The sequence below is a fragment of the Leptidea sinapis genome, chromosome 11 (assembly GCF_905404315.1).
Source record: "Leptidea sinapis chromosome 11, ilLepSina1.1, whole genome shotgun sequence".
NCBI lineage: Eukaryota > Metazoa > Arthropoda > Insecta > Lepidoptera > Pieridae > Leptidea > Leptidea sinapis.
In genome coordinates, this window is record NC_066275.1 from 7124179 (window position 1) to 7196267 (window position 72089).

Genomic DNA, 72089 nt, shown 5'->3' on the forward strand with positions numbered 1-72089 from the left:
CGTACAAATTAGACACCGAATTATTTATAGTTTCTATGGAAATTTTTTCTTACCCATGTAATTCTTTAAAAAAATTGGAGGCAGCAGTCTTGCCAAACCAAACCTAAATTTTATAATGTATTCATTACCTTTTGCGTCTCGATATGCGAGGAGGTCTCGTCGATGTAACATATAAAAAATAAATGATATGTGACATAAGTAGTTCCTCAACTTACAAAATATAAACCGTTTATACCTGATCGAGCAAACTCTAATCTCGGATTTAACTCCCCACTGAATAGGCTGTTGCGTCAATACAACACTATAATTTCAAACAAGCGATCTATAGATGTTTTTGGAGATACAGAAGCACAATTTAAGAGAAACCTGACACTCTGATTAGTAAAATGTAATGACCTAATTTATAATTTATAATAAAAATGCATTGACAAAATATATTGTACCTATATTGTATTTTAGTGATTATATAGAAGTGACTGTATTGTAGCTTGTAATGATTTGTAAAATTAATTTATTTTTTTATATTGTATTGACATGTTAGCGTTATAGGACTTCAATTTACTTTTATATAATTAAGAACTAAATTGTTTGTATGTTTATGTGCATGATGTGTTCAGCTGTTCCTGCAGAACACGATTTTTGAAATTTATGTTATAATCTTATGAATTGTCTTGTGTATTCTGTGTTGGTGGACCTTGAATAAATAATTGAATAAATAAATAAATAAGTAGTCATATATAATAAATATTTTTGCAGTGAACACATATTTATGTTAGAAACTTTCAATAACACAGGTAACTTTCACCAGTGAAAGGCTCCTTTGTACAGGATGCCAGCAAGATTATGGGTACCACAACGGTAGGTAACACACAACAGTACTCGTAACGTTTAAACATTACTGTGTTTCGGTCTGAAGGGCGCCGTAGCTAGTGAAATTACTGGGCAAATGAGACTTAAGATTCTGTCTCAAGGTGACGATCGCAATTGTAATGCCGCTCAGAATTTTTGGAATTTTCAAGAATCCTGAGCGGCACTGTTAATTATAATGGGCAAGGCGTATCAACTTGCTGAACGCCTTGCTCGTATCGTCCCGTATTTTCATTAAAAAAAACATACTAACTTGGCTTTTATCCTTTTTATTCCTATACAATAAATAAGGGAGTAAACAGTTCGACGCGTCACGTTCATCGCGTAAAGTTTGATAATGTCGACAGAAAGTGTGCGTTACTTTGTGTTAGCCGACTCCACACAATGTCACTTTTTACGATTTATCTTTACAAATCTACTCTTATTGGGTTTGAATTCATTTCTGACATGCTGTTTGCTTGAAGCATAATTTTATGGTTTCATTAAAGACTTCATGGATCCGGAAGAAGTAGTGTTGGTAGGCCCCCCACAATATGCACTGGCGATCTGGTCAAGATCGCTGGAATAGGTGGGATGAGGAAGACTGATCGACATGGCGATCTTTGGGGGAGGCCTTTGTCCAGCAGTGGACGTCTTCCGGGTGAAATGATGATATATTTCATATTATTATTTTATGAAGATGGTACTGAGTGTGAGAAGTAGAACAAACTCAGTATTTGTTTAAATGCGTCTATGATGTCGCCTCTGTGTCGGATGAACAAAACCGTACTTTATGCATAGAATAATAACGCTCAGAACGATAGTTTCATTCATCATCATCATCAGCCGGAAAACGTCCGCTGCTGAACAAAGACATGCCCCAAAAATTTCCACGAAGATCGGTCCTGCACTGCCCTCGTCCAACGTATTCCGGCGATCTTGCCCAGATCGTCGGTCCATCTTGTGGGGGGCGTACCAGCACTGCGTCTTCCGGTATCTGGTCGCCATTCGAGAACTTTACTGCCCGAACGGCCATCTGTCCGTCGAACTATGTGCCCTGCCCACTGCCACTTCAGTTTCGCAATCGTTTGGACTATTTCGGTTATTTTGGTTCTCCCACGGATCTCCTCATTTCTGATTCGATCTCGCAGGCATTGTTCGGGAGGCTGGAAGTCGTCGAGCTTGCGTACGAGACGATTCGTGATAACCCTAGAAAACAGCTTATATACATGGCTCAGAAGTGATATGGGCCTATAGTTCATCAAAAACATTTTATCGCCCTTTTTGAAGAACAGCACCACTATACTTCTGTGCCATGCTTGCGGCGTTTTGTCCTCGAGGATGACGGAATTGAATAGTTTCTGGAGGGTCTTAAGTACAGGGGTACAATCAGGTCTCAGAAGCTCTGCTGTAATTCCATCATCCCCCGGCGCCTCGTTGTTTTTAAGCTGTTTTAGGGCCACGCTTATCTCGTTCAGGCTGACGTCTGGGATATCTTCGGTATAGTGTCGGGTTAATTTGGCTCTTGGGGCTTCAGCCTTGGTGGCTGCTACCGTGGCCACCACGAGCGTGGCTGCTACCGTGGCCAACACGAGCGTGGCCGCCGGGGACTGGGGGCTGGGGCCTTATTGTGGCTATCATATTTTTGGAGGGTTTTTTTTTGCCCTAATCGCAACGCTTGGCAGGCGGGTTGGCGATCGCAGTAAGTGGTGGGAAGGCGGGTTGGCGAAGTTCTTTAGGATCATTGTTTTTTGAAACTCGATGAAACGAAAAAGGGAGACGATAGAGGCGCCGTTACCAGCTATATCTGAGGTTTTTTAGGGTGCAGAGATCGAATTTGGGATAATTTTTAAAATCCAAGATGGCCGCCATGCAAAGTTATGATTTCAACAATATGGATAACGTATCCGAGGTACTCGAGGGAGCAGAGAACGAATTTGGGTTCTTTTTTGAAATCCAAGATGGCCGCCGTGCAATATTATGGCTCGTTCGTACCGATCATTCTCTGCACTCGTAACCGAAAATCGTGACGATTTGCTATAAAATTTCTCTCATACGACGATAAATAAGTTTCACTTCAAAAACATACCGACGTATTGAGAACCTCCTCCTTTTTTGAAGTCGGTTAAAAAGAGTGGCCATTAATATGCTCACGAGGTCAACTTTTTCCGAATATGTGGTAAATTCAGTAATTTAAAAAATTTATTTATAGTGGCGCTTAGTTTCAGCCTAATTGAATTAAGATTATTTGACTTTGACTTTGAATACTTATAATATAATGTGGCGTCGTACATTATAGCCTCATATCAATTTCTACCTATAAACACAAAAAACTATCCCACCGGAGGAACTCGTAGTACTCGTACTCGTACTCGTTTAGTACATTCATAGCTGGCAACATATTTTTTAATGGCGGCTGTTTTGCTTACAAAATATTTTGCTGTTTTGACGAATGTATTAGCTTCAATTAAAAGTTGTGAAATAGTATTTAGGTGTGAAATGTTATTTCCTTATCATAATTTAAGACGACAATCTCTCACTGCACAGTAAGTCATTTTTCAATTTAATTTCGCTTTCAATTACGCGGCGGGAAGCGTATGTGGTCATAACGACCACATTGAAACTGCTTCATTTCGCTTAGGCCTACTCACGTTCTAAGCGTTATTATTCTAAGACTTTATGTATCTCTTCTATTTTATATCATTATATTTAATTAATATTTATTAGTAGCATTTTAAAACTCATACTCTATCGATAGACAATATTGTTTGTTCCGCCATACATATATGCATAAAAAGTTTTTAATACACCTTTTTTTCTTCTTCTGAGCGGTATCCTAATTGCACCCGTCTCTTATAGTAATTGTAAGATGTTAAGTGTCATTAGTCGTAAAAAAATAATGCTTGCGCACTATTGCTTGACGATAGAAAAATATGGTGGGCTTATAATATTTTTTACATACAGACAGACATAATATTGTGTTAGGACAAGGAATTTTAAATGTATTAAATATAATACAAGAAATATTGAAGAAGATTAAGCAGCCGTATTCACCAATAAAGATATGCGGCTGTGTTCGTTTACCGGAAAACGGTCTGCGGCCGAATACGGCGGACTGAGAAACTTTTTTCACCATTAGCTGACTCAATATGGCCTGTGGTGGTTAACGGCTAACCGAAAACCCGTTTACACTCATCACTGACCACATCCGGTTTTGCAACCGATCGGTCAAAACGACCTATTAATTTACAATTCCAATTATCAAGAGTAGATTCCAAGGGTTTTTGGTTATGAAATATTTGAATCGATGCATAGGTGAAAAGTATTTTAATCTAATTATTCCATAATGTCGATTACTAATAGTCTTCCTTACATGTTTAGCGTGGCATTTTAACCTATGAATAACGAACATGCACTTTGTAAGTAATAAGTAAATTTAAATTTTGCAGAAATCCATAACTATCCATATATTTTTAGTTATCTGATGAACTTAGCGGTTTTTATTATTATAATACTAGAAATAAGGGATGGCTTTTAACTAATTCTAGTAGGCTTTGTAAGTTACATAATAGCTTTAAGGTTAAATGCATACACTTTTATAATAAAGTCCCAGCCACTGTTCAGGCATTATCTATAAATAAATTTAAATATTTTATTAAAAAATGGCTCTGTCGTAAATCCTATTACTCCGCAGCTGAATATCTAAGTGATCCGACAGCCTGGGACTAGATTATGATTATTTTATAGCAATAGCAATAACAGTTGGAATATTTTCCAAAAAATTAAACAATAAGACAATAGGGGACTCCTCTAGCAGTGTAAAAACACAATGTAATATAACAAGTACTAGAATAAGTAATAATTGTAAAATTGCAAACCTGATGCACCAAAACATGCAAGGATTATTAGCTAAAGAACTTGAACTGGAGTTATTTATAAATCATAAAAATATACATATTTTATGTTTAACAGAGCACTGGCTCAGAAAATATGAGCTCATCTTTAACTTCAGTGGTCATCAGGTGGCAAGTGCGTTTAGCAGAGAAAAAGCTACACGTGGCGGCTCTCTTATTCTTGTAAGTAGATTTTTTAAATTCAAATTAAAAATGTAAAATATTGTACATTTCATAAAAAAGAGTGCAAAAAAATAATGCTGGGAGAGTTTCTTGCGCCGCTTCTTCTCTCTCAGAGCGCCATTTGTTTCCGAAGAGGTAGTACATATTAGAAATGACAGCAAAAATAATTCTAAAGAAATCAATTTTGAGAAAATAAATGACTTTTATACTTTTTATATATTTTATTCAAACAAAACAAATCTTTATAACTATATGTACAAAACTATGATTACATTAAATTAAAATTATCATTCCTGGGAAGCGCACCAAAAATAGCTGCCAGCGCTTGGGTTTCCAATAGCCTTATTGAGGCGTGAAGTTTTTAAATTTGTTTTCATTTTTAACATGTCCAATATATAAAATATAACATAAATATAATGTTCGGAGGGTTGAACGATAAATTAATATTCAGCGTTTGAATGTCTCTCATCAAAGCGGCATATATAAGGATCTAATTTGCGAGCTGGTCTGTCACTTGGCATCTTACTCACGTTCACACAAATTGATACAGGAAGTATGTACCATTCAGCTTGATGACGTTTACTTGACTCTGTGACTACTGTATAAACCATGATATTCCTTTCTATGTTTTATATTTTTGAAATTAAATTATTACTACCAGTGGAAGGCTCCTTTGCACAGGAAGCCGGCTAGATTATGGGTACCACAACGGCGCCTATTTCTGCTGTGAAGCAGTAATGTGTAAGCATTGCTGTGTTTTGGTCTGAAGGGCGCCGTAGCTAGTGAAATTACTGGGCAAATGCGACTTAACATTTTATGTCTCAAGGTTACGAGCGCGATTGTAGTGCCGCTTAGAAATTTTGGGTTTTTCAAGAATCATGAGCACTGCATTGTAATGGGTAGGGCGTATCAATTACCATCAGCTAAACGTCCTGCTCGTCACATCCCCTATTTTCATAAAAAAAATATTTAAAATCCCGATAATTTGATTTATCTGTTGCCATTACTGATCATCAATAGTACATTACAATGGTTGAATTCGCCCTGAAAGATAGCTGTGTAGTGATTGCCTTCTCTTTAAAAAAGTGTCATTAATAATTATTGTTTACACTCATAAGTATACTAAATCAAGACTTACATATATACATACAATCACGCCTCTTTCCCGTAGGGGAAGGCAGACACCACTTCTTTCCACTTGCTACGATCCTTACATACTTGTTTCGCTTCATCCACTTTCATTATTCCTTTCATACATGCTCTTCAGCTTAGGGTACTCTTGACCTGGCCTTTTTTCAAGACGTCCCTGATTTGATCTCGAAACGTCCTAGAAACCTCCTAGGTCTACCCCCTCTAAAACTTTCATTCACACTGGCGTAACACACTTTCTTCGTCAATCGTTCTTCATTCATTCTCTCGACATGGCCAAACCATCTCAGCATATATGCTGACGATGCTGATCAAGACTTAAACTTTTAAAAAGCTGCTCACATCATTCAGTTTTTAAAATTAAAGTTATTAATATACATTTTTATAATCGGAAACAAAATTCTCGAATAATACTTTTATTTATTTACGTTGTTTGTAGATTGATGCATTAACTATACTCAGTAACTCCTGTGTTTTACTTAGTAATTTACATTTTTTTTTTATTACTCATGTTAGTAATACTCAATAGTATTTGACATTTGAGTAGATATTTTTCTTGCAGCACTTTACATAATATATTTTAATTGAATTGATTTGAATGTTGATATAAAAGAGTGGCAATGAGTTTCTTGCCAATTCTTCTCATTAAATCTCAACCTTTTCCGAAGTGGTGATATTTGCAAAAAAAATAAATTAAGAAGTTGTTAAGGATTTGCATACATTAAATACTTTTTTATTCTGAATGAGACTCATATTTTATTAAAGTTAGTCAGATTATATTAGGGCTTAAAATATAAAATTGCCTAATTGTACTGACAAATATATGTATATTTTAATTTAACATATTTATTTAATCAAAATAATTACTATTAAATTATCTGTAGTTATGCCTATCGGTTATTTATGCCTTTGCGGTGGAACTTTGGTGATCTAGATTCGACAAACTGTGTGATACCATTTTGTTCTAGCTCCTGAGAAGAAAACTTTTTATCACGAAGAAAACTGTAGTCCGTTGGAGCAAGGTCTTGCGAATACGGAGGGTGACAGATAGTTTTTGATTGCAGTTCCTGTAGAGTTAAATTAGTTTCTCGTGCTGTATGAGGTCTCGCGTTATCATGGAGCAATAATGGTGAAGATAGATTCATGAGTCGAGGCTGTTTCACTGCTAGTTTTGCTATCATTGTTCGGAATTCGGCACAGTAGACATCTGCCGTGATTGTTTAACCAGATCGGATAAAGTTAGAGTGAATAATACTATGCTGAGACCACCAAACAGTAAGCATTACCTTTTCATTGGTAAGCTTTTGCTTACGGTTATCGTAAAGAATCTACTTTTTATCGCATGTCACAATTACACATAGGTACCATGTGAAAAAAGTTTCACTCAAAAATCTGTCAAACCATGAAGGTTCTACGTCAATTCGAAATACCTATTACAAAAAACGGCTATTTCATACTTTAACTCCTACTTAAAGTTGTTTTTAAAACAGAATATACAAGTATTCGAAGTGAATTTAATAGATCAATCACCTTCATATTTCCCGTTGAGCACATCAATGGGCATATCAGTAGACCTTCGTCAAGATCTCTGATGTAATAGCTACAATGGATAGCTATTTTTATGGAAAAGGAGGACAAACGAGCGTACAGGTCACCTGGTGTTAAGTGATCACCGCCGCCCACATTCTCTTGCAACACCAGAAGAATCACAGGAGCGTTGTCGTGCGAAGTTGGAATTCCACCAGTTGAAACAGGTCTTCGGAACACTCCCCGTGATACGAGTAAATGCGGTAGAAGACGCACAATTAAGCGAAGTCTCTATGCAACGCCACGTGATCCAGTCGTTCTCAGAGCACTGCGTCCCCGACAATTCGAGCTTCTCTGCGTTGCACGCGGTCAAACGGATCGAGTTGATGCTGCGGTGCGCAAGACCAGAAATGACAGCAATACTCCATGTGTGGCTGGACCTGCGCTTTGTAGAGCGCTAGAATGTTATTGATATTAATGACGCCCAGCTTATTCGAAGCCGATTTGGCTTTTCCCTTCCACGGAATTAGCAATCACTCGAGATTTCGAAACTTAATATTCCGATACTAGGCAAGGCTTTAAGGTACTGTTGTCGAAGAGCGGTGATCCAACAATTGAGACGAATTGCAAGGCCTATCCCCTTGCTATCGATAGCCGCCACCCATCTTTATGTTAGGTATACCAGAAGATCGACTGCCGACCGAGCATGGCGATAGCAGTGCTGTCGGCCGTTGATCAACTGGTGACCTTCTAGGTATACCAAGAGCTGGCGGTTCATTAAACTCTCCATGATTTTGGAGAGCAGAGAGGTAATTGCAATATTTTTAATGTGGATTAGCTGCAAGCTGTGGCAAAACATTGATCCATATTTTTCTCTAGTCCTCGATGCGTGGTATTAATTCAAGGACCTATCTCTGCAGACAAGTTAATTAAGAGCGAATGTTTGATTTTGATAATTATTCGACCAATTACGATACGCAGTGATCATTGAGTACGCTTAATTTTCTTACCTTTGTTTTTATTACATCAATGATCAACTTGTTATTTTTAAATGTTTTTAAGTAATATTCTGGATTATAAGATCGAATGGGGTAAGTAATAAGAGTACAATATAATATAGTCACACGTCATAATATAATATTTTATTGAAATAACTTCATTAATATAAAATTGAGAGTTTGTAAAATAATTCGTTACTATATAAAACTAATCATTTTATTTTATTCAATTCTAGTTACAGGCTCACACCTCGTTACATAATATTATCTTAAAAGGATTTTTTTATTATTTAATCTTAATTTTTCCCTCTCTTCCTCTTGCACAACTGTTTCGTTAGTATCACAACAATTTGAACAACATTGCATCGTTGGTCCGCCATCCCTTAAACATAAGATTTACGATTTTTGTTTTTGTTTTTTAACTGTTAACAACTATTGTAGTTTTACGAACACACTTTTTCTATGAAAATCAGTGGCGAGACGAGCAGGACGTTCAGTTTATGGCAATTAATACGCCCTGCCCATTACAATGCAGTGCCGCTCAGGATTATTGAAAAACCCAAAAATTCTGAGTGCCACAACAACTCGTCACCTTGAGACATAAGATGTCAAGTCTCATTTGCCCAGTAACATTACTAGCTACGGCACCCTTCAGACCGAAACACAGTAATGCTTACAAATTATTGCTTCAAGGCGCCGTTGTGGTGCAAAGGAGCCGCCCCAAATAGAAATACTTTAGAAATGAAGCTTTATTTTTCATTATTTTTTTTATATTATATAATTAGATCATTTATACATCTAAATAGACTGTGACAGCTATAAAAACGTCCAAATAAAATTGAGGTTGACAGCTAACCTTGATTTTGAGCAATGCACGCACACTAACACAAAGTTACAAGTCGTGAGTATAAGACGTAGTTTTTCACGCACACTAAAGTAATAAACCGGGCCTGCTAGCAAAAGGCTCTTTCTAGATGTATAAATTACATAATGTTTTAGTCTGTAAGTATAAGTCTATAAGTCTCATTTGCCCAGTAAATTCACTAGCTACAGCGCCCTTCAGATCAAAACACAGTAATGTTTACACATTACTGCTTCACGGCAGAAATAGGCGCCGCTGTGGTACCTATAATCTAGCCGGGTTCCTGTGCAAAGGAGCCTCCCACTGGTGGAATGTAAAATTTTACTTACGGCAAGTTATCAAGAATCCATGAACAGAAACATGATATCTTGATACCAACAGCAATAGCTGTTTCTTCACACTCTGCTCCACTCATAGTCACTGCTACGATATGCCCATTTAATATTGCTGGTGCTCCCAGATCTTCCTGTCATGATACATCGGTTTTTAAAGTTTTGCCCAACATGCCATTAGCAGGGATTTCCCTTTAGTGAAACTAATAAAAAGAATAGTGATGTACATAGTGTTAATACTCGAAACAAACATAAACTCGCAATTCCGTCTACTAGGCTCCGTAAAATTGCTAAATCTTTTAAAGTCGATTGTGTTATATTTTATAATAAACTCCCAAATGATATTTAAATATTACCTATAAAAAAAATTAAATGTAGCGTAAAAAATAAATTAACATCTAAGGCCTATTATAATGTAAAAGAAGAAGGCCTATTAGAAAAGTGAATGATAAAGATAGTTGGAATTAATGTTCTTAATTTTGTCAATGAATATTGTTATACTCATTTGAATGCTATTGTAACTTTTGTACTTCATCCTGACTTGCACTAAATAACCTATAAAGTTTTTCAGTGAATAACGATTTTTTTGACTTTGACTTTGACTAACTAATATAATTGGGTTAAGTCAGGTTACCACATATCAATACTCCAGTGTCTGAAAACGAAGGTTTCAACCAGTGTGTGTTGCCAGTGACTTACGGTACGCAGACGTGGTCGCTAACCATGGGCCTAATGAGAAAGCTCATGGTCGCTCAGAGGCAGTAAGTGATTTAAAATATCATAAAACTATAACTTACAGAATCGATAGAGCCATCCTCACTTGTATAACAGAGCAATTGATTTTTGTCCCCTAAAAATTTGGATCGGATTAATAAGTAAAAAAAAAAATCAGGTACAGTAATGAATATACTTACATAAGATTTTGTTTAGTTCCAGCCCTTCATTCTCCAATAATTTCCTACATCTATCTGAACTTATAACTCTGAATTGTTGAATCGATAATTTGTCAAGCTGTAATATATTTAAATGTCGGTTATGTTGATGCTGTAATGAATTATTTAAATACTAATCAATGTTGTGTTATGAAAATTCACAGACAACAGCGCCACCTTCTGGCGTAACTTAAAACAACCAGGTGACCCTAAAAAAAACAATGCAAACCGATCATTCTGGTTCAGAAGAGAAAAGCATGTCTACTGTAGAATTTCATGACGTATAAATTATGAGTGATAATAATATCAATGTTACTGAATGGTTTATTTAAGATCTCTACAATGACCTATAAGATCTTTACAAGCTTCGAACAGAGTGAATGAATTCGAACTACAGGTCTATTTGACTGTTTAATGTAGCCGATATTATTTTGTATTCTTCATTCGAATTCGTTTGCGTAGATATTAGCTTATTATTTCAATTAATTGAATTTTATTATTTGTGAAGAGACAGGTTTGAAACATACGTTACGGTAGATTGCCACAATACAAGAATGAAAACCTTCATATAGCTTAAGTCATTTTAAATATAAGCGTGTTCAAACAAACGATTAAAAAAATAACACTACACTAAGATTTTCTGTGTATAGATGTTGATGGCACGGATACTTATATTTAGCTTATATACTATTTCATTTATAATTTATGCATAGATTTTCAATTATGATGATTATATTTGATGAATTGGATTTACCTCAGACCCCATTTTTCTACGCCAATCCATGTCACTCGTTGAGCTTTTTCTAAATTTAATATACCTTCTGAATTTGAGTTTATTTTCTTTTGGATGTTCTGTATTTGAAAAATGCTGAAACATAACAGTAACTTTACAAGTAAACAACAACAACGTAACACAAATTCAAAAATATCAAAATTTCAAACTTGTTGAAACCCCAATAGAGCAGTAATATCTGCATTTGTAAAATTTGCAAAATTGTTTGTTAATTCACGAGGAAACATTTTAGTACTCTGTACTCACACGCTTATGTACATAATAAACAAGTCTCGAAATTACTTACATGTGACGTTGCACGTCTGTATCCCGTATTTGAATCTCGCAAAGCATTCTTTCTCAATACAGGAGGTATCCTTCCTCTTCCTCCTTCGTAATATTTGTGGGCTTGACTCCTTTGTTCCATGCCGGGATAACGCAGACGTTTCTTGGATTTCTTGGCAAATGAAATAAGATAATAATATAAATTTTGTGAAGTTTTTTTAAAATTGCGTAAAACCATAATTTATGTTTAGCTTTTATAACCGTTGTGAAAGTATGTAATAAGTGAATGCGTTGTACCTTGTTATTTTGACGAAGGAGTGTGCCTCTGTGTCGTTTCCCCCTTTCCTAAATATTTATGTCAAACATGAGTTAATAATTAATGTTAAAAACAGCTAAGAAAGAAGTTATTATGACAAAGTGATATCCCAATGTTGTGAGTTTCACTTCTACACGACACATCCTCAGGAGATGTTGAGTCGCCGAATTCTGGCACGACACAGAGATTATATAGAAGATCGAGTCTCGTGCAAAAAATTGGCAAGTCATCATCTCCTGAGGATGCCTCGCGTAAAGGCGAAACACGTGGCAAATTAAAGACAAATCTTAGCGGATTTTACAATTAGAGAAACTCACATCATTTCACGTCATACTGGCCCAGTATATTCACTAGCTACGGCGGCCTTTAAACCCAACCAGAAATAATGATTGCACGTTACTCCGTAATGATAAGACAAGCCGGTTTTATATCTGTTTATTACTGCTTTGCCATATATCATATTATGTCCAGAAATTGTAGTGTTATAGTCATTTAAGTCAAGTGTTGTTTACTAAGGGGTATTAAAACACGAATGTGGGTGTTAATACCTAATTATCAGTTGTATGCAACAAGACTTTATCTACACCCATAATATAAATCCTCTATTAAAGATTCTGAAACAGTACGCTTACTGCTAACATTAAAAAAGACAGTTCTAGTAACCATAATATCATCCAAAGGAAGTGTTATTATGAAAACGGATGGTATAATGTTGTAATAATAATAAATTAAAACACTCGTTTGGATGATGTAATAGTTATTAGACATTGGGTGTTTTAATGTTGGCAATAAGCTGTTTTAGAATCTTTAATAGAGGATTTAAATCAAGCAATTTATAAGTCCAAGATAGCGGGGTTTTTTTCTTCTCACTATACCAAATGCTTCTCACGCATGTAATTCGAAGTAAACTGTAATAAAAGCCAGCTACATGTATCCATAACAAATAGTTTAGTGTTACATTTACTAATGTATGCTTGAAAACTTATTTATTAAACTGAAGTATTATGTTCGAATGAGACTGAGCCGTCACGCTTGGATTTGTAATGCTATTATTTTTATTTAGCCTGATGGTAAGCGATACGTCCTGTCCTCAAAGAAGCCTCCCAACAGTGCTCATTCAGGAAAAGTTGACTATGGGATTTTCGTATTATCAACTAGGCTTCAATGAAGTATACACTTTTATCGTGTATCTCACACAATATTTTTAATTAATTTCAATTTTAAATTAGATCCACTAATAATGTGTACTCTAAGATAATAACATTGTGCGGCAGTTGTCAACTACTTACAATACAAAAAAAATTACCTATAGTTGATCATCATACAGCTGTATATAATTAATTAAAAGTATAATATAAGATAAAAATGTTTTACGGTTTTACAGAAAGGCTGATAAAGTCTAGATGCTTACAGGTTTGCCTTGATATTCATTGTCATTCACATTTTCACCTAACGTTGTTTTTTGACGTCCAAACACCTGTAACAGATTGAAAAAGTACAGTTAACGCATATCTTAATAATTATAGAAATCAAGTGTCCTGATATTTCTTTCCAGTGAACTCCTAAATAATGAACGGATCTTAACGGGGAGTACAGTTTAGTCCAACTTGAGAGATAGGATAATTTTTATTTCGATTTGGGACCCATAATTATTTTTATTTTCAACATTTGTTTTGTGTGGACATATTTTCTATTAGAGAATCTATTGACGCACGGTTTAATAGTATATAATAAGTATATATATAATAAGTCTGCTAAAAAATATTTTACGAAATAACTTAATGTTATGAAATATTATTGTCCAATTCAGAGAAACAGTATTTTATTTATTATGTACAGAACAACGTCTGTAGAGTCAGCTAGTGTTTTATATGCGTTCACTGCTACTATACAATAGGTTGTGCAAATTTCAAACTTTTGGATATAACTATTCATATATATTCATATTCAGAAACAAATACATAATGAACAATTTTAATTCAATTATCAAATTTCTGTCATATATTCTAATAAATGGAGTTTACTATTTATACCATAAGATGTAGCTTCTTTGTTGGAACACCTTATAGACTTTCTTGATTCATAATTTTGATTGCATTATTCTTTCAAAATTCAAAATTTTAATGTGTGTGTGCGTGGAGTAAAATAATGTTTGGAATAGGCACATGGAAATAATAATACTGTATATTCAAAGAAGTTTTAAAGGAATATACTCACCAGTTCGTCATTATAACGATAATCTTCTTCGGGCTGATAAGTGTCAACAGACTTGCCTTTACGCAGTAGTTCCTAGTGTGAACAAAAATGTTTATCTACAATAAATGAAACATTAGTAAAATATATCATCATAATATTATATTCCTTATAGATAGCACTGTTACTATCTCCATCAATTATTCATATTCATTTATTCAAACTTGTTCATTCATTTAAAGGTTGAGATAGCTAACGCAGCAACTTCTTATCCATCAATGAACGTATTTAACAAGAACAGTTTGTTTTCTACATAATGAAGCCATTATATATTTTTTGATTCAGAATAATACAAAAGAACACTGCAGAAAAATGTCCGCGTTTACGATATCCCCAATACCTATGCCGTTTAAGACGTTTTAAGGTGAAACTTTTATAGCATCGCCTTAAAATGTTTTTACCTTTGCACAGGATGGCGGTTAGATCATGGGTACCACAACCGCGCCTATTTCTGCCGTGAAGCAGTAATGTGTGTCCAAATGAGACTTAACATCTTATGTCTCAAGGTGACGAGCGCAGTTGTAGTGCCGCTCAAAATTTCTTTCAGCGGCACTGCATTGTAATGGGAAGGGCGTATAAATAACAATCAGTTGAGGGTAGGGCTCGTCTCATCCCTTATTTTCAAAAAAAAAAATGTTTTCGCCCATCTATCGCATGTCGCATTATAATAGACCTCGGTACTCCGCCAATTGTAGTACTCGTAAGGGTCCAATTCATTTCAACTTCAAGTCAGTTTGGCCGCGCGGTCTAAGGCGCAAGATTTAAGCTCTGGTTTCCTAGAGGGAGAGTAGGTTCGAACCCCACACCTGACAAAGGTTATTTTTATTACATTTTTTTTTTTATGAATTTGTAAAAAATATTATATAAATTTGTTTTTTTTTTCTATTCTGATATTATTATGTTTTTTTATCATTATATGAATAAAAGTTTCACTTACATCGTGGTTTCACAAAACCACACAATTTCTTTTTTTCTAGTATCAACATATAAGTACGCAGAAACCACTGCTATTTACCCCGAAATCATCAAATTATTATGTTAACCAGTAGGCCAACACCACGTATTCTAACTTATATAATTCAAATACAGATTTCTCTCGTTAGTTAAGTAACTTAACTTTTCAGTACTTGTAAAAAGCTATAAATTGAGTTTTTCCCATTATAAATTTGATTTCGAATGAAATCAAAAATAATATAACATCCTTTTTGCGAAGTCTTTATTATATCAATCATAATGATATCTTATAATATATCATATAATCAACACACAGTTGTACACACATCACACACATACACAAAAGTACATTACGCGTTTTAGTTTTATAAAAGTAATCAATAGCTATTTAATATTATATAACTGTTCGCGATGAACAAAAGAAAGATTGATATCTTATTAAAGATTTATATTTCGTCTGTCTTAACAGGATAATTCTTGTGTAGTTGAGGCGTCGTGTGCAAGTAGTCGAAGTAGAAGAGTGAATGAATGAATGTTGTATTTGACAGATAGATGAAGGATGAAGTATGATTGGCAGAGTAAGTAAATGGAGTAATATTAGAGTAATTGTTTGATAGGTTTAGGTGTGTGACTCGATGCAATAATAAAATTTAATTTAATCCAGTCGACGATAGGAAATCTTGCGTCGACAATAACTTTTATCTATTACATATTTTTTTATTTCTTTTATACATTTGTTTTATTAATGTTTACATACCACTCTGTAGTTTAACGTTGCAGTCGTGATTATTAATTAAGTTTAGCAAGACCACTATATAGGTTGACCAAGTGCGGGGTCCATTGTAAACCTTTTTGCGATTTTTTCTTTTGTAAAATAAAAGTTTTCGTATTTGTACCTATCTATCAGTTGCTTTATTAATTTGAGACTTTTTACCAATCTGAATTTTGTTTGCAGATTATACCTGCAAAACTTTTGAGCAGAGATTAAAGAGGGTGTGACGTCATTATTAATACAGAAAATAGCAAACCTTACGTCGTAATAATCGAAGTGACACTGTCCCCAGCTCAATACAGTGACTTCGCTTTCCACCGTAGTCGAAACATTGACGTCAGCTAATGGAACAATGTTGCCAGGTTTATCGGACGTCATTCCAGCAAATGTGAACACGAGAGCGAGGTCCACACAATGGTCTTTGAATTCAGGATGAGTTATGACGCGCTCTATCGGCAGATATTGCTCGTAGTCGGTGTCGAACATAATTTTTGTTCCAATAACTACGAATGACGTTGTGAGTTCTGGCTTAATCCATTTGCTTCTTTTGTGAACGCTGCAAATAAGCAAATATTCGTTTCAAAAATCCAAATGGGAGATTTACAACAAGAACATTATTAAGTCATAATTTTTTGTATGAAGAGGTTACTTCATTAAATTGATTGCACTGGCTCTTATATGTAAGTAGTTAAAAAGTTACTTATTTTGAACATTTTCTAAATTAACATAATTTAATCTATCTGGATGCGTCGCAATTGTTCTTTTCTTGTTATTTGGTTATGGCTAATTTATAGCGCCGACGGTTTTCCTGTAGATAGAGAAATACCATAAACAACAGACACTGTGAGGTTAACATAGTGCAATAGACAACTGTGTCTATTGCGCCGCATAATATATGACCAAATTGTCACTGAGCAAGACAGTTTGAACGTAATACGAATATTATATTATAATATGGTATTTCTCTATCTACAGGAAAACCGTCGGCGCTATAAATTTTCCATAACCAAATAACAAGAAAAGAAATTATTGCGTCGCCTCCACTATCTGACACTAATAAAAAAGATCTTTATCCTTGACGATGAAATTAGCCACTGTTGTAATTTGCTTGCTTAAGGGGAATTTAAAAAAACATTAAAATTATGGCTTCTTTTTTAAAGAATAATTATAATAATTGGCCCGTGGGGCCCAGAGGCGCGGAGAATATTCAAAATACTATCTTCGCGCCTCAATAAGGCTACTGGAAGCCCAAGCGCTGGCAGCTATTTCGGTCAACGGATCAGCCTTGCTATCCAACGCGGTAATGCTGCCAGTATTCTTGGTACGCTTCCACGTAATGATAGTTTTAATTTTATGTAGTCGTAGTATTGTAAATATAGTTATAAGATTTGTTTTATTTAATATACTTATTCAATAAATTTAATTATTATAATAATTGATTGTTATATAATCAGATAAAATATGTCGTCACATTGTCATTCGTATTATTATTTTAAGCAAACAAATTTTGATTTTTATAGATTCTCTTGCAACAATTTGTTTGACTTAATTTTGTAAAATTAACTAATTAATTAAAAATAGACTAAAAATTAATCAAAATGGTATTAATGATATACTTACAAGCAGCGAGCCACAGTTATTACGACGTTATTGTGAATAATGGTTGCGGTACATGTCTTCTTAGATTCGTCATTAAAAACTACACTGTAAACAGATTATCATTTCATTAATTAAATAAAAATTAAAGTGTCTTTTAATATAGATAAAATATTAGCCGTTTCCTAAATGCATATAAACGATCCAAGAAGAGGTAGTAACACCAATTAGAAAGTAAATGTTGAGGTATTTTGTTCATGTAGAGAAGATAGATAAAAGTAGTTTGACTGCACTGATGTTGATTTAAATGTTGGGCAAATTTGATCTAGGCGCGCATTCAAATATCAGCTCGGGAATGGTCTAAAGAAATGCCAGGTAAAGAGTACAAAAAATAAAAGAGTAAAGCCTTCGCAATTGGAGGTCCGCTATATCTCTATCAGTGGAGAGGGCTATGCTCGGAGTTTCCCTGCGAGATCGAATGAAATGATTGCAAGACTGAAATGGCCGTGGACGGGGCACATAGCTTGACGGACAGATAGCCGGTGGGGCAGTAAAGACCTCGAATAGCGACCACGTACTGGAAGCTGCAACATTGATAGCCCCCCTCAAAGTGGACCGATGATCTGGTCAAGATCGCTGGAATAGCTTGGGTGAGGGCAGTGCAGAATCAATCATCGTTGAGATCTTTGGGGAGGCCTTTGTCAAGCAGCGGACGTTATATGATGATGAATATCTGCCCACTCATCAGGAAGACAGGTGTAATTGTATATAGTTATTGTATACATATATCTGTCTCTTTCAATCGCTTTGGACCAAATTACACGGAACTGTTTATTTTTGTTTCCAGATAGCACATATTATAAGGTGTGTTTAGGGAACTGAAAGATAAAAATATAACTTATAAAATGTGGAATCCAGTGCCATTCATATGAAATTTCACCAATAGCAGTCAGGTGGTCGAAAGTTATATATCTTGTTGATATAAGTACTTAATATAAATTGCTATACTGTAAAGTAATATAACTAACATACTCTATCAGTGCCACAAATGAATAGTTGTCATTTATATTTGAAACCTTGTGGGACTCTGTAGAATTTTCGCCTGAAATATTGAAATGAACATAAATATTATTCGATACGCGAAATTAATATGTGTTTGCCATCAAAGTGTTTAATATACCTTCATCTGCATTTAGCCTGTGTCCAAACATTAATATTGAAATACACAGGAATACAATTCTCTTTAAATACATTGCAAACATAATAACATTTCCACGGCACGTTCAAATATTAATTAAAAAGTAAAATGCTTGTTTTACGTACATAAAACTGTTTGGTTGAAAGTAATTGATTTTCAGGTAAAGTATTATAAATACAGTATGTCTATAAATGGAAAATAAAGCGAAATGTACAATCCTAGATTATGTTTTGGTCTCCGCTGCACTCCATTTAGATACTGCAGATGTAGTCGTAAAGTGCGGCAACTAATACTACGCCCAAGTGGGCGTACTCGAGCCTCTAGAGGTTATAGTTATAGCGCGGTGTAGTAGACTTCTTAAATGGTAGCGTCGGAATGAGAGCCCCAATAGAATTGCCTCCTTTACTTTCCATAACAATACTCATATAATATAACAACAAATTTTGCTTAGATATACATACAAATTAAAATTCATATCAAATACATAGCTATTCATTGAGTTTCCATCTCAATTAAACCTAAACTAGTATCTAGTATAAATAAGGTCTTTGAGAGCTTGGCGAACTATTTACATTTTTATTACCTCCTTGAGTGTTGCTATGACACAAACACCGTCTCTCCGCTCCTTTTGTAAATTCAAATTTGTTTTAAGTCTCCGACATCTCGATTACTTCATACTAGCATTCAACAGTGACTACGCCGGCATTTCCATATCGTCACGATTTTTAAATAATTTGCTCGGAACCGAAAATTCATTTCCTTAAACGAAGGTAGTTCAAATTACTCTTCATACAAGGAGATGACTATCAGCGAAATTCCTGTGAAAATCATAACCACTGTTGCGAAGTTTTAAATAGTTAAAATTGAGCACAATCTGGCTCCTTCTCATGTCCACGCTTCTTCAGTTATACATCAATGTATCGGTCTTATTGAGTCTTATTTCTTATTTTTGCTTGGTGTTGAAACACTTGGCCCGAAAGGCGTGGAGTACTATCTACGCGCCTCAATAAGGCTACAGGAAACCCAAGCGTTGACAGCTATTTCGGTTAACGGATCAGCCTAGCTATTCAACGTGAAAATGCTGGCAGTATTCTTTCCATATTAAGTATTTGTAAATATATGTATGAGCATTGCTTTGTTCTGAATAAAATAATAGTTAAGACCTTTTATTTTGATTTTATAAAAAGTCACATCCACTTATTCTATCTGTATAATATCTCAGCATTGCTCAACTCAAAAAAACTAATTACTATTATTGTGCCTTGAATAGTAATTAGTTTTTTTTTTATAAAAATAAGGAGAGACGAGACAAGCAGGACGTTCAGCAGATGGTAATAGATACGCCCTGCCCATTACAATGCAGTGCCGCTCGGGATTGTTGAAAAACCCAAAAATTCTGAGCGGCACTAGAACTGCACTCGTCACCTTGAGACATAAGATGTTGAGTCTAATTTGCCCAGTAATTTCACTAGCTACGGCGCCCTTCATACCGAAACACAATATTGCTTACACATTACTACTCCAAGGCAGAAATAGATGCCGTTGTGGTACCCATAATCTAGCTGGCATCCTGTGAAAAGGAGCCTGGTATAAGTGTACATACATTAATGCTTACACATTACTGCTTCACGACAGAAATAGGCGGCGTCGTGATACCCCTAATCTAGCCAGCATCCGATGCAAAGGAGCCTCCCACTGGTAAACCATTACATCAGCGAGTTTAATTCTGATAAATACAAGATCATTGAAGTCACAAAAAATTACAACTGGTAAGAAAAAAAAAAAACAAACCCTAAAAAATAATAACAATGATTTAATCCCATGCAATGTATTATTTATTTATGTTTCCCTATGTTCCAGCCCCAGGCGAGATGGCGAGACAATAATTAATTAATATTACAAAAAGCTTCTTACACAGATAACAACAAGAGCTCCCAACATAATATAGTAATGTAAACACGATGCAGTATTTCACTAAACCTGATTTAGTATGCAAGTTGGTTAATTAATTATTCATATTCGACCAAATTGCATATTGTACTCGCATTCAGAGTGTGGCTTCCAACACTGTATTTAGCCAATGGATTCGTAGTAACCGCGTCGTTATCAACAACAAACTTAACTGTGGGAATAGTACCAATTATTGGTCTATTCAAATCTAGATATATTGGTCAAGCTATATTAGTAAACAATTTATAATTTCTGAATATTTTATCTTTTCTGATCAACTGATGGTCCTTGAAATGGGAGGTATCAGACATAATATTATGTAATTTTAACTAAATTAAATATTTCGAGCGGGGTTTTGTCATAGGTTTTTTTTTATGAAAATAAGGAACGAGATGAACAGGACGTTCAGCTGATGGTATTTGATACGCCCAGCCCATTACAATGCAGTGCCGCTAAGGATTAATGAAAAACCCAAAAATTTTGACGTAAGATGTTATGTCTCATTTGCCCAATAATTTCACTAGGCACGGCGCCCTTCAGATCGAAACACAGTAATGCTTACACATTACTGCTTCATAGCATAAAAAGGCGCCGTTGTTGTACTCATAATCTAGCCGGCATCCTGTGCAAAGGATGGTAAAATTTTCAATGCCTCATAAATTGATGCTGAAAGCGTCATTTTATAAGACATTGAAGTCTTATAAATTGACGCTTTTCAATGTGTTATAAATTCGCTAAATGAAACCTTAACTAAGATAGGGTATAACAAGCAAGAAGCCATTTGTAAACATCAAAAGATAGATTGATACTTTTAAGGTTAATTATATTACAGCGACTGTGGTGCTGACGGAAATGAAATTTAATTAATAGATATTAGTTAACGAGGAAGTGAAATTTATACCCGAGCACGTTTCGTACTTTATTGATTACAATTTCAAATCTGAGAGCAGCGAGATATTTCAATGAAACTTCTGTAAGACAGGTATGTATAATAATATACAGTTTGTGTAATAATACAGGTGAATGTATAATAATTATTTTAGATAGTATGGCTGTATATATTTAACCGACTTCAAAAATGGAGGAGGTTCTCAATTCGTCGGATTTTTTTTTTTATGTTTGTTACCTCAGAACTTTCGACTGCGTAAACTGACTTTAATAATTATTTTATTTTATTTGACTAGTATAGCTGGTGCTTCCAGTGTGCTGTTAGTCAAGGTAAGTTTGTAACTACATACATAGTTATAGGTAAGATGTGCTTGAGTCACACGCTCGACGTGAGGAGGCGAGAGGCGAGAGCGGGTCGCGGCGGAAGGACACCGATTCCAAAATTAACAATAATCGTTACTAGAATTAGATTAATTAATTAGATTGTGTAAACTTAAAAAATCGTCTTTTAATTAAATTCAAGTTAAAAATGTCGATTATATCATATATTTTTATGTGGGATCAATATTAAATCACAATAATAAAATGGGATGTTTAAGAAAACAGAATAAGTAAGTACGGAGCCGTTGGTAATTTTTAGGATATTTCAAAAGTTAGATATCTTTTTATTTTACCTTGTACTTTCCAGAAAGACTAGTCTGGGCTAGAAATCAACGTTCTACTAGCCTGAAACCCTTGGACTGGAAATTAGGGTCAGTTAAACAAGGTATCGGCGACATCGAAACATCTCTCATTCAACGTTTCGTTAAATTTAGTCTTATTATATATGATATTTATGTATCAAGTCGTTGTTATTATATTATTAAAACTGTTGCGTTTTAATAATATAATATGTTTGTCTACGCACGCGCTTATACATAATTTGGTTACCTTCGAGCCGTATGAATTATTATTAAATTAAAACTGTAATTTCATTAATTTCAATATATCAGGTTACTACGTACTCACGCAAACGGGTGTACATTAAATTATTATGCATTTCACTTAAGAAAATATAAAAAAAAATTAATATAATAAAATAGTATTTCTCTATCTACAGGAAATCGTCGGCGCTATAAATAGCCATAACCAAATTACAAGAAAAGAAATAATGTGGCGCATCCACCAACCCTCATTTCAAAGAACCCAGTTATAGAAACATTCCCATACAAATACGCAATGTCACAAAGTTCTGAACGATCTGGAAAATTCGAATCATCGACAACTTTTGACACCAATAACAAGGAAACTTTCTACATTATCGTTTAAAGTCGAATATTGTTTAATGTTTCTCTTGCATTGCTATCCTTTGATTGACAATTTTATGAGCGTGTTATTTTATAGATCTTTCTGGGTGTTCTTCCAACATTCCTGAGCGAGGCATATAAATATGGAAAGTAACTTCGGCAATTCACTTTGTCCTCAATGGCTCACACCCGGATCCGCTGGAAAAGCCGTTGACATACATATTATCACGCCTCTTTCCCGTAGAGGTAAGCAGAGACCACTTCTTTCCACTTGCTACGATCCTTACATTCTTTTTCGCTTCGTCCACTTTCATTATCATCAAAATCCGTGGAGCTACCAGTATAGGGAAGGTTTTCAGTCGGTAGAGGATTTCGAATTATGCCCGACATATGGGCCCTACCATGACGTCCTAATTACGTAAATATATTGACCTTTTCTTGAAAAAAAGACGATTCAATCTCTCAGCTTTGTAGAGAAAAAAAGTACGACAAGTGATAGATTTTAAGAAATCCGCGATTTTAATGGACTAGTGATTTCTCTCGTTTTATTCAAGGCCTAAGAGCTATTTCATCTACATTTTAATTTGCAGAAATTGAAGAATCTGAGAACTTTACATCACTTGGTTAAAATTTATTTAGACACGCAAACGAGAATAAAACTTTTTGAAATTTTCTATCTTTTTGTTTTGGCAACTCTCCAAATCGCCTGAACTTATTTTAAGGGCATACTAGTAGTTTGTTCACTATGTAGGTAATGAGTCATCAAGGGTTCTTTTAGAGATCTGTTTGAAAAAAATTGTGTATGCACAAGTTATACTTTTTTGGCGCAACAAAACAAAAATCCTTAAAAAAATATTCCTCGTACTATTTTACGATTGTGGAAAGAAACATGTTGTAATAAAGATGGTATTTAATAAACAACCAACGTTATTAATTAAGTTGCAAAATTGCATTAATTAAGTCTAAAATATGATACAATTGGTCTAGTTGACCTACTATAGTAAGGGTGTCGAATTTGGGTATTACGACGTATGCGCTCGCATCGTAAAATTCACTCTTATAATTTTTCCCTTAAGAAGTAACTTCAAAAGTTGAACCTTTAAACCTTATTATATAAAAAACATACCAATTTAATGGTTGAATTGCCTCGTAATCGTGTGTTTAAATGTGTAAAGTCAATAGCTAGACAAAAGATATCCCAATTAATAATAACATTCATCTAACTACTGTTAATATTTAAATACTATTTAATGTAATTATCACTATAATTAGAATAGCATATTAGAATACTATAATAGCATATTATATTCAGATTTTTATTTAATTTGATTCGTGTAAGTTAGTTGGCACTACAATAGTGCCAACTAACAGTTGGTAGCATCATCACGGTAGACGGTGGTGCCATTTATAAGCCAGAGCGCTCAGTTCGAGAACGCATTCAGGTGAAGTGATAGCAAATAGCCAGGTTTTCCCAGTTTCCTGGATTTTCCCCCCACAAACCTTTTGAATTAGTTCTAAGCATAATAAAGTTTTATCCCTCAACACGTAGATAGGGTTGTAGAAATAAGTGCTATAATAAATAGATTAAAAGTAATTTGTATATATTTTATTAAAAAATATAGAAATTTGAAATTTGTCTCTTTTTTTCGAAGACGCATCGTACATTGTGAATTCTAAGGGATAACGCTGCCTAAATTGTAAAAATTTAATAGTTATTAGTGGAAAGTATAAAATACAGATATTTCAATTTTAAGTGCGTTTAAATTTCCAACCCCTTCTACATAATATTATTTAATAATATCAAGGCACCAATATCTCTACGTAATTCTTCTTTCATCTCAGTTCTATGTTAACACAGTAAGCTTCAGAACTTCACAAAGAAAACATTCTTACACGCATTATTATTTCATCTCCCTTCGCTTTCTATAAGCCAACAAACGTTATTCTTTGTACGTCAAACTCTTTTGTAAGCTTAATGAATACTAAATTATTGGGGGTTGCTTCGGATTTTATGGAAAATGAAAATTGATGAATTTGCCACGTTGAAAGGTGAAAATTCTTTTATCAAACAACAAAGTTCGGCCGGGGATTTAGTTATTGTTTAATATCATATTTAAATAGGTTAGGTACATCGAAAATATTTATGAATAAAGAATGAATTATTGAATTTTTGTACATGATTAAGAATAAATAGGTAGTAATATCCGTAAATGAAGGCGTTAATACATGCCATTATATTGCTTATACAGTGCCATAGGCCCCGCCCATTACAATGCAATGCCGCTAAGGATTATTGACGCAAACTAAAAATTTGAGAGGCACTACAACTGCGCTCGTCACCTTAAGACATAAGATTACAAATCTGTTTTTCCCAATATTTCTTTACTACCCTTCTGACCGAAACACAGTAATGCTTACACATTACTGCTTCACGGCAGAAATAGGCGCCGATGTGGTACCCATAATCTAGCCGGCATCCTGTGCAAAGGAGCCTCCTCCTGGTTATAACAAGAGTGATTTGTTTTTGTATTTGGTTTGTCCGAAGGCTGATAGGAGAAATTAGTACCTAATCTAGCCTGTACTTGTTGATGATGAAACTTGGTGAAGTATGAGGATTTGGCCTAGAAAATACTAGCTTGTCCTAAACACGGGTTTGGCCGGTAACATAATATTGTTAAAGTCATAGTTGTTAAATAGTCCAAAAGTCAAAGTCGAGTTGAAACTACAGATGGATAATATCAGGAGCCTGACTAAGGGAGCTACAACTTTAGAACATCTCAATACATCGTCGTATCAATATATCGTAAGCTTATATTACGGTGTGTAAATACTCTCCGAATATATGATTTAAAGCTAAATTAAATACGAACAAACAAATGAATTCACAAGAAAATCTTGTCTATAACATATCATAATTTATTATTATAACTATAATTTATAAATAGATAGCACGTCCCTTCTTCTATGATAAGTGCTCACCTTTAGTGAATTTAATAAGTCCATAAACACTAGTAAAGCTATTAAAAAATCAAGAAAAATCGTGTCACTATTTACAATTTCTTTAACAAGTTTAAGCGTGGACGTAGCAATCTCAATGATGATCCTGGTGAGGGACGTCCTATAACAGCGACTACTGAAGATAACATCAGTGATGTGCGACGCATGATAGAGGTAGATAAGAAAGTGACCTATCAGCAGATACGGGCAAGCCTAGGTATTGGTATGAGTCAAGTTCAAAAAATATTACACGAACTTTTAGGCGTCAGGAAGCTTTGTACCAGATGGATTCCCTATACTTTAACCGACGACCAGAAACACCTTCTCATGGACTGGTGTCGGCAAATGTTAGATAAGTTCAGCGGTGGTGACTCAAACGCTGTATTTGACATCGTCACAGTGGATCAAAGCTGGATATATTGCTACGAACCGGAAACCAAAAGACAATTAGCTCAGTGAGTGTTTCCTTTCGAGGATCGCCCAACTAAGGTAAAAAGAAGAAAGGAAGAAGTGAAGGAAAAAAGATGATTGCTTCATTCTTTGGTGGGAAAGGTCATTTCATGACAGTTGTCCTAGAAGATGGAAGGACAGTTACTGCACACTGGTATGTCAATCGCTGTTTGCCTGTTGTCTTGGAAAAAATTCGACAGCAGCGCCCTCGAAGCAGGATCCTCCTTCACCACGACAATGCTTCTGCGCACTCTGCAAAACGGGCTGTTGAATATTTGATTATGGCAGGTGTCGAGATAATGAGTCATTCACCATACAGTCCAAACCTGGCGCCCTGCGACCTTTATTTATTCCCAAGAACTAAAAATAAAATTCGAGGTGTTCGCTTTACGAGCCCTGAAAGCGCGGTGAAAGCGTACGAAAATGCAATGAAGAGACCCCAACGGAAAAATGGGCCCACTGCTTTTCTCAATGGTTTCATCGAATGTGACGATGTGTAGAAAGGAGTGGATATTACTTCGAAAAACAATAAAAGTATTGGCTACTTTCTACACTAAGCCGTTTTTCATTTTTTTTTTTTTTTTATTATTCATTTTATTTCAGTGTTACTTAGGTATATATGTCGCAGGGATATGAAAATAACAGTGATTTTGTCAAATCTCGGAAGATGTTACAATAGCAACACGATTTTATCATTTCTCTAAAGTTTAAACAAATCTAGTGATTTGACCAAATGCCAGAGTTGGTTCCGTGAAATGCCAAAACGTATTTTCCTTGGTATTTATAAGGTTTATTTGGTAAGACTTAGACATAATTTGGTAAGAATTTAGTATCGTGTCGCAGGTGGAGGGGGGTGAGAGGGGAAGGGGGAGAGAGGGAGATGTCATTTGTCCCCTGGATCACTCCCCCACTCCCATGAAAAGGTAACGCACCAGTCTCTTGAAAATCAAATTAATGTAACCTAACCTCAAAACAGATAAAAGTTTCTCTAAAGATCAAGTAGAAGCCCCGCCCATATTATTAAAAAAAAAAAACAGGGCGTGGCCCGCCAACCCATTTATGGTCCCAACCCTGGCATTTGATCAAATCACTAGATTTGTTTAGAGAAATGATAAAATCATGTTGTTCTTGAAACATACTCCGTGATTTGATCAGATCACTTAGGGAATTGACCAAATCTCTGTTATAATCATTTCCCTGTGGCATATACATTCGACCAATCCTGTTTACCTAACCAAACTCTAGTGTTAATCTTAGTTGGTAGGTATGTAAACGAGAATTTGAACATATTTGAAATTCAATTATATTATAAATCTTCTACATTAGTATTTAAAGTAACTATTAAGTGTGGAAATAAACCTCAACTAATGATGTTCAGGTAGATGCTCTTGGACGTCACGGGTTATCCTGCCTAAAATAGGCAGGCCGTATCAGTCGTCACGCCAGCATTAATGAGGTCATCCGCAGGGCATTTGCCGCTCTTAATATACCAGCTGTTTTAGAGCCAAATGGTATTACCCGCCGCGATGGCAAGCGTCCTGATGGAATGACGCTGGTGGCTTGGGCACGGGGAAGGGCGCTGTTGTGGGACGCTACTTGCGTCGACACTCTGGCTTCTTCTCATGTCCAAGTTACGTCAGTTGGTGCTGGGGCTGCTGCTTCGACTGCTGAAGACAGCAAGCGTCGCAAATATGTTGGTCTCAGTGAGTCATACATCTTTGTGCCATTTGGTGTCGAGACACTTGGCCCGTGGGGCCCAGAGGCTCGGAGAATGTTCAAAATACTATCTTCGCGCCTCAATAAGGCTACTGGAAGCCCAAGCGCTGGCAGCTATTTCGGTCAACGGATCAGCCTTGCTATCCAACGCGGTAATGCTGCCAGTATTCTTGGTACGCTTCCACGTAATGATAGTTTTAATTTTATGTAGTCGTATAATTGTAAATATAGTTATAAGATTTGTTTTGTTTGAATAAAGAGACTTAGACTTAGACTTATTAAGAATTATATTTATTGTAATTAGTTAGTGATTATTGTGTTGGCGATGATACTAAATAAAATAAAACAAAACGATTACTAACATTTATAATAAAACTAACTAATGATTAATTTATATCTTACTTACAGACTTATTCGGACACTCGATGGCACGGCGTTAATTTCTTTTTTATGAAAATAAGGGACGAGACGATCAGGACGTTCAGCTGATGGAAATTGATACGCCCTGCCCATTACAATGCAGTGCCGCTCAGGTTTCTTGAAAATCCCTAAAAATTCTGAGCGGCACTACAGCTGCGCTCGTCACCTTGAGACATACGATGTTAAGTGTCATTTGCCCAGTAATTTCACTAGCTACAGCGGCCTTCAGACCGAAACACAGCAATGCTTACACATTACTGCTTCACGGCAGAAATAGGCGCCGTTGTGGTACCCATAATCTAGCCGGCATCCTGTGCAAAGGAGCCTCCCACTGGTAAACTGGCGTTAATTATTTCAGCGGTATTGACTGTTACAAATCTTAACTTTATTTATTGATTTTAATTTAGCTTAGCTCTTTATTTATGGTTGCCTAATTAGGGATAAACCAAACCAGAAACTCCAGATAAGTTTAATACATTAAAAAAAATTGTTTCTCTGATAATATTCTCGCAAGTCCGTAACTGAATTATGAAATCTTTATGCCACGGTATTTTCAGGTATATATGGCAAGAGGATTTTCATAAAATCGCGTTTAAGTGCCTAAGACGCTAGCAACATTGCGAGAGAATATACTCGTTCGTATGCAAAGATACATTTTACAAAAGAATTAAATGGTTAGTTAGGGAGGGAAATGATCTGTACATAAAACAAAGTAAGCCCCGTGGGCGGTCGAGTCAGAATATGCAAATGTATGAAAAGCTTACAGAATATATTTGCAAGCTCTTTTTCAGAGCATTCATATAGTTATTTTATGTCTTTTACTCTTTTAAACAAAACAAGCTGTTGTTTTTGAATAAAAATTGCATTATATTCTTATAATCTACAGTCAAAATGGTACGTTAAATATAAAGTGAGGCTTACATTGAAATAAACTGTTATCATCATTTGCATGTATAATAAATATAACCTTAATATGACACTATATCTTAAAAGAATTGCAAAGCTATGTCGCTGTATTTAAGCGTTCGTACAACGAGAACGTGACTTTTATGAACTGGCTAGAAGCACAGTCTTTTTATAAAATGAGTGTTGAATTTGAAAGCTATGATGCTTCCATTGTAAGACAGCATTCGTGATCTCAAACTACAATCACTCTAAATAAAACACTTTTTAAAGGATTAAAACGCGTGTAATTGTGACTGTGTTTATACATTATTATTTTAGGTAACGTGATGTTTCGAGATCTTGAAAGATCACGTTTTCAGGGGGAATGCAGTTGAAATGAGTCAAGATAGTATTTGTCATATCTGTCATTAAGAAGTTTAGCGCCATTTGTTGTCTCGGAGGTGGTATTTGCTGTAAACAGTTGGCAAAATTTACTGACAGTATCCTCTTTTTTATGGTCTGTCTAGCTTTGGGTTTTAATTTAGAGTCTTCGATAATTCTACACTGTCTTATTTATTGAAATTTTGGTGTTTTTTCAAATTTCAATGGCTTCATACACCAGTATTGGGAGAAATTTAATCTCTTTTACCAAAACTTTTGGCTGGTCGAAGTGGATGTAGTATTTTGGACGGTCTGTTATGTGTTCACATACAGCTGACTTATAGTGACGTCGTTACGTTAAAGAACAGATTTATTCAAATATTCCAATATACCAAGTGGCTATCTACTAGAATGCTGAGATATTAATAGTCCTGCTGCGTGTAAAGTATTTCATTTCTTCTCGGGTCCCGCATCTATAGCTTGAGTCAACAATAGGGACTAGTGGAAATGACAATTCCGCACTTGCATCGAACGACAAAAATGAATGAGAACTGAAAAAAGAAACTACAGTACACGGTAAAACCCAAATGATCGTATGCTTGTATTTATAATGTACTAAGTGTTATAATATCGTGCTGTATGTAAATAAAAGAAAGGGTACCAAAATTATTCTCTTCCAGCCTGAGAATTTATGAAACGAGACCATTTAAATATTATGCGTCGGACTGTATTTATAAAAGGGGTAGTCAGGTGAACAGGTACCATTAGAATAAAGGGAATAGCCGGTACTCGCCTCTTCTGCAAGAACCTGGGTTCTTCTATATTCGCCTAAGTGTGCTAGCAAACAACATTACACTTCGCGGGACACTTACAACGAATATATAACTATGATCTCACGGCGGCAAATAAATATTCATTCCACCTTCGCACGACACGCCACAAGTTAGAATATCATCCCCACCATTTGGATGTGTGGCGGTCCTCCGCAGTGCGGTTTTCAAGGAGCTTTCTTCCACGTACTACAAAGCTGTGGAATGAGCTTCCTTGTGCGGTGTTTCCGGGACGATACGACATGGGTACCTTCAAAAAAAGCGCGTACACCTTCCTTAAAGGCCGGCAACGCTCTTGTGATTCCTCTGGTGTTGCAAGAGAATGTGGGCGGCGGTGATCACTGAACACCAGGTGACCCGTACGCTCGTTTGTCCTCCTATTCCATAAAAAAAAAGAAATAGGAAGACAAAGATTTCCTGGATTTATGAAAAAAGTTACGATGCTCAACCTGTAACTTACTTGACAGAATGTGTGTAACGCCATGCGACCATAGATGTCGCGGCTCGCGGTTTATTCTTAACATGTACTGGCTAGGTTGCTAGGATATAGGTGTTAGGGAAAAGGTTGTTATTATTTGAGCAACTGGCGCTCCCAGCCATCTTCTTATCAACATGAAACATTATTATCCTAGTAAAGGACTTGATCGCACCCCTCATTTACTTTAGTGACTTTCACAGGATCATTTTATATAGATTGTTATTTTGGGGTAACGCCGCTAATGTTGACTGTATCTTTGTACTGCAGAAAACGGCTGTCCGCGCCACAATACATGGAATGTGCCCACGTGAGTCGCTTAGAGATAAATTCAAAGAGATAAAGATGACTGTTTACTCTCAATATATCTAAGAAAATATTTTGTATGGTCTTATATAAAACAAATATCGTAATATTCAAAAAATAGCGAGCGTCACAATTTAAATTTAAGGAAGAACCATAATCTCGAAGTGCCGGAAACTAGGCTTCATAAGATAAGTAATTCATTTGTTGGTAGTTGTATAGGTTTTTGCAATTCTATGTTGAATCATATTTAAAATTTGTCAATTTATGTTATAAGTGAATTGAGTTATAAGGCCTATTACAGTTTCAAATACTTCATTAGTGAAAAGGCTGCTTGGCAATAAATGACAGTGCTCATAATTATTTATATTGACTCTCTGTTATTCTAAAATATGTTATATTATGATGTTTCTTATCAAAATTCTTCTTTATTTTGATTAAAATATATATTATAATACATAAGATATTTATTTCAAAATAGTTTTACTTTCATAGTGAGTGAGGAAAAATATCAAACATCAGTTTTTTTTTATTAATTGAATTCCTAGGGCAGTGCTTGACGTGCTCGCTTAAAGGGCACTGCTCTTGGTGCACCTTCCATAAGATATATGTGATGGAAGCGATGGCTGGTCCATGCGTCTTGCTCGTGAATGGACGCTGCTGGTGTTGCCTGGTTGCCCCAGTCTTCGTGGATGTTTATTTTTGTATTGCTAATATACCATTTTAAGTTATTTCTTTGAGTATACAAAATATTGCATAATATCTTTATTTATTTACAATGTTTGTGAAAATATACATCTACTGCACTTGTCACTCTTTTATTTATTTTTTGATTAATCACTTCTTTTACTGTTTTTTTTAAGTTACAGAAGTAAGTCTAAATTTTTGAGTAATTTTGGTGCATCACTTTATATATATTGTATAAAATATAATGTATGATCATAAAATCGTAATTATAGTTTTAAAAGAGTGGCAATGAGTTTCTTACCACCTATCTTTTTGACCTGATTGATTAAATGATTTTTCTATCTTTCTTTCTTTAACTGTTACTGATCTTGCAAATCGATAGTTTAATATACCACCGGTTTATTTTTCCGGATTATTATTTTTGTTACATTTATAAAATTTGAAATATGATTGTCGTATTGTTTGATCGACTCAAAATTCACTTAAAACATTTTAGTAAGGGTCTTAAAACATTTTCCTCTATCTGAAATAATGTCAGAGTGTATAAGGTGCTTAAGTTAAACTCGCAGTACGATTTATTACAGCAGTTTATGCGGCTAAGTCTAAAATCTTGCGTAAAATTTACGAGTCCAACACTATGTTAAAATGTAAACCGCAGTTTTAACTTTAAACCAACTGGACTATAATTTTACACTAAATATAATAATAATAATAATTCTTTATTTCTCCTATGTGTATAAAAGTTATCAAAAAATACTATACGAATCAACACACTAGCCAAAAAGGGCATGCAAATTACATTAGCTCCACGTCATTATACAACGATAAAATTCTAACATTACAAGCACAAGAAATGGACAAGGTTTCAACATAAATGCTTTTTAATTCAAATTAAAACGTGGGGAGATTTTATGGTATATTTTCTATTTTGAAACAGCTGTTATTAAAATATACATATATAAATTACATATTTATATTAGTTTTTGAAGTATATACCTAAATCCATTTTATATTTTATTATAATAGTTTGATTATACTTTGAAATGTACACGCGAAAGCAGAACAAAAAAAAAACAATCAGTCGCATTACCTATACCATTAATCAAGATTATTAAGGAAAATTATTCTTTCCACTAATTCTAGTAGGCTTCATAAGATACATAATAGCTTTAAGGGGAAATGTATACGCCTTTATAATAAAGTCCCAGCCTCTGTTCAGGCATTATCTATAAATAAATTTAAATGGTTTATTAAAAAATTGCTCTGTCCTAAAACCTACAACTCCACAGCTAAATATCTAAGTGATCGGATAGCCTAGGACTTGATTATAATTATTTTATAGCAAGCAATGACAATACAATATTGCATATTTTATTTAAAAAAAACGCAAGAATGCTGGGAGCTTTGCTTGCGCCACTTCTTCTCTCTCAGAGCGCCATTTGTTTCCGAAGCGGTAGCAGTATCTAGTATATTAAAAATGACATCAAAAAGAATTGTAAAGGAATCTATTTTGAGCAATTAAATGTCTTTGTTGCCTTTTATAGAGATATATTTTTGTCAGACAGACTGACCAAAATTGATTAAATTATCTTTGGAAATAAGAAATCTAATACTCATAAATGCACCCTTAACTAAGTCGTACTTACAGTTGTGTATAAGCCAAAAGTTTGCTTCAGTAATGTTTATAATCCCAGCATTTGTTGCGATTTAAAACAGGAGCAGGCAGTGCACTGGGATTTAAAACCACGTCACGTGGAAACTGCGCTTAACTCACGAGGAAACAGACTGAAATCATGCAGAAGTATTCACTTTTGTATACCCACTGAATTTGAATTAGTTGAATTAAATTTCATGATATTTTAAAAGAAATATTCTCTAATAGGTTGGAAGGTAGAAGAAATAGATTTTAAACCAATGGAACTCTGCGAATATACCTTGGATATTGTATAGACAAAATAAATTTAAAAAACAAATTCTGCTAGCTGAATTATTGTAGGAAACGAGGAAAACTTTTATATACAGATAATAATTTCGAAGTGTTCACCGTTTATACAAAAAGTAAATTTATTGTTAACACTACAATTGACCGCCATGTTAAGAAAAAGAAAAAATATTTATATTTCAATACAAAATTAAAAGAAATTTCATATAAATAGTATTATAATATAAATTGCAGAGAGTTGATGGAATTAAAAAATAAGTTGCCTTTAACCATCTACAAAAAAAAAAAATGCGTCCACTAATCATATTTCCTTCCCGATACGCTCATTTAGTTTTTCTTTGTAAGTCTTTTTTCATTGTAGTCGTAGTGGAGTGTGGGTTGCTTTCCGTGCTCTATACGTTGTGCAAATAACTTCCCTGCCACGTTCCTGGAAACTTGATTCTATTTTGATTGCAGAATCCAGTGTGCAACGTCCCAATCAATAAACACTACAATAGTGTAAGTATCAAAATATGAGAAACTGTTACGGTTATTTGACATATCCAATATTAAAAACATTCAATTATAATAATATTAATAGAATAATTTGTAACCTGTTAATAATATATTGTTTTAGTTATTGTAATATTATATAATCACATGGAAAATCTTAGTGATGTCAATTTATTATGAAGTTAGTAGTTTCGTTTTATTAAGATTGGTAGTAGAGTAACTATTACGAATTGCTCTCAGCTATTGGGCACTTCTTGTTGGGGCAGTCGAAAATGTCGGACGTGTTAGCAGCTGGTCACCCGACTGCCCTATTGTTATTAATCATTTACGTCCGTTTTCAATAACCTATCTATCCTTAGTTTAACTTATTAGACGTAGACAAATCTATCCTATTACGCTTACTTACATTTCAATAGCCTATTAACAAATAGCATTGAACTATAACTATATTGGACATAAGTATGGATAGATAAGATCTTGTCATTTAACGGTGACAGCAATGTATCCGTATGTTACACTAAGGGTAGGTAGGTTATTGTAAACGGCCATAAGTGTTACTTATATATATAGTTGTGATTATAGTTAATTGAATATAATTACATTCTATTCAAGTGGTTTGTGAAAGTGTTTTATTATAAAACAAAGTCATACTGAATTGAATCTTATATTAGTATTCTGAGATAAATAGAAGTTTATGCTTAACTAGTGAACAAGAAAACTTAATTTAACAAATAAAAGATGAAAATCTTAAGTTAATTTTATAAATAAATATATACGTTGTCCCATTTTAATAACCGTTTGTATATTTCGTAAATAATGGCCTCGAAATACGTAAAGATAAGCTAAGAGAAAGCTGAATTTATGAGCCATAGAAACAATAAAGTATATATAATGGAAAATGAGTCTAATTATAACTCTGCCTTGCTCGTTTGTATAATCTCGGCATTCAATAACTTTCACGAATTTTCCTTTAGTCTTAGCAAAATTACTCGCTTTCTGAAGAGCAAAACAAGTTATTTAATAATATTTATTATTTATTAGGCATTACTCAGGGTTTAATAACAGTTATAACAGTACATTTGTTCCTGAAGCCACAACCTGAGAGTTGAACAAAGCATACAAGATTTTATGACGATTCGTCACTCGAACCGGTTAGATCAGTTGGTAATAGCACTGGCCCGGAACGCCAGAGGTTCGTGGGTTCGAGTCCCGCATCGTTAAAATTTTTTTTTTCAAATTTGATTTGGGTACATTTGTTATTTAACGGTTACACTAAAACTAAATATAGTCTATATAGTACGATTTATGAATAATAATTTGAGAAATAGCGTGAGATAGGTTCACGGGGTGCGGTTGTATTTAAACTCACGTCACGTGGCAACTGCATTCAGCTCGTGAGGTAATAGAAAGGAAATCATGAAGAAATATTCACTTTACTCCATACATTAAATTTGAATCGCTGGCGTTTATCTTTCTAATATTAGAAATGAAACGAGATTGGAATTTATAATGCATAGATATTTAGAACGGCCGTTAGGCGTAATGTCCGATGGTGGAATGCAATTGCTGATATCATCCTGATAAACTGTATTTGTTTCAGAAATCGTATTATTTAGGAGCCAGTTTCATCGACACCACCTTTAGGAGCTTTACATGTATCGTTACGTTATTGTTATGATATTATAAAAAACCGAATTAAATGTGTGAAATTGATTGTTTTTCTAATTATTTTAGATTTTTTTGATTCTGTCCCTTTTTCTCACGAGTAACATTTCCATGGCTTGTTGGAATCGGGATTTAATCGCAAAGGGATTAAAAAGACTGATAGGTCCCACTAAGCCTATCAAAGTCTATCACAACCCTTTGTGTTGGTCTTCCTATATTTCGTTTTCCCGATGTAAGCCCCCGAATAATTGTTCTCTTCAAATATTTTCCATATACAATGTCACACTAACTGTTTTTAGAGCAACTACAAAAGTTTTCGAATACAAATTAATTAAAAGTTAGAATAAAGAACATCATTATTATAGTTTATCATTATATTATCATTATTATTTGCTTCCTTAAGTAGGCGGCTGAAAACTAGTTCATTGAGTCATACTTTGAAGGGTTGGGCATTTTGCGAGAGACATTAATATAAGAAAATAAAATATCTGTTACTAGAACTCTTTCTTTTATCACCACCACGCTGCTGAATTCCAAGGTTCAATTGATATAGCTATCGTAATAATAACTTCCGAAGAGTTATAACGAGACGTATGATACCGTTAACAGGTCTCATTGGATTACGAATAAAAAAAATAACAGGTTGCACTCCGGGAGCGTCGGCATCAGTGAAAACTTGAACATGAACGTTGTGCATTTTTGAATATTTTGGAATGGTTAGGAAATAATTTCGCACGAATTGCTTTCTTTATCAGTATAAAAGTACTACCATTTATGTGGATAAATACAATATTAATTTATTACGCTTTTGTACACAAAAATGATAATTTATATTTCTTACATACAACACTTTAGAACTATTACAATTATTTTACATTAAAAATTTTATCCCTCAGAAAAATCAATTTCTCTCTCCATCTTACGAATTTTCGTTCAATTCACGTGTCCTGACGCGAGTTTAACAATTTATACCCATCCCTTCAAAAAGTAAAGGTTTATATTTGTTGAGTTATCGTAAGAATTTAAGAAATAAGTATATCATAATAAAAAGCATTTATTAGCATAATGGACTGTGAACGTTTCTAGGTGAGTCTAGCCTCTTAACACACTCGTGCATTTTAAAATTAAAACAGTGGTGCGACTTATTCTTATAATTAAAAAAAACTCCTATTTCACGAGTTCCTTCCAATCATCATGATAGGATCATTTAAATCATCCTTCATTAAGCACAATAAATCTGTAAATTATAATTTAAATACATGGATAATGTGAGATTGATTATTAGATTAATAATGAAATTTTGTATAATGCATACACGTTGAGCACAGAAGAAGCCAGAGGCAAGTGAAGGCATACGTTTACAGTCAAAGGCGTTCCTAGACATTGCTACAGCACAAAGCATTTCATATTATAACAACCAGTCTTGTTAAATAACAATTTAAGCATTTAAATTTAAATTCAAACGCATTAAAGGATTATAATCCTGACTCTACTTCAAGTAAATTCCTAGTTAACCATTTTTTTTTCATTGAAAACTTCTGTTGCCGCTCTTGCACTTTTTGGAAGGGGAATATCTTATGGGTACGCGTCACCGACATGCTCGCACTCGTAAATAAGTAAGTAAAATAAAATATAAATATATTATACAGTTAGACACTTTTTGGATGGGTGAAATCTCGTGGGTTCACGTCACTGAGATGCTTATAGCAGTATATCTGTAGCTATACAGCTCACGTATTGTGCAACATTAGTGCTGTGTATATCTTATAAGAGAAATTTAATGGATGAAGTAAAAAGTTCAATATGTATATACTGTGCATTGTTGAAACAGTGTTTTTGTTTCATTAAAATATTATTGAAAATAAATTGAAATTAATTCTTAAATTTACTACTAACAGTTCTAGGTTTTCACTTCTACCGGCAGTCCTATTTCTATATAGAAAATAGACGCATTTTTATTTATGACAGAATTTACTAAGTCTTGGTATATTATATTATTATTATTGATATAATTCTTAAATATTTTTCACGAACTGATGATTCCAGAGCTTGGAACGCATTAAGGTTTAACTTGCAGTGCAATCTATTACAGCAGTTTATGCGGCTTAGCCTGAAATGTGGTTTAAAATTTACGAGAAAAGCATTATGTTCAAATACTCCGCTTTAGCTTCCAACCTTACGAGTAAAGCGATTTTAAACTTTTAATGATGTTTGTTTTATTATAAAATATACGAAACAATTTCCAGAGGTAAAATATTTTCATGTTTATGTCTGCAATAATTGTTTTTAAACGCTTTGAATACATACAAATACAACATAATAATTTAAATTTTTTTTTCTTATCTAAATTAATTTAACCGACAGTTATTTAACACAGGGTAAGGGTACAATAATATGGCAAAAACCTCCTTGTGTGGTTTTTCCTGGTCTTCTTCTTTAAAGTCCGGCAACGCTCCTGCGACTCAGCGCGCCATTTGACGCCAGTAAAAGTTCGAAAGGAATAAATTTTAAGGATTTAAATATATTTTATGCCCTTTAAGTTTGAGGCTAGATTATTTTTGTAATACTGCGTATAATGTTTTTAGTAAAATTGTATAAAATTTATTGTATGCATATGCATAAAATTTTATAAGTAAGTAGTAGCAACTTACTTTAATATTTCTCCACATTGCAAGTTTCCTTCAGTTGTATTTCTCAGCGGGAGAAACTTAAAGGCGTTGTTCATATGAGAATTACTGTGGAGCTGTTTATTTCGGAATTTGCGAGAATTTTTCTTCTTTGACATTATAAAAATAGTCATACTAAAGTGTTTGTATTTTTGAGTAGTAAAATATAATTTAATTAAATGTAAGCTTCAATAAAATGTAAATTTTTTTGAAGTTTTACGATTGGGAAAAAGTTATGTGATAGAGTTTTTTTATGAAAATAAGTGACGAGACGAGCAGGACGTTTGGCTAATGGTTATTGATACGCCCTGTCCATTACAATGCAGTGCCGCTCAGGATTCTTAAAAATCCGAAATTTCTGAACGGCATTACAATTGCGCTCGTCACCTTGAAACATATGATGTTAAGTCTCATTTGCCCTGTAATTTCACTAGCTCAGGCACCCTTCTATTGCGGAACCTATAACTTAGCCGGCATCCTGTGCAAAGGAGCCCCACTGGTAAGTAATTGATTTGCACTACGAAATGTTTTTTAATCTACTTACTAGAACAAAAGTCAGTAATCAAAAAAGAACAATCAGCTAACAAACGCTAAAATAAAAGTAGAATCTGTGCAACACCCAAATTATTTTAAACTTATTGCACAGTACGATATATATTTAATCGACTTAATTTACTTAAATCAGCTTTACTTATGATTCATCGGTGTTGGTACTGACTAGCTTTGGACCATTGGGAATCACGAAAGTTTTATCGAGTTAATATTTAATTGAATAAGGAATCGATTTACTAGGATAGTTTTATGTTTAAGTCGTAATATTCCTTATATTAGAATAAATATCTAGCTTTTACCAGTTGGAGTCTTTTTTTTATGCCAATATGGGACGAGACGAGCAGGACGTTCAACTGATGTTAGTTGATACGCCCTGCCCATAACAATGCAGTGTCGCTGAGGATTCTTGAAAAACCCAAAAACTCTGAGCGGCACTACAATTGCGCTCGTCACCCTGATAAACAAGATGTTAAGTCTCATTTGCCCAGTAATTACACTAGCTACGGCACCCTCCAGGCCGAAACACAGTAATACTTACACATTAATGCTTCACGGCAGAAATAAATATAAATAGCCGTTGTGATACGTATAATCTAGCATCCTGTGCAAAGGAGCCTCCCACTGGTTCTTTGTACATGAGTACCGCACCTTTTTTTGCTGCCAAGCAAAATTGTATCGCAGGGACTATTTTTATTTTGGTCGGAAAGGCTACGTAGCTGGTGAAATTACTGGGATAGTAAGATTTAAGGCGATAATATATGCCAGTGACCTTGCTCATAGGCTACGATCTATAGAGAGTGCTTAGACTTTGCACAGACTTTACTTACGTAAAACTTCTTCATCATCATCATTTCAGCCGGAAGATATCCACTGCTGACCAAAGTCCTCCCCCAAAGATCGCCATGACGATCGGTCCTGCGCTGCTCTCATCCAACCTACTCCGGTGATATTGACCAAATCCTCGGTCCATCTTGTGTGGAGCCTACCAACACTACGCCTTCCGGTACATGGTCGCCATTCGAGGAACTTACTGCCCCAACGGCCATCGAGTCATCGAGCTACGTACCTTCTGTTTCGCAATCATTTGGGCTATGTCCGGTGACTTTGATTTTCCTAGGGATCTCCTCATTTCAAATTCGATCTCGTAGGGAAACTACGAGCATAGCCCTCTCTATTGCCCCCTGAGCAACAATGAACATCCTCATAAGGCCCATAATTGGCAACACACATTGGTTAAATACCTTCGTCTTCAGACACTGTGGTATATTGGACGAGAAGATTTTACGGAGCTTTCCGAAGCTGCTCATAAAAAAAAACTAAAATTTAGCTGAGTGTTATAAAACATCACTTTTGTATTTGGCTATTTTAGCTGAAGCTCAGCATAATTCAGCCGTCAAATAAATATAAAACGAAATCAAAGATAATGCTAAGCTTACACACAGCTATATTTTACGTTAGTAAAGTCTGACCAAGTACGCTCTATTAGATCTCAGCCATAGAGCGAGGGTAGGTGACCAGGGCGTACGAGTGGTAATAAATTAAAAAAAATAAGCTTATCATTAAATATATCATATTTTACATATAATTTAAGCACATTTTCAGAAATATTTTATTCATGGGCTCTTACAATTATATCGTAAAATACGTATATAATTCAAAACATTGTCAGTTATGTATAGTTATTACGTTTGTTTGAAATTGTCAAGCAAATAACTAATCCTTGTTACCTGAATATAGGCTATTCTATGTGACAATGTTGTACTTACGAATGTACGACAAGAGATATCGCTATAAGCCCTGGATTATGAGTATTAGAGGCAAACAGCGATGCATTGGATCAGTGTTTCACTGGGTGGCATAATTAATAATTGTATTGATAAGTATTTCAACTCATTCAATTAACAAAATCATAATATGCACTAAACTCTACAATGAGTATTTAGGTGCTAACTAACACCTAAACATTGTTACTAAAAGTCTAAATGAATACTTTGTTACTAATTTGCAATTTCTTGTGTTTAAATAAAAATCGGTCGTGTTAGTCGTACTGACACACGTAAATGTTATTAAATACATGTTGGAAGCCGCCATTTTGATTTTAGTTGTTTGTTGTTCAAACTACAACCGTAGTATATACTTTGCCAAAGCTCTACCACATTGTAACTATCTTTTTTTATGAAAATAAGCGACGAGACGAGCAGGACGTTCAGCTGATGGTAATTGATTCGCCCTGTCCATATCAGTGTCGCTCAGGATTCTTGAAGAACCCAAAAATTCTGAGCGGCACTACAATCGCGCTCGTCACCTTGAGACATAAGATGTTAAGTCTCATTTGCCCAGTGATTTCACTAGCTACGGCGCCCTTCAGAACTAAACACAGTAATGCTTACACATTACTGCTTCACGGCAGAAATAGGCACCATTGTGGTACCTGTGCAAAGGAGCCTCCCACTGGTCTAGTTTTGTGTTTTATGACAAATAACACACTAACAGATCGGCCCGAGAAGGAACGGCCAGATGGAAGGAGGAGTCATGTATCCTTATTCCAGAATGTGTTTGAATACGCAATCCGTAAGCGATTTGTCTCTGTCTTCATAACTGTGTATGAAAGAGACAAAATACACTTGATCGCAGAATACGTACTGAGGACACCTTATGAAATAAATACGTTAGTTATAGAGATCCCAATGAGCTTACTTTCCCACCCTTTAATCTGCCGGTAAGGCACTCTAAAAATTATAATGTTATTGAAGTTGTACAACTGTCTTAAAGGTTAAACCATATAATATAGAAAAAAAATTGTGCTAAGCAAAAAATTCTCAAGTTAATTTTATTGAAATTCTGTCACAATTATAAGTTTTAATACACCACAATGAAAATTTGAATCTTGCAAGTAAAGAGTAACATCTTCTATGAGAGTTCCAATTCCTTATGTCTTTTGATGTCAAACACAAATTCAAGAAACCCTTTGCAAAGTGATAGCGTCCTTTTGTTATAAATTACTTCAATTATCTAAAAAGACTACAGACAGTTCAATAACAAGACGTATCGTAATACGAAAGCATCCACCCTACTCTGTGGTAATATCATTGTGTTCATAAAGACTAAAGAGTATTATTGCTTTGAGTGACATGAAAATGCTTTTAGATACGAGTTTAATAATATGATCGGGCTCGCCGTTGTGTGATACAGTCAAATTCGTAGTGTTTAAATTCTCTTTGGTCATGATTTTTTAAGAATTTATAGAAAAGGAAGAATTAACTAAATATATAATTATAATAGGATTTAAATGAGAATATAATATTTTTATAGGTATGTTTGTAACTCTTTCACTTCTTAACTATTCAGCTGAAAAATTTAATTTTGCATTTACGTCAGGGTTACAGAGACGTATGTAAAATAAATTTCCGACATTTAAGAAATGTTCCCGTAGAATATAGTAGGTAATATTTATTAGATCGCCCACTACAAGGAGATATAATGATAGAGTTTATTTTATAAAATGATGCAAGAATGTGCAGAACACATTTCACATAATTTTTAAAGTTCCAAATAACTTTATGCATATTGAATGTATTAAAACCCGTATGAATAATTATTCGGAAAAAACAAATTCGCAATTCATATCCATTTACAGCAATACCCATAGAATACAAAGTACTGAAAAGTCTTTTAAAAATCACTTTATTTAGATGTGTCATACTTGTATACAGGGTGTCCCAAAGTTATGGGACATGAAGGCAGAGTACCTTAAATATCGGAGATAGGCTACTTTCTTTTAAAATACTATGTTTCTTAAGAATATTTATTTGTTTTTAGCCATTCTTTCGATTGGCATCATAAAAGTAGGGGTGTTTTTTTTTACATTTAAATCGGTTCGATTCCCAGACGAGGCAAGTAATTTTTAGAAAATCTTTGAATGCAGAATTACTAACTTTTAAAAATAGCATAAAGTCTTCTTTCAGTAAAAAAGCCTATCTTCGATATTTAAGGTACTTTCCCTTCATGTCCCATAACTTTGGGACACCCTATATATACACTGTTGTTACACAAATCCTACAGAAAACTTGAAGATGACCGTTTAATAAAAGTTGCAATCTCAGGTAATTTAAACGTCTAGGTAGAGTCTCTTGCTGTAGACAACCAATGAAAACAGGCCTGGCTGAGCTTTAGATCACCCATATTTACCACCTTGCAGCCAGATAGCATAAGGAGTACGAGGTCACTTTTTATCAATGGCAGGTTTGGGGATTGGTACACAAAACTGAACTGTACATTTTATAAAATTATAGTAAATGCCAACGACTTTGAGATAACTAGCATTTGGCGGGTAAAATCAAGTTATGGGACAAGTTGGACATGATGACCTAATAAATGTACCGTTGCATGCAGACCGTTCAAGACTGGTAATTATGGAAATGGTAAGGGGGTTAGATGTAAATTTTAGCTAGATTTCTACACGCATTTTTGAGAAAAACTGTTTTGATATACGAACAAACAGAACACTTTTATTACTATTTCCATGAGACAATTAGGGGAACCTGTTGTACCTAGGACAGTTTTTTAAATATCTTTTTTTATTTTTGTTTGACGAACTGTACTCAAACCATTTTTTCATATTTGATAGGTCAATTATTTGAGTATTCACCACCAAAATATCAAAAATGTACATTTCATACTTACATGTGTTTTAATAATTAAAACGAAAAAAGGGATTTATGACCAAGGTACAGCATATCCTATGTACCTAGGCCAGGATTATGGTGTGTCTAGAATACATCGAGGAATTGGGGGTAATTTATGGAAAATATAACTAACTATTCTTAACCAAAACTGTTTTATTCGTATAAATTACATATTAAAACTAAATTCACAAATTCTGATCAAAATCACAATGAGATTCATAGTTTCTTTTGTCTTATGAGACAAAATCTTTAAACAAAATAACTTTTAATAAGTAACAAAAATTAAGTTGAATAAATTAAACTTTTGTAATGAAATAGTAAACCTCGTTAGCCGCTGTATTAAAATAAATCTTGATCGGCCCAATAACTGACTTGTCTAGCGGTTCCATACATAATTACTAGAATGTGGATACAACAACTTAATGTAGGCCTGATCGCTACGAGGGCGGCACTGAAAATTTCGAAATCAAGGAAGTGACACAACATTACTATTTAAAAATGTATTTATTGCTTTTCGAAGTATTCTCCGCGAAATTTGACACATTTTTCCATACGATGTCACCAATTATTGAAGCAACCATTCTATTCGAAAGTTGGGGTCTCCAAAATGGCCGTTTTGTAGGCGACCACAGCTTCTTCAGGTGATGAAAATCTCTGACCACGCAATTTATTCTTTATTTTAGAGAAAGTATAGAAATGATTAGGGCTTAGGTCGGGGCTGTACGGCGGATGGTCTAATAATTCTATGTTTTCTTGCTCTAAAAAATATTTTGTTTTGTACGCGGTGTGAAAACTCGCATTGTCGTGATGGAGGATGATGCGGTGGTTGCAGTTCTCTTTACGGAGTTCAGAAACGACCTGTGGCGAACAAATGCTAGCATACCATTTTGCATTAGCCGTTCTTTGTCCCTCAAGATGAATAGTCGCAACATGGCCGGTTTTGGAGACAAACGTGGCCACCATTTTTTTTGCAACACTCCGTGAACGAACAATTTTTGTTGACTTTAACTCATTTTCGAACACCCAAACTCGTGACTGGTTTTTTGTTTCGGGTTCGTACGCGTATATCCAGGATTCGTCACCTGATACGATGTTGTATACAGTATTTGAGGATCCTGCGTGGAATCTTTCGAGAGTTCTGACGCACCAAGTAACGCGAGGCGTTTTTTGCTATTAACAGAGCAAATGCGGTATCCATCGGGAAAACAACTTTTTTACACCTAATTGTTCATGCAAGATTATTTGTATTTGACTCATGCCAATGTCTTAAGTTGCCTGAATTTCGCAGTATGTCACATGGCGATATTCCTCAATCAGCTTACGCACAGCATCAACGTTTTCTTTGGTGACTGCAGTTTTTGGACGACCTTGACGGGGATCATCACTGAGCTTGACACGTCCACGTTGAAATTCAGCAAACCAGCGATAAATTGTGGTTTTGGATGGGGCTTCATCACCAAATGCAGAAACCATCCGGTCAATACACTGTTTTTGTGTTAAACTACTTCGAAAGTCATAATAAATCAACGCTCTAGAATTTTCTCGAGTCAATTCCATTTTCTCAACAGCACCCCTCGTACTACCTGGGCCACTGACCAAGGTACAACTGATAGACAGTGATAGAGGTACAACACTACCCCAACTTGAAGGAAACGGTGAATTTTAAATAATTTGGGGTTACTTATTTCGTAAGTTTATGATTATTTAAATACTAGTTAAAGAAAGGAACCAATGGCATGTAAAAGTTCAGTGACTATATATAGACTTCAAAGTACATATATTTAAAATACTTACCTACTTTTTTACCGGCCTAATGGCGTTAAGCCGTAAGCGACTACTTTCACTTTTAATAGTCAGTTGTGACATAGAGAATACACAAGACAATAGAATTAAACATCGCGGGAATTTTTATTAACGAGCCTAATGGGCTAGGTACACAGTGCCAAGGTTCAACATGTTTCCCTACCTATAAAAAAGAGTTCGTAAAATAGAGATCTTATTTTTTACTATTTTTGTAAGAGTTATTGTGATTTTATTTATCACACCTAAATACAATTCATGTGAGCACACAGTACTAAATAATAGAAACGTAACAAACGTTGAAAATTTAAAAGCTCGCAATCCGTCATTATTAATGTTGTTTGCCGGAAGATACGTGTTGGCCTCACCTTCCGTTTGCCGTTAAATAATGCTGTCGTATTTTTTCCCTTGTATAAATGATATTTTCATTTGTAAACATTTAAAAGGAGTACAGTTGGTTTGCCATAACCAGAGTAAGCAGAAATACTTTTTGGAGAGTGTGAAACACAACAATCTCATAGTAGTAATAATAATAATAATATTGACACACTTTTAAATTATCTTGCCCCACAACTAGGCATAGTACTATGAGAGAAAGTCAACTATATATTAAAAACAATATACTTAAACATACATTTATACATATAAACATCCACATGATTGCGCCTACCGGATAGAACCCGGACCTCTAGCTTAGTATTCAGGGTCATTAACCATTCGGCTATATGGGTCGTCGAAGTAGTGATGAATTATCGCCATATATTTTTGACGTGATGACGACTTATTAATTGATGAACGCTGGCTGCACGCTTGAAAAAGTGTAACGTTACGGTTTAGCCGAGAGAACAAGCGAGAGCGACGAACAAGCGATAGAGAGGTACGATCTGACTAAGCGTTAGGTTATGTTATAACTTTGACAAAAAAATAGTATGACTCATATAAACAATCGTATTAAAAGTTGTATTCTTATGACGTAATCGCGTAAAATTATCGACAGCCAATTTTTTTTAAGAAACAGTCTATGAAATGTAATTTTTAATACATATATTTTTGATTGGTATTGTTGCAGGTTGTGGACAAGTTTCCTAATTATTAATTCTGAACCATTCTAACGAGGTGGTTCACCTCCGCCGTTTCGATTAATATCTAATAACTCCTTACTCGCTCGTATTGGTATGTTACAGAATCTATAATATATAATAATATAGTATCTATAGTATAGTACCTATATAGATCATAAGTCACTGTCGGGCAACATATTTGACATGGCTTTGAAATTTCTAGAACTTTCTTATTTGGAATTTTTATAGGTATATAATTATATTATAATGTATAAATATCTATCTATACATTACATACATTTTAATAATAAAAAAAATTAAGCAATATTATAAAAACAATAAGGATAAAACGTTAACGACGTCACTTCTTTATAAATCATGTTCGATATTTCCAGTCTACAAAATAAATATTCCATTATCTTGATACTAGGATGAAGTATCAACTGGATTAACGATACGCGTACGCCCAAAATTAACTTAATATTATACAAAACAAACATGTTATGATAAATAATTCTCTAAAACTGACAAATTAAAATGCAGTATAGCATCATGGATGAGCTTAAGCATTATTCCGAGAGATTTTGTTGCATAATAAAAAAAAATGGTGATTAGCAATTTTACATTTTTTTAATCACGTATTAATATGCTCCTTCTCTTATTCTATCAATCGTTTTACATTTTATGGAATATCTTTACTAAAAATTATATTTACGTATGACAGGTTATGTCTTCTGATTTCCGGATTATGTGTAAGAAGAAGTAGGTAAAACAGTAGGTACTCAGTTACCACCATTCACTGTTATAATTACTGTCTATTATGCAAAATTTACAAAGTGTTGATCGAAAATGAAATTTGCAATCAATAAGCAAATTGAAACTTAGGCAAATATATAAAATTATATTATTATAATTATTTTTCTGCTAGCAGTTTTTATATGGTTTGTAGTCGTTTATGTACATTATTATTGTTTACTTGTCACATCCAGGTATGTACTTCATCCTTGTCCTGTCCATACAAAATACCCACATCACTAAAATCAAACGTCTCGGGAGATCCCCAAGAACCCTCGCGATTCCTCTTTGCTATAATATTGTTTGGATATATGTTAACTGTTTATGGCTATATCTCTCGTTTTAGTTAAAAAATATATGTTTTGGTTTTGTTGTTTGTTGCGTTTTGCTCTTTCAAAACCCTAATCAAAAATAAATATTATAAAGTTATAATTGAGAAAATGTCGTTGAAATCAATATTTACATGATATATTTTTATTTCAGTAGTTTTTAGGGTAGGCACTTACTGATCTTGACAGGAGTCGTGAAAGTAATTGCCATAGTTGTTAGTAAGTAAATTATATGAAGCTGAGCGCCATTTATTGCCTTGGAGGTGGCATTTTCTGTAGATAGGTTTTTGACAAAATTGACTAACATTGTCCTCGTCTGTTTTGTATTAATAATTTAGGAGATTATTGATTCCTATGTACTGGATATTTTAAATAAATCTCTCTTGAAATTTGTTTATTTCTTTAACAGTTTTAGATGCGGAACTTAATAATAAAATAAAATGAAACTTCATATTCAACATTCATTCTGACACTTTCTGAGCAATAAATATTACTTAAAAAGTTATATTATCTAAATATTGGAGTTTTGTTCATTCTGACAGGTCATTCTTAGCTTATCCACAGCCTACCAATCACCACAGCCATCAACCTAAAAATATACCTTCTTGATCTTTTATACTGTAAGAGGATATAAAAGTTTGCAAATGGAAATACGGAGATTAAAAATGCAGAAAAACTACTGTCACATTAATGAAATGAATCGCACTGAAATTGATTTCATAATTGTAAAATTAAAGAGGAGTACATAGAGACTACATCTAGTAATAGCAGGTGAAAAAGCGTATATTTAAGGAAAGTATACAGTGATGTTGAGTACTAGATATGACATATTTTAAGAATGATTTAAAAATAACCAATAAATACATCAATAGAACAAGGAACAAAACACAGAATTACAAAATAAAGAAAGCAAACTATGAAAAGAATTGCGATATTCTGTTTTCCAAATCTTGAATATCATATTAATTACTGTTCTACTTAGCTTTTAAAAATTTACAATAATGGTACTCAAATTGTGTCTTTACTTTTACAAACCAAAATTACTTCAGTGTTTAAACATTTTTAAAGTTAAACTTGCAGTGCAATATTTTATAGCAGTTTATGCGGCTTAGCTTAAAATGTGTTTTAAAATTTACGAGTCAAGCGTTATGTGCAAATACACCCGCGCTTTTGACTTTCATTGCTACGTATAATAATTTTGAATTTCTAAAAATATTTTACAATTATCGTTAAAACTTTGTTATTGGGAATGCATTCTTAATTGGAGATTAGGCGTTTTGAAACGTCGATTCAATAGGAAGTATAATACTTGGAAACCTTTTGTCGATGTATAAATGTCCGGAAATTTTATAATTTAAAGATATTTTATTTGAAATGTCAACCTTTGCGATAGGGACATATAAATAACACTTTAATTGAATTTACACACTTTTTCCATAGGTAAATAATTACTGCTTGTTTTAGAGGTTACTTAAGTTATTATATTTTGGCTAATTTGGTGTTATCTTTGACTATTGAATCAGATCTGGGCTACACGACGACCAGTCTTCAGCCCTTATGAAGTTCGAAACCAGTTGACTACCAGACAAACATGGGTATTTCGTGCCTGGTTACCAGGTGTAGAATATCGCTGGAAACACCAAATGTACCTACATTTTAATAAGTGTATTGTTAAGAGGTTCCATAGACGATCAATCTGTTTGATCTGACAGTCTATTAGTACACTTTGACTGAGGTTTTTACACTTGTTTATGTAGAAATAAAAATAGTTGTAAAAAAAAACTAAAAATATTTCACCGCTTTCTATAGAAAACTGAACTAAATAATTAGCGAAATCTTATTTTGCAACTAGAAAAATGCTTAATTTTTATCAAATTAATGTATTGTCATCGGTCCTCGATAAATCTACGAAATCAGAACGAAAAAACCGGCCGTTTAAAGTGGGTTAAAATCACACCCAAATGAGTCGGTTACAAACAAACATACATACATATGATGGTAATGAAGATAAACGTATAAAAATGTGCTTATTTGTATTCGGGACGCTCCAACGTTGTCAATTTTTTTTATAATTAAATTGACAGATATCAACAATGACAGCTGGCAATTCTAAAAGTAGCTATTATCATATTTATTAAAATTTTGATAAAAAAAAATATGTTTGTTGATTTTGAAAAAAAATCTATGCAATAAGTTAATGTATTCACGGAAGGGTTTGAAAAAAGTTGAATTAAAAATATAAATCGAAGGAACGAGTTTGTAAAAACCCTAGAGAATAATAAAAATTTAGTACGATGGTTTGCTATAAAAGTCATATTAACTGCATTTAACGAATAATTATCCAAATAGATCTAAATAAAAATAATATGAGATATTTTTCTGCGTATCTTTAAGCAAAATTTATGCAAATAAGCTTACAAAATGTACCCTAATGAGATTTACGACGTCAGCGTTATCCCTTTGTAATCCGATTTGCGTTTTCAGGTCGAACAGTTGACATTGCTGTTGAAATGTATTTAAAGAGCAAATGAATTCTGATTTTATATAATAAATTACTAATTGAATGCACAAAAGTAATATATTTAACAGTTATATGGAAAATGTGTATTATGTATAAGTTCTATAAAATAAAAATAAATTAACTATCGCCACGGAGCCCCAGGTTCGATCTTCACCCGCCACGCACCAATGTGTTTTCAGTTACGCTCTATAATGTCGGCAACGCTCCTGTGATGCCTCTGGATTTAAAAGAGAGTATGAGCTGCGGTGATCACTTACCATCACGTGAGCCGTGTGCTCATTTCTTTCTAATTTATTGTTTTATATTGCTTATGAAATTTGGCACAAAGGTGACTCTCGATCGACGGTCAGCGCTTACCGTCAGTCGAGCGTAGCTATAACTATCAAAATATAAGAAGTCCAGCGCTGATGAATAGCTACGCGCGTAGAGCTACGTCGCGCTGACGAGAATCGTCGCTCATCGGTCCGACGTACGTCGATCTGCTGACGCGCTACGGCGTATGCATTGTTATGCAGCACTTTATTTCGATAGATGAGAAAGCATATCCGCTTTGCAATAATATTCTTGGTTTTAAATTTATTACTTTACGTACAACTTTAATGTGAAAAGGGAAAATTACTTCATGATTTATATTATGAAGTAATTTCCCTACACTATATTATTATAGCCCCTTTAAATTTTGGTATTTGATAAAAAATAGTTAACTTGCATGATAAATCTAAAGTTAGCAAAATGCAGAAAATATAATTAAATACACTGGCCTGCAAAAGTAAGTATCACACTTTTTAAATTAAATTTTTTTCTTAACTATAGAAGGTAGATATTTAAGATTAAAAAGTTTTGTTGCAAATTTTATATGCTTTAATTCTTAGAAACTAAAATTATACATTAAAAACATCTTTAACTTCAAAAAGATAAATCAATGAAAATAGACATTTTTAGTTTAGTGTAAAAAAATTCAACTAAAATGTATTACATGTTATTTAATTTTTAATAACTGGTATTGCCTCCTCGAGCTCTGATTACAGCTACGAGCCGCTTTGGCATACTGAACACTAGGTTTCGGAGCCGATGTTGGGGAATATTCTCCCATTCTTCTACCAGGGCCTGCTTTAGTGCCCTGAGGGTAGTAGGTGGTGGTCTGCACTTTCTGACTAGCCTCCCAAGCTCATCCCAGGCGTGTTCAATCGGGTTGAGATCAGGACTTCTTGATGGCCAAGCCATCACGCTGATACCGACCTCCTGAATATACTCTTGTACGATATGAGCCGTGTGTGGCCGGGCATCATCAGCATCGATCTATCACCCATATTTGCTAAATACGGCCCTGCATACTCATTGAGAATCTCTTGAGCATATCTTTGCCCAGTGAGGGTGCCATTTTCTATGGCTCTGTGCGACCTTCTGAAAATATGCCTCATCTGCAAACAAAATTCTTGACCATTCTTCTTCATCCCACTGCATGTGTTCACGGGCGTATCGCAGTCTCGCTACTCGATTCTGTCTCTGGAGTTTTGGGCCACTCGCTGGTCTTCGGGGTTTCAAATTTGCTTCAGCAAGTCTTCTTCTCACTGTACTGTCACTAATGTCGTCCCTCCGGGTCTGAAGTAGCTGTTGCTGGACTTCAACTGCATTTTGGTGGCGATTTCTTAACACAGTGGAAATAATATAACGATCTTCTCGGGCACTAGTACACCTGGGTCTGCCATTACAAGATCTCCTCAGATGGTGTCCAGTCTCTTCGTACCTTCGCTTTACCTTCTGGACCGTTCGTACCATCACACCCACCATTCTTGCAGTGCGACGCATACTGATGCCTAGTTCCAGAAAAGCCATGATCCTAGCACATTCTTCAACTGAAAGAGGCATGATAAATAAATGTTGTGCTTTTTAGTATAAATTTTTAAAACAAGACTCATCGTTCTTGAAAAAAATTTAAAACAGAAAGAAAAATGTGAATGGTAAAATTGTAATTCGGAAACGTCCACTTTGAAAAAGGAATGGTTTTGTTTTTGAATTTTTTTTTTTCAGCCAATTCTTAAAAGAAGGTTACCGACTATAAAGTTTTTATGTACAAAATTAAATTCTCTTTGGAGTCCTTTTTATTTCGAAAGTATATCTTGTGAACTTAAAACGTTATCCCAATTTTAAAAGTGTGATACTTACTTTTGAAGGCCAGTGTAGTTGAACTTTCAAATTAAATTAATATTATATGTAGTACCAACATTAAAATAAAAATTTGTCAAACGTATTCTATTCGCAAAAAGAAAATAAAGAAAGAAAGGAAAAGAAACATGTAAGATCCGATCACATTCCATTCGTGGTTTTAAACTTTGATTGTTAGATAAAATAAACACCACTTTTATGGCAAATTGCGCAAAACTCTGACCACATTTTTGGATATAATTGATCCTTTGCCATTTTAAGGAGACTTCCTCTTTTAGCAAATTAGCCTCAAACAAATTTTGTTTGAATAAAACAAGGACTGGTTTTCCTAAAACTAAAATAAAAAGTGCTTCTGCTTGCTGCTAAATAGAAATTCGATGTAGTACACGCTGATGCTAAGACATAATGCAATGGAATAATAACAATGATTTCAATAAAAATACAACTTTTAGAAATGTACAACTATTTCGGAATGACTAAGCACTATATAGGATCAAATAGATATAAAAGGTACTGTGGTATTTTTTTCAAGATGCGGCTGCCGCACATTTCACTTTGCAACTAAGCTACCTTACCAGTCCTCCTTTGCACAGGATGCCGGCTAGATTATGGGTAACACAACGGCGCCTATTTCTGCCGTGAAGCAGTAATGTGTAAGATTACTGTGTTTCAGTCAGGTGATGAGCGCAATTGTAGTGCCGCTCAGAGTTATTGGGTTTTTCATGAATCCTGAACGGCACTGCATTTTACTAGGCAGGGCGTATCATTTACTATTAGCTCAACGTCCTGCTCGTGTCATCCCTTATTGTTATAAAAAAAGCCACGAATAAACAAATATACATTCACACACACAATATGTATTTTTTTTTCTCCTTTATTTAAGGTCGCTTAGAACAACAAGGTTATCAGCGACCACGAACACAAATACAATAATTATATCAAACTAAAAAGATTACAAAATTTGAGGAATCGTAGAACATTACAATACATATCAGGATCACTTAATATTAGGTATCTATCACTACTTAGGTTAAACATTTGTCTTTCAGAAATATAACTAGCACATTCGAACAAAACATGTTTGACTGTAAATGGTGAGCTACATCTAAGGCAAGACTTAGGAGTGCTTTTCGTGATATAATGTACATGAGATGCATTGGTATGGCCTATTCTCAGACGTGTTAATATACATTGTTCTTTTCTATTAAGTTTTAAAATATATTTGGTTCCACCTTCAAAAACATCTCGCCTGAAGTAGTGCAATTTAGAAGTTTCAGTATTCCAATTTTGGTGCCACGTAAGATTTATTACATTGTATAATTCGCGTTTGGCGTCAAGAAGTATGATAGGTATTTCATTACTATTGTAGGGCATCAAACTAGCTTCCCTGGCCACTTTATCGGCTTTTTCATTACCGTCTATTCCCTGGTGAGAGGGTACCCATACCATTATTACATCAACTGATAGTTCTTTCAACTGAAAAACGACAGAGTGTATCAATTGTATTAGAGGGTTTTCAGAAAAGCAGTTTTGAATAGCTAAAATGGACGACCTCGAGTCAGTGAAAATCGCATATTTTGGGCTTACGGGATTTGTTAAAATCATTTTGATGGCACAGTAAATTGCATAGGCTTCACAGAGAAATATAGAAAATTGTTTAGGTAAACTAATTGCGGTGGAATCTGATTCGATAATAATGGAGCAGCCGGTTCCGTTATCAGTTACAGATCCGTCTGTGTATATTAATTTATAGTCACGGTAATTTTCAAGTAGATCAAAATATTTTTTACGATAAACTAAAGCATCAGTGGATTCTTTACTAAAATTGCTGAGGGATAAATCCACTCTAACATTGTTTTTTGTCCATGGGGGAATAGGATGAATATGTCAAGCAAATAATTTAGGTAGGGAAATATTTAAAGTATCCAAGTATTTTTTTAAGCGTAATCTTAGTGGAACTGGTAGTCTTACTTCTGTCTGCAGTAAGTTACGTAGATGTTCGACCGAAATAATATGGTTAACAGGATTTAACGGAGTTGAAGTAACATTATACGCATAAGAAAGACAAAGCTTGATTCTCCTAAGCCACAGAGGAAGTTCACCTGATTCTACAATTAGGCTGTGAGAGGGACTAGTTCTGAATGCCCCTAAACATAACCTTAAGGCCGTATTTTGAATTGAATTTAAACTATTTAGTGAATTTTTATTGGATGAATCATAAATTATTGATCCATAATCAAGCTTAGATCTTATTACAGCACGATAAACATTTATCAAACAATTTTTATTAGAAGCCCACGTGATAGACGACAAAACTTTAATAATATTTAAATGTTTTAAACAGTCGGCTTTTAACTTTTTAATGTGGGCTTTCCACGTATGTTTACTATCAAATAGCATACCGAGTATCTTAATACAGTAAGTTCTAGTAAGCGGATGGCCATCAAGATGTAGTGTTACATTATCGAAGGGTTTATTTTGTCTAGAAAAAATTATGAACTCTGTCTTAGATTTAGAAAACTTGAAGCCATTTTCGTGAGACCATTTCTGTATTGAACTGAGAGCATTTTGAACCATCTGTATAGATGTATAAATATTTTTACCAATGCAATACAAAGTTAAATCATCAGCGAAAAGCAAACCTTTGACTGGAGACTTTATGACAGTAAGGACATCATTAATAGTTAAAATAAATATAATTACACTGACTACAGAACCTTGAGGAAGTCCATTATCGATTTCAACAGGATCAGAATTTCCACTGTTCCTGTCATATTAAAATCTTTATAATTGAAAACTCTTTGGTTTAAATCGAATACCATTTATTTATTTAAAAAAAGATTCTCGATCTTGTCACAAGGTCTTTTCAAACTTGTTTAGTCGTGGAGAAAATGGAATTGACTCGAGAAAATTCTAGAGCGATGATTTACTTACTACTTTCGAAGTGGCTTAACACAAAAACAGTGTGTTGACCGGATGATTTCTGCATTTGGTGATGAAGCCGCATCCAAAACCACAATTTATCGCTGGTTTGCTGAATTTCAACGTGAACGTGTCAAGCTCAGTGATTATCCCCGTCAAGGTCGTCCAAAAACTGCAGTCACCAAAGAAAACGTTGATGCTGTGCGTAAGCTGATTGAGGAAGATTGACATGTGACATACCGCGAAATTCAGGCAACTGTAGACATTGGCATGAGTCAAATACAAATAATCTTGCATGAACAATTAGGTGTAAAAAAGGTGTTTCCCGATGGATACCGCATGTGCTCTGTGCACGGTTAATGCAGAACGGTATGCTAGCATTGTTTGCCACAGGTCGTTTCTGAACTCCGTAAAGAGAACTGCAACCGCCGCATCATCCTCCATCACGACAATGCGAGTTCTCACACCGCGCACAAAACAAAAGAGTTTTTAGAGCAAGAAAACATAGAATTATTAGACCATCCGCCGTGCAGCCCCGACCTAAGCCCTAATGATTTCGATCCTTTCCCTAAAATAGAGAATAAATTGCGTGGTCAGAGATTTTCATCACCTGAAGAAACTGTGGACGCCTACAAAACGGCCATTTTGGAGACCCCAACTTCCGAATGGAATGGTTGCTTCAATGATTGGTTCCATCGTATGGAAAAATGTGTCAAATTTCGCGGAGAATACTTAGAAAAGCAATAAATACATTTTTAAATAGTAATGTTGTGTCACTTCCTTGATTCCCGAAATTTTCAGTGCCGCCCTCGTAATACCAAGATTTGTATTAAAAAAATCCGACTAAGAGTCTTATGACCTGCCAACTATAAGTACTAACTTCACCAGATAAATATTTTGAATAATCAATCTTATCTAGAAAAATCCAAGCCCTAGGTTTTATAATTTGTTATTGACGTCTTGAAAATTTATTAAATTAATAAAATCACTTTACTAAAGCAGTTCATAACCCAATTCCCACAAGGATACAAAGCAAAATGTGAAAGTACATTTCAGTGAGATTAGCAATGGGCACAGTGAATGCAGTGTTTATAGCTGGGGCACCGAAACCAGAGAATTATTCAATCAAAACATCACTCAAATATATAATAAATAATAATACACTATATTTTAATAAATCTAGTATTCTGATGTTAGGTTCCAGTGAACTCCTAAACTAATGAACGGATAACTTGAGAGATAGGATAGTTTTATTTCGATTGTGGTCTCATAATTATATTTATTTCCAATGTTTGTTTTGTGTGGACACATTTTCAATGAGAGAATTTATTGACGCACAGTTCGACAGTTCTGCTGTGAAACAATTTCATTATACATAACAACACGGATGCTCCCCATTTTACGAAATAATTCTTGATGTTATGAAATACTAGCTGACCCGGCAAACGTTGTTTTGCCATATAAATTGTATTGATCTTGTGCTTGCTAGTTGATAAGAGATGGCGCTAGTTGTATTCATTAGTAACAATCACACTTCTTAAAAGAAAAATATAAATATTTTTTATAATTCACACTATAGTTTTATAAATTATAGCCTATTTGTTAATCTGGTGTGTAAGCTATATTATTGTAAAGTTTCATCAAAATTTAATCAGTAGATTTTGCGTTAAAGAAGTTCAAACATACATCCAGACATACAAACTTTCACATTTATAATATTAGTAGGATTATTGTTAAATTCATAAAAAACAGTATTTTATTTATTATGTACAGAACAACGTCTGTCGGGTCAGCTAGTAAAAAATAAATAAAAAGGTCAATCTGACAAATATACAAGTTCTTGAGGAAATCCTTATAAGTTTCCAAGTTCCAATTCATTGTTACAATTCACCAGTTTTATATCGCAAAAACTTTCTAAGAAGTACAAACGAGAAAACTACAACGTAGCTCATGGCTTACTTATTTCGAAGTTACTTAAAGTTTATAGAATTGCTCGGAGGGTTACAGAAATGAATAGACCTCATATCGAATTTCAGATTTTCTAAAAATGCTTTACACCGTCTCAGAAGTATATAAATGATGTCAGCTCTATAAATGATGATGAATTATGTCAAGCCACATTTGAAATTTCGTTCTCACCTATGGGAGTGGTAGGAACCAATCGTAGGTTTATTTTATATGATTTCGACGATATGGGTGTAGAAGCACTTTTTTCTCCCAAGAGCATTATGGTGTTTCGCCATAAAGGCGCTGCTACACTACTGCGCGCTCTTGAGACATAACGTCTTAAATATGTGTCAAAGTGAAAGGTACAATTATTGCAATAAAAGGCATAAAAAGGCATAAAAGGCATTTATTTTCTCAAAATTGATTCCTTTAGAATTCTTTTTGATGTCATTTCTTATACTACTGGATACTACTACCGAATGCTGCTAAGAATTTCGATTTCTCGTGAATCCTGAGCGATTGTGATAATCAGGATGCATCATTTACAGGAATAAGTCTTCCGCGTCTTCTTTTAAAATATCTTCAACCGTGTGAGATTCAAAGCGTCTCGAAATGTATGGTGTCCTTTGATATTTTTTTAAATCCAAATAGCTCAAATTCATTAATTTATTTTCTGTATTTTTAATATTCCTCTGTGTATTCTTTATTTGTTTTTTATAACTGTCTATTTTGCTTCGATATTCAAGGCGTAAAATATCCCTTATGAGTGCCTGGCACATAAATGAATGAAATGGCATACAAATGAAAAAAGGAATGTAACGCTTGTTCTAATATATTTTGTGTATGATTTAAAAACGTCAAAATCAGGAAAGCCTTATATGTTATTTATGGAACTAAATTATTCCTACGTGAACGGCTGACTACGCTCCTACTGTTGAGTATGCGACCAAAAATGGGTGGTAGTGATCGCCTAAAAGCAGGAGTTGAGTATGTTAATCTATTTTCTCAAAATATTTTCAATTTACACTTAAGAATCCTTTTTATATTGTGTTTTCTACTGTTTAGTCAAAAGCGAAACTTAATTCTAAGGGAAATTCGTGAAAATATTATATTGGCCAGGATTATATAAACGGGTACGTTACAGTTATAATTTGACTCGTTTTCCATTTTATGGAATATACTTTATTGTTTTGATGGCTTATACATTTCATTTCCTTTGGGTAAACTTTATGTTATTTGAAAGCAATATTTAACAATAAGATATACCCTCTCTAATGTTTTAAAGACACATATTCTTTGTCGTCCTAACAGTAAAAATATTTACGATTGCCTTCACATTTACATAAAAATCTTTTTCTCATTTTACACCCTTACTTTTTACATTTAGATATCGTTGATAAAATTTACAACACCTTATTACTTAAAGAATATTATTACATATATATTATTATCAAACGTATCTTAAATTTCATAGCTTTCAAGGCAGCCAAACCATTAATTTTCACTTTTCACAAGACCCGGAGCGGCCCTCAATTATTAAGTATTCAATATGCTCGCGAAAGAGTTTTGTTGTACGAAGAATAAAGTTTCACAGGCTCATAGAAAGCAATGGACGACAAAAATAAATGTCATGGAACAAATTTTCCATTATGTAGGCTTTGCGTATAATAACTAATGACTTGAAAATTCTGATATCAAGATCACAATGCTATATTGTGAAATTTGCGAGTATTTTTATGATAATGAAAAACTCAACCGAGAGGGTGTAAAAAATACAATACTTCTCTCTGTATTTAGGTTATTACTCTTCCTTTAACAGAAGTACCAGTGTACTTACCAGAAGTACCATCACACATTGTTCAACAGAAGTTGAAAAATAGTTAAAAACGGTTCCTTCAAGGGTGACTTTGAACTATTTTTGTGTTTATTTATATTTAGATTATATTCATAAATTAACATATCATTTTCGCCAACATCTGAAGCATCACTTACCATAATACTAACCTCTTATCTTATCTTACCTAAATTAAATTTGAAAACAAAATTAGTAAACGATGTGGGACTCGAACCCGCGACCTCTAGGTTCTTTCCGAGCTCTCTTCCACTGAGTCAACCGTTCGAGTGACGTATGGTTCGTAAATCTTGGTATGTCTTGTTCAACTCTCAGGTTGTGGTGTCTCCATCTACATTTCTGGTTACAATTTTTATTTAATTAATCCCAGAAGTGAGGCATATCACTTTAAATATAACAAATTTAATATTTATATATATAATTCTTCTGTACGTGAGTTGACAGCGAGCGACCTCCTAAACGGCTGGACCGATTCGAATCAAATTTTCTGTGTGTGTTCAAATGGATTCGAGGATGGTTTAGATTCACAATTGAATCACCCTCTTAATGGCTGGACCGTTTATGATGATTTTTTAGAGTGTTCCGTTGAATTTGAGATTGGTTTAGATTCTCAATACAGTCCATATATAATTCTCCTACGTATGTTAGTGATCTTCTAATGTCTGGACCGATTTTTCATATTTGACACGTGTATACAAGACGTCTGTCGGATCCGCTAGTGTAATATGTATTACTTGTGAGATACATTGTGTATTTAACAAAAAAAAATAAACATTGTGATTTTATGCGATTGCCTAGTTAATCTATTTATTTATAACATAAAAGATTGTTAATATTATATGGTCACTGTAAGATGATGTTAGGTTTGCTAGTTACGTAATAACTTAAGACAGAACGGATAGACCCTATGTAGGGACTAAATAAATTGACCTGAGATTAATTGAATTGAGTTATGTATTGATGGCATTTAGTTTATTATGAAAAAAGTTATGACCTTATGCCCTAAACGAAGAAGCCCTAAACCATTTTTTTTCTATTTATTTTACCGTATCAAATTGTAGTTTAATACTTAAGTTAAAACTCGTTTCTAAAACTTATTTCAACGTACTCATCTGGGCGTGAAACATTTTAAAGATATTGGTAAAAATATACCAACTACAAAGACAACTTAAGAAGTAACACAGAGAACATTTCCTTTAATATTATTTTACACAAAGGTGTTTCTTTTGCAGACCAATTAAAACTTTCATTTGTTAGAAGCATCTGCTTGCGTAGAGCTCTCCGTTCGTTTAACATTAGTATGTGTTATGTCAGCTTAACAGTTCAACCCACGTTTGATAAACTATACATTATTGTACTGTAATTGCTATTGCTATAAAAATCATAATCTAGTCCCAGGCTGTCCGATCACTTAGATATTCAGCTGTGGAGAAGTAGGATTAACGACAAAGGCATTTTTTAATAAAACATTTAAATTTATTTATAGATGCCTGAACAGTGGCTGAGATTTTATTACAAAAGTATACATTTACCCTTAAAGCTATTATGTATCTTATCAAATCGACTAGAATTAGAATTTAGAATTGTCTACAATAATATTATACAAATAATATACTTACTAGCGGATAGACGCCCCGACAGCCCGATAATACGTGAACAATGTTCATTTGTCCATGTGTTAACTAGTGATTTAATATTCTAAGTAGTTCTTCTAGAGGTAATGCCAACAGTGGCTGACTGTTTACGACTTGTCAATCAATATCGTTTACGGTAATAATAGATTCGTATACCTATTCTATCTTGCTGTATCATGCGAAAAGATTATCATCTCTCTTTGTTTGTCTATATATGTCTCATATTGTAAAACTATAGGCACAATACAGTACCGCCTAATAAACACGAAATTTGGAACAATTATGGCACCCGTATCCTTGAGCCATAAATCGCCCTAAATAAACTTAAGGCATTTTTTTTTTTTTTATGGAATAGGAGGACAAACGAGCGTACGGGTCACCTGGTGTTAAGTGATCACCGCCGGCCACACTCTCCTGCAACACCAGAGGAATCACAAGAGCGTTGCCGGCCTTTAAGGAAGGTGTACGCGCTTTTCTTGAAGGTACCCATGTCGTATCGTCCCGGAAACACCGCACAAGGAAGCTCATTCCACAGCTTCGTGGTACGAGGAAGAAAGCTCCTTGAAAACCGCACTTTGGAGGACCGCCACACATCCAGATGGTGGGGATGATATCCTAACTTGTGACGTGTCGTGCGAAGGTGAAATTCGGCGGCTGGAATCAGGTTGAACAGCTCTTCGGAACACTCCCCGTGATAAATGCGGAAGAAGACACACAATGAAGCGACGTCTCTACGCAACGCCAAGTGATCCAGCCGTTCACAGAGTACTGGGTCCCCGACAATTCGAGCTGCTCTGCGTTGCACGCGGTCAAATGGATCGAGCTGATACTGGGGTGCGCCAGACCAGAGATGACAGCAATACTCCTGCGCTTTGTAGAGTGCTAGAATGTAGGCCGGCATGAAGTATTGGCGAGCTCTATTTATGACGCCCAGTTTCTTTGAAGCCAGTTTGGCTTTGCCCTTCAGATGGCCACGGAATTGGCAATCGCTCGAGATTTCGAGACCCAGGATTCCGAGAGTAGGCTTTAAGGGAAGTGTTCTCGAAGAGCGGTGATACGGCAAATGGGGTTTTTTTAGTGGTAAACGCGCAAACTTGAGTCTTCTGGGGGTTAAATTGGACAAGGTTCAACTTACCCCATTCCGCGACCTTCTCGAGAGAGGACTCGATAGTAGACACAAGTTTCTCCCGGCACTGGTCGACGTTTTCCCGAGAGAGACCTGCAAGGCCCATGTATACGGCATCACCAGTGCTGTCGTCTGCATAGCAATGCATGTTGGCGGTGTCCAACATACCATTGATATGCAGAAGAAACAGCGTGGGAGATAGCACACAGCCTTGGGGCACTCCAGCGTTCACGGGCTTGGGATTCGAGCAATAACGGTCGACAACGACCTGTATGCTGCGCCCAGTGAGGAAGCTGGAGGTCCACTTGCATAAGCTCTCGGGAATCCCAAATGATAGAAGTTTTGAGAGGAGCGCCTTGTGCCATACACGATCAAAGGCCTTCGCTATATCCAGGCTAACTGCCAGGCCTTCCCCCTTGCTTTCAATAGCCGCCGCCCATCTATGTGTTAGGTATACCAGAAGATCGCCAGTCGACCGACCATGGCGAAAGCCGTACTGCCGGTCGTTGATCAACTGGTGACCCTCAAGAGCTGGCGGTTAATTATGCTCTCCATGATTTTGGAGAGTAGGGAGGTAATAGCAATAGGCCTGTAGTTTGCCGGATCCGAACTGTCTCCTTTTTTTGGGATCGGATAGAAAAGGGCTGACTTCCATGAATCAGGGACTACGCCTTTTGAATAAGAGTGCCGGAATAAACGCGTTAGCACCGGCGTCACCTCAGGGGTACACGTTCTAAGCACGATTGGAGAAATGCCATCCGGCCCGCTCGACTTCCTGACGTCCAACGAAAACAGAGCTCGCCTAACAGTTTTCTGTCGGAACTGTACTTAAGGCATGGAGCTCTGAAACCGTGGGATGGTCGGCGGTGCTTTTCCGTTGTCGTCAAGAGTTGAGTTGGAGGCAAAAAGAGTGCACAGGAGATCGGCTTTCTCTTTTGCCGTATGGGCCAAGGTGTCATTCCTCACGTGCAACGGCGGCATGGACGGCTGGTTGAAGTTACCAAGAGCAGCTTTCGACAACGACCAGAACTTGCGTGTTCCGGTCGGGTAACTGGAAAGCTGCTCGCCAATTTTGACGACGTGCTTCGATTTCGCACGGGCAATTTGCCGCTTAAAAAATCTGGAGGCACGGCTATATTTTCTCTTCAGAACTTTGCAGTTCGGATCCTTTGAGCCCAGCGCCGCGACCCAAGTTCGATACTCCTGTTTTTTGCAATCAGATGCTGCTTTAACTGACGCATCGAACCAGGGCTGTGATCTGCCACCGATCGGTACTACAGAGCTTGGTATAAAAATATCCATGCCCTGCAGTATCACATCGGCTACTGCAACGGCGCAGGCACTAGGATCATCCGAAGGGAAACAAACCCTGCCCCAAGGGTAGGATGCAAAAAAGGAACGCATCCTATCCCAATCTGCTGACTTGTAGTGCCAAACGCGGCGGTTCGCTGGTGGTCTGCGACGTTGGCGTCGGATAGGCACTACACTCCTGACCAGGCAATGGTCGGACGTTCCGAGAGGGGCTTCGACAGAGACCTGGTAACTATCGGGATGTGTAGTCAGCAGAAGATCTAATAAGGACGGCATGTGGCTATCCACATCCGGGAGCCGCGTCGGCGACTCAACCAATTGGGACATACCATACGCCAATGCATAATTATGCACAGATCGCCCTGCGTAGTCTGTGGTACGTGATCCAATCCTCCGGTCCTCGACACTAACCTATGCGAAACATAGCGGCACTAGGCCGCTACTTCACGCCGGTATTCTGTGCGAGTGTGGTAAGTAACCCGGACGAGTCTGGCCCGATTGTGCTGACGTCATAAGACAGCAGCGTGACTCTCCCACTTTCAAAAAGCCCGTAGTCGCCTCTTACGACACCCTTGGACCTGGGACTACCCTATTCTTTTTTCGCCCCGGGGCAGCACAGGGCGAAGAAGCACAAGTTAGAATTGAGAATGAACCATGAATATGCAAAATTTTTGACTTTATCGCTGACAACACTGCGACCACAATGATAATTCTGAAGTTTTCCGAATGTCGGGCAGCCTTGCAAATAAACGCGGGAAACGTTATTCGTCCGACTTAACCAATCGTAAGCAAAATGTCTATTTGTAAGTATTTTTAATTTCTTGGGTTATTCGCAGGTATAATTTTATTCCAATTTTATTTATAAGGCCAAAGATGTCAAGTCTCATTTGTGCAATTTAAACCGAAAATTAATAGTGCTGGTACACTGGTATAGATACCTACGTAGTTCCCATCAAGCCAGCATCCTGTTCTAAAGAAGGCTCCTACTGGTTTTCTCTTAAGTATATCTTCATTTCAGAGGCTATTTATCGATGTACAAAAAATTTATATACATAAACAATATTTTTACAAAAAGTGTTTTTTTTTTTTATTCATTTATTAGGAAGACCAACAGCTATTAGCTACCTTATATGTTAATTTAAATAACTGTGAGCCAATTATAGGTCTCCACCAGTAGTGACAGAATAATTATATTCAACGATACTAATAAACACTAAAGTATACTACTAAAATACAATGCACAATTTAAAATAATAATTTAAAATATAATATTATTTCCGAGTGACCCCGTTATATTTATATCTCAACAATAAACGACGATAACATACAAAAATAAGTATCTAAGTAGACTGCAATACTTAATAAACTTGGTGATACTGACTACTAACTACTTGATCTACTTGATCTCGTAGAGTTTAGCCCGCGTATTTTACAAAAAAAAAATACACAAAAACGCTGAAGTAATGCCCCATTAGAGCCTACTTCCCAAGTTGGTGAAGCCATTAATTGTATCTTTATTAGCAGATAGACTATTAGATGTCACAGAAAATAAAATAATTCCGCAGCAGTTTTGTCTTCGAAAGGACAATTCCACTGCTCAGCAATTGTCACAGATCATTTAACATGTGATTTATCATTCAAGTTGAGGCTATTCACTTGAGCCATTTCACTGATTTACGGTCAGACATAACTATTGCTGAAAAATGTTAATTGAAGGGTCAATACTATAGTTGGATCTATTTTCGCAAAACTGAATCTACCCACACAATGACAGCTTTCAGAAAAATCCATATTTGTCGTAATGTTGTGTAGAAAAAAAATGTTTGTTATTTTAATATAATTTAGTTTTAATATTGTAATATATGGTGTCACGGGGGACATAGACAAACAATCGTTGAATTCAAATAAAAATAATTTTCAACAATAATAATGAATGTAGGTAATGAACCACTCACATTGACTTAATCATTTTATCATGCAACACAGATTCAAAGATTGGACGACCCATATTTATATTGGTTAAGTTAGAGGGCCAATCATGATGAATACGGATGTTTGTTTCCGAGTCATGGTAGTTTATATGTATTAATGTATGTTTAAGTAAGTATATTGTATTAAATATATCGTTGTCTTGTACCCATAGTACGGGCTATGCCTAGTTTGGGGAAAGATAATTTGTGTATGAGTGTGTAAAAAAAAAAGGGCATGGCTACTTTGATTTTGCGTTGAGGAACTCTTTATACAAATAAACGATTTTTTAATTTTTTATATGCAAAACAGGACTCAACCCGCATGGTTCAACATGATTTATAAAATATACATATATTACAGGGACCATGGAGAATTGTTGAAAAATTACTCTTGTGTGTTGAAAATAAAATAAAAATTCATAAAATATTCATCCAAAATATAATAGTTATAAATAATACTACTACTGCTTTATTCTGTCAAAATTCTCAGTTTATTTTGATCTTGACAGTGAAGGTGCATTTAGAAAGCTTTTTGTATACTTGTCTCGATTTTGGCATGTGTGTGGATTATAGGCATATATTATTTATAGATAAAATTAGTAAAGGTAATTAACTGACGTAGATACGGCGCGACCCAGTAGTTATATATTTTCATAGTATTATTGTTACAGTGCTGTTCAAACGATATTTATATTACCTTTGTGCTGCTGTACAGGGCTATTCGCGCTATTTGTAACCGAGGTCCTAAATAATCAATGTGAGACTTTTTTAAAGAAATAAACATTGTCATCAATCTCAATATATTCTTGATAATGTTATGTATGTGTATAAGCACATTAACGAATTTGCTAGATACTGTGGTAATCATAATGTCTACACCAGGATTAAACATGAAATTGAATTTAAGTTAGCAGTTGTTAGATTGTTAGCAAGAGCCAAAGGACTTCAATCGATGTTATTTCCTTCCACAACATTCTAGACTCGAGTTCATGGAAACGAATCGGTGTCTCGAATTAACATTGGATCGTGTTTAGATACCACTGGAGTAATTCAACCTTACCGAATACAAAGCTATTGTTAAATGGCAGCAAATTGTAATACTGGCAGGGCTTCTTGAAAATGTGTTATTTTTATAAATGTTAAAGTATTTAATTAACCAATTGCGTCTAAAATACATTATTTGATTAATTGAACCTCTGATTTCTTGAAAAAAACATAATTAATTTAAATTGCAAATAGCTTCTCACTTTATACCCATTTTAGATCCAGAAAATGTACCAGTAATAACAGTATTTTCAAAGAAACCAATTGGTTTTATTCATTAGTGTGTATAGTTATAGAATTACCTTTATATTATGTTGTTTCTAAAAGAAAACTAAAATATACACGCTTTCATAGAAATAATTTGAGATATTCATTCCGAAAGACTGAGAAGAATACGTTGAACTTGAACGACCTTGAAATGCGAGTTCGCTTGTGTATTTTAAAATATGACTATGCTATATTTGGACAAATTAACCACTGAAATATATTTTACGATAGTTTTTCAAGTAAAGTAAAAATATTTCAACATGTTCCAAAATAAATAAATAATTAAAAACAGACAAAGGAAACGACGCTTCAAAGTCCTTATTAGTCTTCCGCTTGAGCGATTCTGTGACCTCACAGCCTTAAAGTGTTTCTAAAGACGCTTTGACTTGCAACTTTCTTGGCAAGATCATTCTGTGGACAACTACAGTTTTACATATAATGAACCCTCAACAATCAGTAAACTGTCAAAATAATAAGTGTAATTTTTAGCATAATGTACCCACAATTTAAAAGCAATATAAAGTAAATAAAAAAAATATTAAACACCATCGATTAATATTAACAAGTATTAGAAATAGATGTAATTAAATAATTAGTTCATAATCTAGTCCCAGGCTATCCGATCACTTAGATATTTAGCTGTCGAGAAGAAGGATTTACGACAAAGGCATTTTAAATTAAACATTTCAATTCATTTATAAATAATTCCTGAACAGTGGCTGGGCCTTTATTATAAAAGTGTGTGTATACATTTAAAGCTATTATGTATCTTATCAAATCTACTAGAATTAGTTACAAGCAATCCAGAACTTCTAGTGTTACATGGTAATTGATATGTGTCAGTACAGACGCACGACTGGAGTTTACTCCACAAGAACGATTGTCTTTGAACAGATACTTAACTAAATCAAGTCCAATTACAAACAGACATACAGCAGAAGATCGACATCATATGTAAGGGTAAATAAACGCATTATTGTAAATTCTTAAAGAATATATAATTTTTTATTTTATTTACATTTTATTATTATGATATTAATAGAATAATAGGTTCGGTTAAAAATTGTCTATTTGGCGTGAAATGCGCTATATGCGCTCTCCATATTAAATTAAACATTTAATTATGTGCATAGCTCATATAAATTTGTATGAATTATATTGATAATTCAACATTTAATAAATACAAATCATACATGTCTATACATATATACAATACATGTCATATTAATGTATGAATTGTAACTTAGTACCCACGTGCTATTCAGATTTTCCGGCACTATTATTTACACTACTTTCTTTCATAATTTATAGAATTTTCACTTTACTTTATCAAAGTATTATAATAAATCAATTTCAATAATATAATTAAGCTTCAAAATACAAGAAACTGAAAGGTGCCCGAGGAATAATGCGCAACAAAAACGTTACTATGCCATTTGATGAGTAGGTTTTACTCTCCATATTTTTCTCATACCGGGCGCCTCATATGAAAATCGATTCTTAAGGAGTTAACTCCAATAATATATTTACTAGCGGATAGACACCCCGACAGCCCGGTAATACGTGAACAATTCATTTCTCCATGTGTAGGTCAATCAATATCGGTTACAGTAAAAATAGATTCGCAAACCTTTTCTATCTTGCTGTATCTGCGAAAAGATTATCATCTCTCTTTGTTTGTAATACAGTAGCGCCTCATAAACACGATATTTGGAACAATTATGGCACCCATATCCTTATAAGCGGCCTAAAATAAACTTGGCATAAAGTTATACCTGAGAATAAACCGAGAATATGAAAAATTTTGACTAAATCGCTGACAACACTGCCACCACAATGATAATTCTGAAGTTTTCCGAAATTCAAACAGCCTTGCAAGCGCGGGATACGTTATACATCCGAACAAACCAATCGTAAGCAAAATGTTTATTCGTAAGCATTTTGCATATTCTTGGCTTATACGCAGGTATAATTTTATTCATATTGGGAGTTACTCATAGATGTAAAAAAAAATATACTTACGCAAATAGTATTTTTACAAAAAGTCATGTCTGAATAAAATATATTTTAAAGTAAATATTTGACATAGAAAAAGAAACACAAAAGCGCTAAAGTAATGCCGCCCCGTAAATAAAAAAATACTCAACACCATATTTTAATATTAACTAGTATTAGAAATAGCTGTAATTAAATAATTAGTTCGGATGCCAATTGAATCAATTCTTTATAAAGAAAGTTAATAGAGTACACAAATACACAACTACACAACCTGAACTTATATTACAATCATATCTCGAGATGATCTTTCTTGTGCTATATTATCGCTAATTGCGGTTCCCAATATTCAGTCTATCTCTTACTTGAGATAAAAATCATAACTATCGTTGACTTTTCTGTCCCAATAAACTTATCGACGGTAACTCATCTTTTCCGTACACGCTGTCTGTCAATGGGACGACGTATACCTTACCAGCGATAGAAGTTTGTATGGAATTTTCAATTCACGCGTCCAATATAAGGCGATAAGAATGACTTATCGCCTTATATTGGGATTGCCAATATACCCATATTGGGACAGCTTCAGAATATTGACCGCTAATTACTGACAGTAGAAGGTAGTAATTTATATCTATCTGTAGATGATATATTGGGAACGGCCGTAAGACTGTGGATATTTGAAATTCAATGCTGTCCTGAAATGTTATATATGTTATAACTCTGTTGAAAGTGACATCTAAACTAAATACAAAACATGTTCATTAAAATAAACACAAAGTCACGATATTAATTTAACATCTAGAATAAAATGATTTATTACAAGCTCCAGAATTAATTTCAAGACTTATGTCTACAATGTCTACAGCAGACATGATCATTTTTCATGTCGCACATTAATACTGTGGGATGTGGAACGCTAATTACACGTAGCTTGTTTATATTTATTAATTATATTCTAAATTGAATCAGACATTATAATCTGTTTGTAAAATTAAATTATATTTAATAAACCTTAAAAAATGCAAAGGTGAATTTTTTTAATGTTTGTTAAATATTGACATGGTTTGTCGGTCTCAAATCGGAATTTGTTTTATATGAACTGATATTTTCCTGGTAAATATGATTTATAATTTCTTTTTAGTTATTTAAAAATATTTCCGTTATAGGTAAAAGATATCACGCTTGATAACCTTTAAAAACATCAGCTTTCGTATGTATGCACGCGCATTTTATAAAGAAGGTACATTGATTTAAATTTTGCATCATCAGCCGGAGTACGTCCACTGCTGGACAAGGGCCTCTCCCAAATATCTCCACGACAATCGGTTATGAGCTGCCCTCTTCCAACGTATTCCGGCGACCTCGACCAGGTCGTCAGACCATCTTGTGGGAGGCCAACTCATCTAGAGGAGCTCACCAAGTTATAACTATAACATCAAGTTGTATATCGCTCTGATCACCATGGTACTTCGTATAAAGGATGATTTATAACTCCTTCTGGAGCATTGGCGTGTTTAAGCATCCTAACAGAAGGCTTCCACAAGGTGACAGACTAGAATGTTTAGTAATGAACTGAATATCGCGTTTTGCGATGCGGGTGAGGTCGATGCGATGAGAAAATAATAACTTCATATTTTGGATGCACCACAATTATCTATTCTCTTTTCTTGTAATTTTGTTATGGCAAATTACAGTGAAGGTGGTTTCCTGCAGAAAGAAAATACATAGAGAAATACCATAAACAACAGACTCATTGTCATCTGAGTGGTTAAATCTAATGACAGTTGTCTCTTGCGCCTCATAATAATATAACGAAATTGTCACCGAGCAACACAGTTCGCACAATACAATAGGTAGGTAGGTACTCATGGTTTTTTTGACAGCTATTTTCATAGAATTGATATTATTAACTTCGTATAAGTTAAAACCAAAGTATCAATGTCATCCAATAATGTAGAGAATAAGGAAATGTTATCGTCCATTCATCAATGTCTTAAGATCAATCGTGTGGAAAAGCATATTAACGACCTTTGCTGTATCCACAATATTCGCTCAGTCAGAGCAAACTGGCCGATCAATATGTCCATACATTTCATGCAACTGATGATTAAGGGTCCCTTTAACTCGACTTCGACACAAACGCAATTAATTATATTCTAGATAGTGTTTTTTACAAAAAAAGAATGTAGATGTTACCAGAACGGCTTATAAAAATATCATTTGAAGCCAGCACGTAGATTGGCAAGTTTTCTGACGATATATTAGTGCAGAAGCTGTTTGGAAGATTAATTAAGTAAGTAAGTGAAGTTAAATAATTCTCTTCTATTTCGATTATATTATATTTATTTTAAATATAGTTAACATTATTCTACACCAAATACTTACCAAGTAACGTGATCACAACTATAACTATTGAATGAATAATATATAGTTCAGAAGTTATCAATATAAAAAAATACTTCAGGAAGTTCATCCCAGTTTCTTGAAAACTCCACTATTGAGGAATGTCACATATTCCAGATGTTGAGAATAATAATACCTTTACTAAAAATTAATAATTAGGATTTTTTAAATAAATTTACTTTCATCATCATCATCAGCCGGAAGACGACCATTGCTGGACAAAGGCCTCCCCCAAATATCCAACGTAATCAGGCCGGCGATCTTGACGAGATCGTCGGTCCATCTTGTGGGGTACCTGCCAACGCTGGTGACTTTGATTCTCCTGCAGATCTGCAGAAATTCTCGCAAATTTGTGGTGATAGGCATGTGAAAATAGTTTTGAGAAATACTAACTATTATAAAACCTTAGGAAACCTTAACTTAACTAAACTTAACTAATATTGAACTGATAATTTTAAATATCATGGAATTATATAAGCATATAAAATTGCTGATTTATTATTGATTTGCTGATCGTTTATCCAAACTTTCATAGAAAGCGATAGTCATATTATGCTAAAATATAGGTATGAAGATTATAAAATTGGAAATTGGTGTAACTTTTAGTAAATCCTTTCGTTTTAATACTATTTTAATTAAAACAATTTGTTATTTTTAAAGTGTTATCCCTCACTTCTGGGATATATTTAATTAAATTTTTAAGTAAAATTTATCTTAAACATTTATATTTTTAGCGGAACTCGAACCCGTGACGTCTCGGGTTCTGTCCGAGCGCTCTTCCAACTAAGCCAACCGTTCGAGTGAC

General features: G+C 34.6%; 1 protein-coding gene across 1 annotated transcript; it reads right to left on the bottom strand.

Annotated features, from left to right (window-relative positions):
• Positions 1–10336: 10336 nt before the first annotated feature.
• LOC126966968 (uncharacterized) lies at positions 10337–18949 on the bottom strand. The gene is made up of 12 exons (XM_050811283.1): positions 18851–18949; positions 18703–18772; positions 17695–17778; positions 16336–16630; positions 14313–14384; positions 13507–13572; positions 12077–12124; positions 11802–11951; positions 11477–11590; positions 10705–10834; positions 10588–10640; positions 10337–10345 (listed from the first exon to the last, which is right to left on the bottom strand). The coding sequence occupies exons 1-12, from the start codon at positions 18930–18932 to the stop codon at positions 10337–10339; spliced, it is 1173 nt and encodes a 390-aa protein (XP_050667240.1). The 5' UTR covers positions 18933–18949.
• Positions 18950–72089: the final 53140 nt, after the last annotated feature.

Excerpts from the sequence above, each read along its gene's own strand:
- LOC126966968 (XM_050811283.1), bottom strand. The coding sequence starts at position 18,932 with ATGTTTGCAATGTATTTAAAGAGAATTGTATTCCTGTGTATTTCAATA. Across the intron at positions 10,835-11,476 it reads GTAGAAAAATGGGGTCTGAG|CATCAACATAACCGACATTT; the intron begins GTAAATCCAATT and ends AATTCATTACAG. Across the intron at positions 10,641-10,704 it reads GGAACTAAACAAAATCTTAT|GGGACAAAAATCAATTGCTC; the intron begins GTAAGTATATTC and ends CCAAATTTTTAG.